Below are 72089 nucleotides of genomic sequence, written 5' to 3'. Positions count from 1 at the left end.
TGCTCTGTGGGCCTCACCATGATGTATGTGTTTCATCCATTCCGTTCATCCATTTTAAAATATCATTTTATGTCTTTATCAGAAAAATGAGAGGGATATAAGTCTCAAATGGATCACACCACAGGAAAAAAATAGTGATTGGATATCCATCATTTAAATCCTCCTAAGGCCTGATGTACTGTTTATTTGAAATCCAATCCGTTTATTAGGTCATAAAAACCCAGATTAAGGGATAAAACAAAGTTCAACTTGATCCAATACTTTTATGGGCCCCAAAAAGTTTTTAACGGTCGAAGTTCATTCAACACTGTTTCCTGTAATGTGGTCCACTTGAGATTGGGATATATCTCATTTTTTTTGTATTAGCATAAATTGATCTATAAAAATAGATAGACGGAATGGATGAAACACATACATCATGATGGGCCCACAGAGCACCGACCACCAGCTCCGGGGCTGGTGTCAGGGGGAGTAGCCAATCCGTTTCCTGGACTTTCACCTAACAACGCTCCACGTTTGACGGAATCACTGACGTAGCATCACTTTTCAAGCACTTTATATATATATATATATATATATATATATATATATAGAGTCATGCTCCCCTGCGCACCCATGCACGTGCGCACCTTTGCACACGTGTCATGAGTGTCTAATCTGAACGGTCCATGTGATGCGGAATCCAATGAAACCTTATGTGAGAAATTTTCACCCTGATCTAAAATTCTGGTAGGCCATAGCAAAGAGAAATGCAAATCAAGGGAGGAAACTGTTTTAATTTATCATGGCCCATAAAAGTTCTAGATCAAAGTAAAACTTGGTCCCAGGAGGTTTCACAAGGTGTTGCTTCACATGAACGGTTCAGATTTTGGATCCACATCATGTATGATGGGTTCTCAAAAAAGTTGGTATGTAATAGGTACGAACTGGTTTCGCAGGCGAGCGTTTCCGTGTGTGTGTATATATATATATATGCCGAAAATACTTATTTATATTTTTGAAGGTGCTCTTGTACGTACTTTTACCGGAATCCGGATCCTCTAGTTGTCCCGAGCAAACATTAGACTGTCGTTAACGCATAATAGCTGACAATGTCGTTTACGATGTGCATCAATTACACTTTGTGACAAGCAAAGATCTGAATTCCTTTTACGAATACCATGGGCTTGACCCTTCTTTTACCATTGCAATTTAATACTGTTTTTATTTGTGCTTTCCAGCTCTACTCTTTTGTAATCTTTTTATACTTTATAGCTATTCTTTGTGGTGGAAGATTTTATCTTAGAAAGATGAATTCCTTTATTTATTTATTTATTTTTATTTTTTTTTTACTTGTTTGGTTGAATTGGGTTTGTTTGGAAAGATATCACCACTACATTCTGATGGTCCATTGTGTTTTTCTACTACTCTTGGCAAGTTTTTGTGCTTCCCAACTACTATTACTCTCGGATAAACATTCCCGACTTAGAAAAATGGGTTCTTCGTTTTATTTATTTTGTTAAAATGAGTTTGTTTAGGAATAAAATGAGATGAAAAAAGTACAACAAAAATTTTCATTTTTAAAAGATTGATTTTTCTTCTTTTTTCAAAAGTTTTTATTTATAAGATTTTTTTAAACAAGAAACCAATAAAATGAAAGAAAAGAGATAGGAAATACTTCACTTTTAGAGGATGGGTTCTTCGGCTTTTTACAAAGATTATGCTTAAATAGGACTGTTAGAGAAGAAACTGATAGAAAAAGACAAAGGATATCGAAAACTCCTTCAAGAATATTAGATCATCTCCTTTCTTCAAAATATTAGACTTAGGTACCTTTTTTTTTTTTTCATTAGTTAGACTATCTTACTTTTAAAATTTCAAATGGTGTCCAAATGAATGATTTTAGTATTAAATATAAATATATATATATATATATATATATATATATATATATATATATATATATATATATATGAAAAGTCATCGAATTATCTTTCTGATGAGCATAAGATCACCTCAATCCGACTTGTAACGAAGGAGTTATGGATGTTTTTGGGACCATGCGATGTTGGAAACGAGAGTGAACACAAGTTAGAATTTTCGTCAAGTTTAAAAGTTCAACTGGTCTCCAAAGGAGATGATATGAAATCATATGAAAGTTTATGGAATTATCTCTCCAACAATCATAAGATGGCCTCGATCCGAAATATAATGAGAGAGGTATGTAGAGTTGTACATGAGTTGAATTAGCTCGGTCAGCTCGCTCAACTTAACTCGGAAAAGCTCACCTCACCTTGGCTTGAAATTGGATTCGGACTGAGTCGAGTTGGTTTTTAGAGTTCAAAAAAAAATTGAGCTGAGTTCGAGCTTGCCCGAGCTCGACTCTGCTCGAACCTCAACTCGAATTGACTCAGATCGAATCGGCTAGGTGACTCGATTATTTTGATCTTGATGCTACTTGCCAAGTGTTTGATGAAATGACTCAATGAAATGTTGTTTTGGATGGGTACATTCTCCATAGAATCAACTGGTGGTGAGGAAGGAATTGATATGAAACAAATCACAATTAAAAAAATACTTTATATTATAGAACTGCCTTCATATCTTATTTTTTATGCTGCTTGTTGAGTGTTTGATGAAATACCTGTGAGGTGTTGTTACTGTTTTGCATTATGTGAGAGATTGAATATGCATTATGTGTTTGAGAAAATGTCTCACGGCTCGAACTCGGCTCGAACTAACCCGAGTTGGCCAATCAGGCCCGAAGACCGAGCCGAGTTCGAGCTAGGGTTAGCTACTAGTCGAGCTGAGTCGAGCTGTGTCAAACTCGACTTGTTTTGACTTGTGTACATCCCTAGAGGTATGACTATTTTTGTATGACCGCGTAATGTTAGAAAAATCGCTGAAAAGATGACCTATAGATGTCTTAGAGAGGAGTGAATAAGACAATGTCAAATATTTCGATATAATGCAGAATAATAAATCAATGTAATACAATTTTGCAAAGTATTGAATTCTTGATATCAAATAGTTTGTAGGACAACCTTACACCTAAAAGATTTAGGTAGGACAACCTTATGTCATGACGTCTTTGAAATCAGAATCTCAAACTAATGTAAAGAATAAGAAAAGCACAATAACACAAATAATAAAATCCAATCACCACAATGCATAAAAGAATTATAGTAGTTCGGTGCCTCAATGCAACCTACTCTACTCCCAAAATTACTACCCTCACAATTTTGGCTTTCACTATTTGAAGGTTTTCCAAGATCACTTGAACAACCTTATACAGTTATTGCAATTTTCACGGGCTATCACAATCAAACTCAATTTGTGATTTTACGAGGTCACCACAAATAAACCCGCTGAGATTTTCGGACTATCTTAGAAAAATCCAAATTAAAATAAAATAAAAGATAGTACTTATTTTTTATTTAGCGAGTCGAAATCGTATCTATAGCTTGAATGCAGTGATCTTCTTCTTGGAATATTAATGAAGTCGTTGTATGAGTTCAACCCAAAAAGATACAAAGGGATCTAATAGATTTTCAATTAAATGAATAAAACCCTATTGCTGCAAATTCGATTCTCCTTTTTCTCAGAGTAGAGTATGGATTACTTTATCAAAAACAGTTTAATTTAACTTTGAGAATGAGAATAGAATAAGCTAATAATAAAATATGAATTACAACACAAATAGCTTAAGGAGGCTTAAAGGATCTTTCTTTACAACATAATATATGACTATAAATTTTCATGGTTTAAAAAGTAAGAGAAAGCATCTATTTATAGCCAAATATCTGTGTAGTTCGGCTGGCCTAAGATTCAATTCGGCTGGCCGAATTTCAAAAATTATGCTCTAATCAGAATCTAGAAATCACGGGATAAAATCTTTTAAATCTTCAGCTAGCCGAACAGGTGGTTGGGCTGGCCGAACAAGAGCTTTGGCTGGCCTAACTAGTCCAAGATCCGATTTTGTTCCACTACTGAAAACCTGACCGAAACCACCTTGGGCTGGCCGAACCAAAAGTCGGGCTGGCCTAACTTTAGTGTATTTAACATAAAATGTGATTCTAAATATGCATGACTGAAATACACTTAACCTATGGCCAAACTTGGTTTATACCACCTATAGGTAGACTCATATGAAGTGTTCTAAACCTCGAATCATGAAAGTCTTGCCTTGAGGTGTTGAGCCTTCTTTCCAAATACTTGATCGAGTTGATAACTTGTCTTCAGTCAAGCTTGCGATCGTAACCAGACTACAAAATTTAACAAACTAAAATGTACTCCTAGCATAAGTACTTACAACCACAATTTGCAATTCATCTAAACCATGATATGAATTTTGGGGTCACTTTTGAAACGTCCAATGGCATCTAAATGCAATGATTTTAAGGCATTTGAAAGTTCTTTAAATTATCTTTCTAATAATCATAAGATCACCCTGATCCCAACCTGTAACAAGAGGGTTATGACCATTTTCATGGTACCGCACAATGTTGTCCAAACCACAATCTAGACTTTGTCCACAATTTGGACTTTGGGTCTATTTTGAAAGGATAAATGATCTCCAAATGTGATGATTCAAGGGCAATTTAAAAGTTCATTGAATTATCTTTCCAATGAGTAGAAGATCACCTCAATCTCATCTGTAATGAGGGAGTTATGACTGTTTTCATAGAACCACATGATATTATCCAAACTGCGATCTAGGCTTTGCTACACCATGATATACACTTTGGGTTCACTTTTTAAATGTTAAACGATCTCCAAATGCAATGATTTAAAAGTCATTTAAAATTTCATCAAATTATCTTTCCAATGACCATACGATTGCCCCGATCTGACTTGTAACCAGAGAGTTATAACAATTTTCATGGGACCGCACAATGCTATCCAAACTACAATATGGGCTTTGTCCAGAACATGATATAGATTTTGGCCCACTTTTCAAAAGTTAAATAGTCTCCAAATGTGATGATTTTAAATCTATTTGGAATTTCATCGAATTAATTTTTTTATGAGCATTAGATCCCTCTCATTCAACTTGTAATGTGAGAGTTATGATTGTTCAAGTAGGACTTTTTAATGTTGTTCAAACCATGATTTGGGCTTTGTTTGAATTACAATTTGAAATTTGGGCCAAATTTTGAAAGGTAAAATTGTCTTTAAATGAGATAATTTTAAAGTTTTTTGAAAGTTTGTCGAATTATCTTTTTAAGGAGCGTAAAATCTCCCCGATCTGACCTGTAACAAGGGAGTTACGACCATTTTTGTGGAATCGTTAGATACTAGAGAAACATGATATAGGCTTTGTCCAAACCAAAATTTGAATTTGGGTCCACTTTTAAAAGGCCACACAGTTTCCAAATGCAATTATTCCAAAGTCATTTGAACATTCATTGAATTATCTTTCTAAGAAGGACAAGATTCCCCGATTTGACCCATAATGAGGGAATTATGACCGTTTTCATGAAATGTCATGATGCTGCAAAAATCGTAATCTCAGTTTTCTCCAAATAGCATTATGGACTTTAAACCCACTTTTGAAATATCAAACGATCTCCAAATGTGATGATTTGAAAGCCATTTGAAAGTTCGTCGAATTATCCTCCCTCATTATAACTCGTATTGAAAAAATCTTGTGCTCATTAGAAAGATAATTCGACAAACTTTCAAATGACCATAAAATCATTGCATTTGGAGACCATTTAACTTTTCAAAAGTGGGCCCAAAGTTCATATCATGATTTTTCTACCATCGTGTGGTCCCATAAAAATGGTCATAACCCCCTCGTTACAGGTCAAATCAGAGTAATCTTCTGCTCATTAAAAAGATAATTTGATGAACTTTTAAATAATTTTGGAAACATCACAATTGGAGACTGTATGATCTTTTAAAACTCAGCCCAATGTCCAAATCGCATTTTAAACAAACCCAAATTACGATTTTTTTGGCATCATGAAATCCTACGAAAATGCTCATAACTCCCTCATCATGGGCCGTAATAAGAGATATTGTGCTCATTAGAATAATCATATTTAGAGACCATTTTTCCTTTCAAAAGTGGGCGCAAAGTCCAAATCGCGATCTCAACAAAGCCCGAGCATCGCATGGTCCCATAAAACTGTAACACCCCGAAAATCAGGGGTCGAGCAAAGCTCAACTCCCGAGATCTAACGCATCACTTTTGCAACATAGATAATAATGTTTAAATGTTGTCTATATTAATGCATTAAACATGATTGGGATTACACTAAAATAGTATATCATACTCCAGAGGTAATGTGATTAAGCAAGCGGAAGACTATAATGTGCATATTTGAACAAGTAAGCGATTTACAACTTCCAGAGTATAAGTATGTAACTGGGCTGAATGTTTACATGTATTGTTTCTAAAATTTACAAAATAGCAAAACATAAAGTGTCCAACTATACCATAACCCTGTAATCCCGGCGATGCAGCTCTAGGTCTACATAGACTCGCCTGAGAGCTGCACGTAGGAGAACTCCTCTTCGTCTATGAAATCTGGCTCCATCGCATAAGCCACATTGTCATCTGCAACTAAAACAAAGTTTGGTTGGTGTTTTAAAACACCATCCTAGAGTGAGAGTGACTGATCAACTCAGTGGTACTATAAGACAAAGGTTAACATGTTATCAATTCAATCAAGTAGTAATAATAAAGCAATACCGCAATCACTTTCTAATTACTCTTGTTAATATAAGAATGATATGCAGTAATGATGCATGCCCGCGCCTGCACTCCCTCAGCGACTTCATCTAACGATCGTGCATGGTAAACTCCCTAAACGTGCACTTCCTCGCCAAAGTACATGCAATGCGGTGCATGGTCGTGTTAACCAAGTTCTTAATTAGGCTTATTCATACAGTAGATTCGGGAAGCTAAGGTACCTCCCTTTATATCATTAACCCAAGCGGGGATCCATCTAGGGTCGTCAATCCTAGTTAATCACATACGATAGGCAAGTTGTAGGGCATCACCCTTACTAAGAATAGTGGATAGGTAAATTCAAGTGTTTATACTTGAGGTCACTACGGGAGGCTCGTCACCTGAAAGTAGGCCAACAGCTCGAATATGGTGTCGCATACACCACCATATTCAGCTCACGAGTTTTGGATTGCTCACTGGTCACTACGGTGAGGCTCGTCACCCCAGCGTAGGTTGACAGCTCGACCACAGGGTCCCATACCACCATGCCCGGCTTATGAGTCTTAGCAGATCTTAGTACCATGGTTAAAACAGGCTTTACATTGGTAAGTGGTACCTTAGATTCAAGCAGTAGTGTCCATACATGGTAAACACATAATAGGCCAATCGGGTTATTTGACAAGTTCGATTGGTATGAGCGCATGCTAAATTAATCGACATAGAGCGCATAAGCACTCAACGTACCCTAACCACTGTCGACAATCACTGTACGGCTCGAATTCATCGAAAGTATCCAATGTGGCGAGATTAGTTCAGCCACTTAATCAGGGATCGTTACCGATTGCCTAGACTACGTAGTAGTCCTAATCATATTCAAATGCAATAGGCAGTCACATATGTTAATCATAACAGCATTTAATAAACAACTCAAACATAATTTTCATTTGAGTATTTTATCAAACACATTGAACATGTTGTTATACATATGCATTTCATCAATAAATCACATAGTAGCAATTTACATTACATAAAGGAAACTATAAATATGGATAAGGTAGTTGAGAATCCTATCTCAACACCCTTATTAAAAGCGATTCATCAAACAATTTCTCATTCAGACATTTTATCAAGCACTTAGTCTACACATTACTACATACATGAACTAAATTAGTTATAGCATATAATATGGCAAATCCTTTCATAAAGGAGTTCTCATACATACAACAAACATGTATTTCTAAATTAAGAGTCATGGCAAGCATAAATCATAATTGCAATTTCATTAAAACATCTCAACAAATACATGGAATGCATTATATATTCACATAGTTCACACATATGTATAATTCATCAAATACATTGTAACTAAGATCATATGGCAGCAATCAAGTCAGACATAAATCATTACTGACACTGAAAGCCTTAAAAACCATAACTTAAACGTTTATGATCCGCACCTTTCATCAGAATACTTGATTCGGACACGGTTTGAATCCTACGTTTCCGTAAACGGAACAACGGGTACCTAAATCATGAAATAGGTTAGCTATTTCACTGATTACTCTATCTGAAATTTTAAAGCAAGATTAGGGTTAGGATTTCTTACCCAAATCGTAGTTAAAAAGGTTCGTGTAGCAATGATAGGGAGGCAAAACGGCGTGTGTAGTCATGGGAAAAGATCCCAGCAATGATCTCCAGGAATCTCCCTTCTCTCCTTACTCTTTTCTCTTCCTTTCTCTCTTCTCTCTCATAGGGTTAGAAAAATTCGTATGGAATGAGAGAGGGGTGGTTTAAGGTCCTTATATAGTCCTAGAAGCGATGTCAATGGCCCCAGGGCTATAGTATACTTAGGTTATAACCAAAGGGTGCCTGTTTTTGACAAACAGGGCCTTTAGAAAGGTCCATTTTTTACCCACGTCATAGAGTAAATTTCCTGACAATGGATCTATGCCAGGATTGTGTTTATGGTGCGATCTGACAAACTGATCGACCGTGAAGGACTCGTATTAGATCAACGGTCGTCATCCCTCGATCATGGCCACAAGTATACCGATATGTGCAGAAAAATTTTCCTGATCCATGAGTGTAGTTGGGTCAGAAACTGACAGTCTGAAGTCTTCAATTTCGCTCGCAAGCAAATGGTCCAATTCACTTAAGTTTGGGTTCATTTTCTAAAGATATTCACGTTTCTCACGCTCTTTGTTCAAGGCTCAAGTTGTGCATTTTTGGATGTTATTTGGGCTCGATTCCCGTGATGGTTGTCAAGCCCAATAAGGTGGTCATAACCCTATAGTTTCGCTGTCATCGGACTTTCGACGTGCGGTCCAAGTCCGATACGAAACTTCAATGTGCTCCCGAGAGCAACTGGATTTTGGGATTTCCCCGAGCTTTTCAAGTAATGTTGAGCTAGCAATTTTGATAACTTTAGGTCTTGCAGTTTGTATAGATAGTGGTTCAAGCTAATCCATCAATTAATTTAGTTTAGTACTTAATAATTTTTCGTCTAATTTCCATAGTATACGGTCTTTAGGGATTTCTACCTGAAGTGGTACTCGGGTCTTTGAACAGATTTTTTCGAGACGTTACAGAAACAGACATACCTCTCGTGTTATTGTATGGAGTGAGGCAATTTTAAATTCATTGGAAAGATAATTCAACAAACTTTTAAATGGCTTTGAAATCATCATATTTGGAGACCATTTGGCCTTTTAAAAGTAGGCTTTGAGTCTATCACGGTCTGGACAAAGCCTATATTGCAATTTTTCCAACATTGCTTGGTAGCACAAAAATGGTCAAACTTCCTCTTTACAATTTGCATCAAGGTGATCTTGTGCTCATTAGAAAGATAATTCGATGAAGTTTCAAATAGATTTAGAATCATCTCATTTAGAGGTTGTTTGATCTTTAAAAAGTTGAACTAATGCTCTGATTACAGTTTAGACAACATCCTGCAATCCTGTGAAATCAATCTTAACTCCCTCATTACAGGTCCGATTGGGGCGATCATGTGTTCATTAGAAAGATAATTCAATGAATTTTAAATGGCATTGGAATCATCATATTTGGAGATTTTTTTTGCCTTTCAAAAGTGAGTCTAAAGTAGGGTTGTTCATGAGTCGAGTCAGCTCGAAAAACTCACTTGACTTAGCTCGAGTCAGCTCAAATTGACTCGGCTTGAATGGCCGATTCGAGCCGAGTCAAGCTGGGTTTTGGAAGCTCGAGTTAAGTTCGAGCCGAGTTCGACTAGGGGCCGTTTCAACTCGAACTCGACTTAACTCGACTCGACTCAAAGCTCGAACTCGAGCTCAACTCGGCTCGTTTAATGATTATATTAATAAACATTTTATATATATAACTATATTAGTTTTTTAAAAAATAACAAACAAAACGCCTTAACGTTGCCCGTCACCCTACCTCAACCCTAGCCTCTCTTTCCCCTTTCTTCTCTTTCTTCTCTTCCCTCTTCCCAGCCACTGCCCTGCACCCGACCAGCGATCCATCGCCTTAATGTTGCTCGCACGGCCATCCCTCCACCAAACCACCATCACCTATCTCGCAGGTATGAAAACTGATGCAATATATTTTCACTACCCACCATGGCTGCAAAACTCATTTATGGTCAATCTCCATATATGAAGTTCTGTGTAGATCGGCTCTTTTTTCCCCCCTCAAAGCATCTGATGATATTTTTATGCATGATTTTAGATATATGGTGTGTAAAGTAACCATCCAGAATCATTTGTCAGAATCCCTCCACAGTGCCAACACGTTGCATGTTGCAATTGCCTGATCCGAAATATTTACGCCTTTTGCACACATGATCTGTTGGGGAATATGATCACAATATGTTCGGGCATTTGGCAATTACCATACTTTTGAGTTGTGGGGCCACCACGAATAGGGAGTGGCCATCCAACTGTTCATTAGATGTTTACCCATTAGGTCTACGTCCCAAATTCCAACTTAGTCCAATGGTCAAGTGGGCCACACCTAAAGGAACAATGGGGGACATGGGGGAGGGTGTAACGCCTCGTACTCTTCCATGCTCGGGTGCCACCGAGTAACCCAATTCAGTATAAGTACAAACCTAGGCTAAATGAACGTTCGCATGCATTCCAGTCAAAAATCCGATTGTCAAAAGAAATCCCCACTCCAGTGTATCAGAGTTGGTCATCCAATTTAAAAATTACTGTAAGATTTCATGTAACCAGCCCTCGAGATTGTAAGTGCTATGTTTTCTAGCTCCTATTATTGTCAAATTTTGTAGTGTCAAAACCTCTTGCAATTTGTGTCTTATGTAACTCATCTACAAGTTCAAGACATTGCATCTCATGTACAAGATCAAAGGTCTTTACCTCAAGAACTTCAAATACAAGATCAAGAGATATACAAGTTCAAGTACATAGTTCACTCCTTCAAACTTCAAAGTTCAAGGTTTCAAAGCTTTATCTAAAGGCAAGACAATAGTCTTTACTTTGGTACTCAAAACTCAAGTTGGAATACAAGACAAGTACTTCAATTTCAAGCCTCAAATGGTTTCAAGATCAAGCTTCATCGTATGTCAAGATCTCAAGCTTCATGAACTTCAAAGAACGACTATCAACTGAAGCAAAAGAAGATTCGATGTTCATATATTGCTTATAAGGTATGAATGACCCCTAGATTGACCATAGGATAGGTCATTTTATATACATAATTTAATCGGGTCACTTTATAGGTGCATAGACTGTTTTTCGACTAGTCTTAGACTATGTTCGACTAGTCCTAGTATTGGCTCGACTAGTCATAAGTTTGTTACTTATTTTCAAAATTTTTTGTTATAGCCTCAACCAGTCCTGAAGACTACTTAACCAGTCGTGTGAACAATGCTCGACCAATCCTGCAGGCTCGACTCAAAGTCCAGCAACTAATTTGAGTTCCACACAACTAGTCGTGGACAGGACTCGACCGGTCGTGGAGGCTACTCGACTGGTCGAGCAGGCCCTTCGACCAGTCGTGGAATGGCCTTATCTTATCACGCCTAAATTTTTAAAAGTTTGTTGGTCCTTTGACTAGTCGTGCTGACCTCAGGACCAGTCGAAGATGCGATTTCTGTACTTATAAATAGAGCACGAAATTCAGACTTTTGTATTCAATTCAAGCAAAATCAATACGCCACTCTGAGAGATAAGTTAGTGATATTCTTAAGCTATTTAATATTCATTTCATATTCTCTTTAATTAGCTTTCTTTGTATTTGATTTTGAGTTTCTACATTCCAATCATATTTGAAGAAGGGATTGAAATTTTCCTATTTCTTGGAATTAAAATCAAATCGAGCTAGCCCAACTTGATTTAATTTAAAAATCATTTAGAACTTAAAATCATTTCATAAGTGAGTGTGGACATTGAACTTCTACTCCGATTTGGTTCTACTAGGCTGTATCAAAAGGAGAATATCCAGATAAGTATTTTACAATTTTTGTGAATTCATTCTTTTGGTTTCTTTAAGATTGTGCCAGAAAAATCTCTTTCTTTTGGTTTGTCTAAGGTGATCCAGAAAACTCAGAGTGTGGGATTTTTGAATTGTATAAGCCCACTTGAAAGACACAATTGTAAGGGTTTTAGGTGAACCTTGAAAAACCTATTTCATAATGAACGCTAATATCCACTGTGTGAGGATATTAGGAGTGGAGTAGTTATGTGGCTATTTCTCTAAACAGTTGGTGTACACACAAGCGAACCACTATAACTTCTGGTCTTATGGTGATTGATTGTTTTTTTCATTTTATGAATGTTATAATTTCCCTTTATGCATTTGTGGAGAATGTTGTAATATCTTTTATGCAAGTGTGGGAATGTTGTAATAGCGTAGTTATTTCCTTTGCTATTTATTTCTTTATTCCTCTGTATCATTTTGAGTTTTTGATACACAGACCGTTTTAGGAATCAGGTTGTCCTACCATAAACCTTTGGTTTTTGGTGTAAGGTTGTCCTTAGAATAACTTCTGTATCAACCTCTCAATACTTGTATATTTGAGGTTGTTATTCATTTCAGCATTGTGGAATTGTTTATGCGCTATCTTTATTTATTTGTTTAAATTCTATTGTTTTTAATTTGGCATAGTCCTATTCACCATAACCCAACCCCCCCCCCCCCCCCCGCCCGGACTTTTAGCTTGGCCTTTTCAGAGATCCTAAATGGTTAATCAAACCAGATTAGGAAAAGAGCTTACCGTTAAATCTTTAAAGATCATTGGGTATCACCCTTTATATACACAAATCTAATATTTTGGCCCACCTATATATTAAATCAGGTACCCAAGTCCCTTTAAATGGCTCTTAGGACTATTAGGGCAATGGATTAACGATTTAAATCAATTCGACCATTGGTTTATAGGACGAACATTGCATATATAACCGCAAAGATGTGTATTTGCTTAAAATAACCTAACTGAATGGTTGGATGGAGACATACATCATAGTTTGTGGACTGAGTAACTTAAGGATCATTTAGTGGTCGATTATATCAACATTTGGGGCCAATCTGACCGTTAAACGTTGTGAAAACTCCAAGAATCATGTACCGCGGCCCATTTGAATTCCATATCAACTTGTATATCATGCATGAACATTTCTTAGGATCCCTAGAACCATTTTAACCGCTAATATTCAAATTCAGGAAGATCCAACCATTTGATTGATAGAAATCCACCATTGGGACTAGAAGTTTAGGTCAGCCTCATTCTCGAGATCATGGCCTTATATAAGTGAACGAACCAAATGAACGGAGTTAATTCATCCAAACATCTCCGTGGGCCCCACAGCACATTGAGTGTGCACTGTAGGGACCATGCCCGCAGTGCACCGAACTGAGGGCTCGGGTCAAAATCCTTTGACCCGATAAAATCAAAAAGGAAAAGGGATTTCTTCACTCCAGTTTCCCGCCTACACAATTTTCAAAATGGACGATGTCTGTGTACTTAGTTGCGGCCCATCATCCACTGATCGGATGATCCAGATCGTCCATCAAGTGTGGCCCTCAAATCCTACCAGAACCCAGAGTTTGGGTGCCGCAAGTGTGAGTGTAGTTTCAACTGAGTTGAGCTGATGTACGAGCGAAAATGTGTTTCCAAACTCTACAAGATTAACCTATTGTAATCAAGGTGAGCCACCTTAGGCCAAACCAAACCACTCATTTGATAGAGCAGTTCCATCTGATCAAATCCATACCGTCCGTACATGATTTCGTACACGTGCGTGTACACAAACTAGGCCCAAATAAAGCCACATGTGGCATTTCAAAAAATGGAAAAACTGTCGTCCTATTTCTGTCTGCTAGGAGGGTGATCCGCGTGAAGTGGATCCTCTCAATCCCAGCCATTCGTCTAGGATTATCCTAATCGTCCATTTCACTCACAGAGACCATGGTTTTCATAGAAAAACCAGTGGCCGGTTTTGGTTTTGGCTGTGTACTTAGCGGTTTTAGGTAGGTTAAATTCAGGTCGTTCGTTGCCCATCTAAGGGTTAACAGAGAGAGAGTTAGGGAGTGCATAAAGGGCTTAAGGGTTGAGCAACAGGAGCTCACCCTCCATTGTTACAGCCAAGCTTGAGGAACGACCGATTCCTCCTACCTTCAAAACCACCATACAAGCCTCCTTCACACTTCAAAACCATATTCCAGAAGCTCCCTACCACTAATCTAGACCCTCCACTAGGATCGGATCTGAAGGAAACCCTGTCATTTGTGATCCGCCATTAATGGCAGCTTCTTCTTCCTCGTTGGAGCTGCACCGCGTCATCCTAGTCGAGTCTGGACCGAGGCTAGCTGGATTGGCGTCCTCTGTGGGACATTTCTAACTGGAAAGAAAGAAAGAGAAAATAAAGGAATGAGGGAGAGAAAACATGAGAGAATGAGGGAAAGAAAATAGGGGATCCGAGTGGTGCATTGCTGCACCAGCTTGGGCCAAGCCGATTCGTTGGGCCGAATCAATCCAAGTTTTGGGCTGAGGCAGGCCAAATTCCGGGTCTGGCCAGATCCAGATATTGTCTGGTTTGAATGGAAGGCCTACTGGAAGAAAGGAAGAGGAGAAGTTGAAAAAGAGAGAAGAAAAATAGAGAGAGAGAGAGAGTGAGTGAGCGTGCTACACAAAACTCGGCCCAACCGAGTCACTGGTGCAACTGTCCGAGTTGCTGGATATGATAAGCCATGTTGGGTTTGGTTTAGATCGAGCCCTGGCTCCGTTGGTTTAGTAGGAGAAGAGGAGTAAAGGGAAGGGAAAGAGGGAGATCGGGTTGGTGGCTGAGCTGACTCTTGCTGGAACCGAGTCCAGTCGATTTGAGTTAGGTGAGTCTGTCCAGGCTCATTGCTGGACATCCCAGCAAGGTAGAAAGAAGTGAGAAAGAAAAGGAGGAGGAGAGGAAAAGAAAGAGAGAAGAAGAGGTGTTGGTGGTTGTGCTTGAGCCGACTTAACTCGACTTGAACTGAGCCAACGAGGTGAGTCCATGTTTTCCTTCCAGATTGAAATTCTTCCAGTTAAAATTTTTTGTTGTTGTCATTTCCATTATCATTAGGATTTTGTATATTAGGAATGAATAAATTATCTATGTTAATATTAGTATTACATATAAAACAAAGTTCTCATTATTAACTATTAGTATTTTGTTTTTGTCATCATTAGACGTTATCATTGATATTAGAGCATACCATGAATTCTCGTCACAATGATTGTTAGTATTAAGTATATTCGTAATACTAACGGTTGTTTTGAGATTATTAGTATTACTAGCATTACGATCGAATGTACATCAATTAGCACTAAAATCCCAAATCTAAACCTAGGACTAAATCCTAAGATGAAGCCCTAAACTCTACATTAAAATCCTAAAAATCTAGCCTAGACCTAAACTCTAGGATAAAATCTTAGACCTAGGTAATCTAAACCCTAGGTCAATACTTTAGACATAGATGGCGTGTTGGGTTTGGATCTAAGTATAGAATTTCATAATTCATGGTGGATCATAGTATCTAGTATGATGGCGAGATTCACCATTGATAGTTATGACTATTAGCATTAGAAAATAGTTACCATGGGATTAGTATAACACTTGTTAATATACTCACTAGTATTAGTCTTTATTGTATTATCATTAGTAAATATCCTACTATTATTACTTTTATTATCTAAAAGATTATTAGTCATTATAAAAATATTAGATAATGTCAGTACATTCAGGTATGAACTTATGAACCATCACTATTAATATTGATGGATTAATACTCTCATTATGGATATTATTCGACCCATTGTACAATAATAATAATAATAATAACAACAGTATTAATAATAATTTAGGATTTAAATTCAAAAATCTAAGTATGGGACTAGACTCTAAAATGAAACTCTAATTCTACATCAAGACCCTAAGTAACCTAAACCCTAGGACAATACTTTGAACACAAATGGTGAAGTTAATCTAATGGTACAATTTCATAACTTATGATAGGATCCAAATCTAAGGGCGTGTGCACTTCCTAATAACATTAGAAGGCGAGTCGACAAATAAGATGATGATTCTTCCCCTTGAGCTTTTCATTTTCCCATTAGCTTAAGTTATAGTTTTATTTTAATTTATAAATAATATCTCCATTTTATAACCACATGTGTTAATTGTTGAAATTGAGTTGCTACATCACATGCTTAATGTTTATCCTGTATATTTAATTCATGTTATTGGATTACTTGTGGATTGTTTCTGGGATTTAAACCGGTACATTAGTAGAAAACCCTCACTTATAAATGTACACCCATACTTGGGATGTAACTCGATTGATGGTAATTGCAATGGACCTTCGATCTAGTGGTTATTGAGTGGTGGTCTAGATGGATCATTGATGTGGGCCTACCATCCAGGGTTGTTGTGTCTAAGTAGTTTTCAAGAATGGTCTTTATCGCATGGTTTTGATACTCGCCCTATGTGGCTTATTTTGATATTTGCCTTATGTGGCTTGCCTTGATATTGGCCCTACGTGACTTTAATTTGGTATTTTCCTATATGGGTTCGATATTTTATTTTGTATAACCATGTGATGGTAAGCCTCATGTGTTGTAATATGATTGGCCACTAGTTAATAAGGTTTCGTTAAACACCCTAAGGTGGTAGTCTCATGAGCCGGGGATGGTGGTATGGGACTTATGCCCGAGCTGTCGGCCTACGCTGGTTACAAGCCCCCGTAGTGACCTTGAGTGTAATTAAATTGGCTAATTGTAACTAAACTAATAATGGCTTGGCTAATCATGCATACATGACACAAACCAGCATCTATTGCTATCGTACGTGATGTACATATTTGTCCAATTGGATGATTTTTTCAGGTCGATGATTGCATGAGTGACGAGCCCATTGTCCGCACGGATGAGCATCCTTGGGACGATAATTGCATGGGTGACGAGCCCACTGTCCGCACGGATGAGCATCCTCGGGGCAATAATTGCATTCACGCATTCATGCATCTAATAAGACCTGCATCATGTATTGTTTTGTATGCTTTGTTTTATAACTATGCTTACCTAATGTGGCGGTGTGTAATCTTGAGGGGAATTCATACTAAGTTGGCCACTCATCCATCAAATATATAACCGTACAGGTAGAATAGGTGGCTTAATTGAGTTTCAGGTTCAAACTGATGAGGAGCAGAGTACCATTGTTGAAGATGCATGATTGTATTGTCAAGAGTTCCTACATGGTTTACAGTTCCAGATTTGTTATAATTTGCTTTGGTTATACGTAACATCATTTCACTTATAATTGTAAGTTGGGACATTTGTTTGTATAAGTCATTATGAGCAACCTCTTGTACATATACCAATTTTCCTTTACGCTGACTTGTCCATTCTACGCTAAATTGCTTACTCTGAATGAAAGAAAAATTATATATGCGATTTGGCTCTCTATAAGTTAACACTCGGGTTTTTGGGAAACGGGTCACATACTTGGGTCCTGAAAAGTCGAAGCGTTATAGAGGGGGACAGCTCACCTAGCGGACTAACAAGTGGAATATGGGTTCTAAAATTTTAATGACTTAACATATAATGATATGAACAAGCTCGAGCTGGACTCGAGGTAAACTCGACTTGACTCGAACCACTAGCTCGACTCGACAGCTTTGGCAAACAAGCCAAGCTTCAATGTTGAGCTTGAGGCTGAGCTCAAGCTCGAACTCGAGTGCACCATGGACAAGCCGAGCCGAGCTTAGCCCACCTCGACTCGACCCGGCTCGATGCCCACCTCTAGTCTAAAGTCCATATCACAATCTAGATAAAAACACATATTGTAGTTTTTCCATAATCACGTGGTCTCACGAAAACCATCATAACTCCCTTGTTATAGGTCGGATCAATGTGATCTTGTATTCACTGGAAAGATAATTCAATGAAATTTTAGATAAATTTGGAGTAATCACATTTGGGAACCGTTTGACCTTTCAAAAGTTGTTAAAAATCCACATTGCACTTTGGACAAAGTGTAGATCGCGATTTGGATAACATCATGTGGTCCCATGAAAATGGTTATAACTCTCTCGATATAGGTCGAATAAGGGTGATCTAATACTCATTGGAAAGATAATTCGGTAAACTTTCAAATGAATTTGGAATTATCACATTTGGATACCATTCGAGTTTTTAAAAATAGGCCCATAGTGTATATCGCAGTCTAGATAAAGCTCATGTTGCAATTTTTCCTACATAACTCATTTCATAAAAACGATCATGATTCCCTCATTGCAAGTCAAATCGGGGCAATCTTATTCTTGTTTGAAAGATAATTTGATGAGCTTTCAAATAGCTTTAGAATCATTGCATTTGGAGACCGTTTGACTTTTTAAAAGTGGACCTTAAGTTCAAATCACAGTTTTTTCGACATCACATGGTCTCATAAAAATGATCATAACTCCCTCATTACATGTCAGTTTGGAGTGATCTTATGCTCATTAAAAGATAATTCGATAAAATTTCAAATGACTTTGGAATCATTTTATTTTGAGACCGTTTGATATTTTAAAAGTTGGCTCAAAATCTACATCATATTCACTCTTGTTTCTAACATTGCTCGATTCTACAAAAACAATCATAACTCACTCGTTACATGTTAAAACTCATATTGTAGTTTTTTTCAGAATCACGTGGTCTCATGAAAACGATCATAACTCCCTTGTTATAGGTCGGATCAATGTGATCTTGTACTCATTGGAAAGATAATTCAACGAACTTTTAGATAACTTTGAAATAACCACATTTGGGGACCGTTTAACCTTTCAATAGAAGGTTGAACGTCGACATTGTAGTTTAGACAATGTGTAGATCGCAATTTGGATAACATCATGTGGTCCCATGAATATGGTTATAACTCCCTCGATATAGGTCGAATTAGGGCAATCTTATGCTCATTGGAAAGATAATTCGGTAAACTTTTAAATGAATTTAGAATTATCACATTTGGAGATCGATTGAGTTTTTAAAAAGGGGCCCATAGTGTAGATCACAGTCTGGATAAAGCCTAGGTTGCGATTTTTCTTACATAACCCAATTCCACAAAAATGATCATGACTCCCTCGTTGCAAGTTAAATCGGGACAATCTTATTATTGTTTGAAAGATAATTTGATGAGCTTTCAAATGGCTTTGGAATCATCACATTTGAAGATTGTTTGACCATTCAAAAGTGAGTCTTAAGTTCATATCATCATTTGAACAAAGCTCATAACTTTCAAATGGCTTTGGAATCATTGCATTTGGAGACCGTTTGGCCTTTTAAAAGTGAACCTTAAGTTCAAATCACAGATTTTTCGACATCGCATGGTCTCATAAAAATGATCATAACTGTCTCATTACAAGTCAGATTGGAGTGATCTGATGCTCATTAGAAGTTTTTTTTTTTTTTGGAAGACAAAGGGTGTCCCCACCTCTTTTTTGAAGTGAGACTAATCTCTGCGGATACATGCAATCACCCACAACCACGTGTATCGGGTAAAGCCAAGGAGGGGAATCGAACCCTCACCTATAGGGAGCAAATCTTTGGTAAAGACCATCGCCCAAACCTCATTAGAAGATAATTCAATGAAATTTCAAATGACTTTGGAATCATCTTATTTTGAGACCGTTTGACATTTCAAAAGTTAGCCCAAAATCTACATCATATTCGCTCTCATTTCCAACATCGCTTGGCTCCACAAAAACAATCATAACTCACTCGTTATATATTAAACCGGGACAGTCTTAAGTAGATAATTCGACAGCCTTTCATATAAGACTAAAGTCATCTCACTTAGACACTCTCTAACATTTTAAAAGTATGCCTAAAATCCAGCTCTTAGCAAAAGACTCATTTAAGCCTAATATTGCGAAGAAAGAAGAACGTATCTTTTAAAGGTGGGGTTTTTTTATACTATTTGTTTTCTTTCATCAATTTCTTCTTCATCAGACCTATGTAGACATAATCTTTGTGGAAAATAGATGAACCCATCCTCTGAAGTGGAGTCTTCATGCAAATTTTTGAAGAAATAATAACACATGTTTTAAAAGTGAAAAACTGGGGGAGGGGGGGGGGGGGGGGGGGGGTGGGGGTGAAAGCATGAAAGATTGTCAAAGGATTGTCAGACAGCACAAAGGAAAGTAGGACTACAGAAGTAATTTCTTCCCAAACAAATTTATTTCAGCAAAGCGGATGAGAAGAAAATGAACACATTTTTTTTTTTAGGTTTAAGATTTTGCCAAAGACAATAAAGTCAGAAAGCATAATAGATTATCGAATGGTAGTTAAAAAGCACAAAGAATCGTTGTATTACTATAGTAAAAATTTTTATTTAAAAAAAAAAAAAAAAAAAAAAAGCTTACTGTAGATTAGTGGTAAACGAAAATATAGGGGCATTTTCATCCCATGAAAATATTAAAGAGTGATTTTAGTGTTTTGAAAAAAAAAGGTATTTGCAAAGTGTTGCTATTTGGGATATTTACGTAACTTCTCTAAATTGTAGGACATGATTCTACCATTCCATGCTAGTACAATAACATGGGGCAAAATTGACTTAAATTAATGGTCGTGGTGTGCCTAGATTTAAGTAATAAAAGTGGACTTATGGGGTGGGCCCCATTGTGAGTATTCGACCTTTCAAATTTCCAGATCATTCATCTGGTGGCCCGTTACGAGCAAGGTAAGGACAAAACTTTATTCTAGGAAAGGATCCCAGCCATTCACATGGATGAAATACATGTCTTGTAGATTATCCATTTGCAATCTAACGATTAAATAGCGAAGATCAATTTTTTCTTTTCTTTTCTTTTTACAGGATTGCTGATATAGCAGGGTCCATGTGATGAACGGTTTGGATGTCTGAAAGGCGGGTCCCATGCCTGCGGAATGCATCACTGTGACACCCCCGATCGACCGAGGTGGATGGGAGCCCTGACTGTGGGGCTCACAGTGATGCACGTGCCTTAAATCCACACTGTCCAAACATTTTCAAAGATTATTTTAGGGCATGATCCCAAAAATGAAGCATGCTTAAATCTTACGTTGACCACACCACAGGAAATAGTCATGATTGAATCCCCACCATTAAAAAATTAATGGAGTCCAATGGAATGTTCCTTTTCCATCCAACCTGTTGATAAGGTCACAAATACCTATACGAAGATACCACATAAATATCATCTTGATCCAAAGCTTTTGTGGGCCACAAGAAGTCAATTACTACTGTTTCTTGTACTATGGTCCACCTGAGATTTGGATGTGTTTCATTTTTTGGATCATGCCTTAAAATAAGTTTTCAATACAGATGGACCGTGTGGATGTAGTCACATACATCAAGGTGGGCCCCACAGTCAGGGGTCCGACGCACCTTGGATCCACCGAAGCCCCACCCGTATCATGCGTCCTACTCTATTAGGTGGTGACTGCCTGACGAGCGCCCACCACTAACCCAGCACGATAATGCGCTTCAGATCTACCCCGTTCATCAGGTGCACATCCAGATTTTCACCATGAATTCTAGAAATCGGGTACAACCCAAGATTTAGGTGGTCCAAAATACACCAAATGATGTATGATGGGGAAAAATCTGGCAAGTCGATGATACTCCAACCTAACACTAGTCCGACCTAGTTCATATGTCGGTCATAGGTCGGCCATAGGTCGGCCATCCATCAGTCTTAGGTCGACTATGGGTCGACCGTACCTAATCCGACAGCCGATTTAGGATCGGCGAGCATCGGCCGACTGTATCGCGGCCGACGCAAACAGCATCCCCGACAAAGTCGAAGAGGCTTCAACCGACGCCACTGGCTCAGCCAACGATCGACAGCATTGTGGATATTGATCCAATTTGACTAAGCAATCACCATCAGAGGCGAATTATGGACTCGGCCAGTCGACCCAGAGCCGAGCTACGGATTCGACCAAATCTTGAAGATCTTTCAGATATCTTCCAATATCCCTAGAAGTTAACCCCTAATCTTAAAGATCACAGAGATCTAGTAAATCTAAGATTTCAGGATTATCTTGGATAGCAATAAATCCCCAATATACAAGGGAATGATCTTGAGATCACAGGACCTTATCTCTTCTATAAATAGGAGACGCCTAAAGGTGAAAGTTACGCACACATTCTCTCACCCTAAAATCTTACAAACTATTAGACTCAGATTCCAAGCCACCGTAATGTCCCATTTTCTGGGAATCCATTCATCCCGGTGGTGTCATGTCAAATTAGTGAATTGGACAGAATACACATCAAGGTGGACCCCACACAATTTTTATAGTCGGACTTCGTATCTCAACAGTTTCCAACTTTCCATGGTGAGCCCACCTGAATTTGAATCGGCCTATTTTTTTGGCTAGAGTCAGTGGTTTACCTGATGGAACGGGTGTATCTCATTCATGTAAAGTCCTTCGTCCACGTCACGTGCCTACGTGACCGCGCGTGGTCACGACTCCCGACCGATTTCAGCCGTCCAGCGACTGATGGATGCTTTCTCGGTTTCACCGAACATACTGTTTATCGAGCCTTGTTCCTGAAAGAGCCATGCTGATGGAACCCGCGCAAGGGATATTCATGCAAAAGCTCTATCACGACATACGTGTGAAAGATATGGTCCATTCATTAGGTAGATGTGGACAGAGTTGGATATTTCAAAGATAGACAGTTAGAAAAATGACCTGTGGCCCACACTCAACGTATGGTAACTGGTTCACCTGGCGAGTACACTGATATAGAGCTGTACACGAGTTGAACTAAGTCCAGCTCAGCACAACTTGAATCGGCTAGGCCACTAGCTAACCCCAGCTCAACTCGTCTCGGCTCAGTCCTTAAGCCTAATTGGCTAGCTCGGCTTGATTCGATCAACAGCTCAAGCCAGTCTAAACTGAGTTCGAGCTAAGATTGAGCCTCTGTTGCATTTTTTTCAAACACATGTAGTGTACTTTCAATTTCTCACGGTATGTGAAACAGCTACAATAGTTTACAGGTATTTCATCAAACACTTAGTAGGTAATATAAAAATCAAGATACAAGGGTATTTGTTTCATATTCATACCTTCCTCGCCACTGACTGACACTCCATTGAGTCATTTCATCAAACACTTTGTGAGCAACATCAATATCAAAATTACCAAGTCACCAAACTGGTTTGATTCGAGTTGGGGTTCGATTTGAGTCAAGTCGAGCTCGGCTTGAAATTTTTTTTCAAGCTCAAAAAATTAGCTTGACTCGACTAGAAGTCAGCTTCGAACCAAGTCAAACCGAGCTTTTTCGAGTAGAGTCCAGCAAACTAACCGAACTAACTCGTTCGTGTACAGCTCTACACCGATGGGATTTTAAGATCAGGATATGTTGTAAGTGTGCCCGACGTGATGAATGGTAGGACGTCTTGCATGGTTGCCACGTAGGCATTTGTGATGTGTCTTTTTCTCCATCTCCCTTGAGCGAGTCCCCGTGGGCCATCTTCTTTTTCTAGACTTAGGCTCGGTCATCAGTCTCATCCGTTACTAGCCGTCGGATTAATGTAGTCGAGATTGAAATCGGACTGCATCCTGCCCCTGCCTGGTTGGACTTGGTGGGGAGACTCAGTGGGGCCCACCATGATGTATGGCTTTTATTCACGTCATCCATCATCCATTCAAGAGATGATAGCGACGCCCACCGTTGAAACTTCACCAGGGCCTACCGTGATGTTTATATGCCATCTAGCGTTCATAAAATCACATAAATATTGACAAAGGAAAAATACAAATATCAACTTCTTTAAAACTCATGTCTTTAATGGTAGGCGTCCAATTCCTGACCTATGCCTGTGTTGAGACGAAGTGGATTGCGTACCGTGGGGTCTACCGTGATTTATGTATTTTATCTGCTCTGTCCATCTATCTTACCATATCATTTTAAGATTTGTGTTGAAAATAAAGCATATCCAGAGCTCAAATGAACACAACATAAGAAACAGTGTGAATTCAACAGTATAGTTGAAAATTTCTTTAATGACCATAGGAGTTCTTGATGAAGATGATATTTGTATTTTTCCCTTCACCAATGTCTGTGTGTGATCTTGTGAACAGATTGGATGATAAATAAACATCATTGTGGGCCCTAGCACGGTTTCAAGGGTAGAAATCATTATTCCCACTGTTTCCTGTGGTGTGGTCCACTTGATCTTTGGATTTACTTTAATTTTGGGCTCAACCCCTGAAAGGAGCTGGAAAAACAGATGGACAGCGTGGATAAACCACATACATCCACAATGGGCCCAACAAAGGTTACTAAGTATGATAAAAGCATACTGAGTTAAAACTCAGTACGCAATCTGATTTCATTTTAGTGATCATATCCTAAAATTATATGAAAAATGATTAGACGGCCTAAATAAAACTTATACATCATGGTGGGCCCACAAAGCCCCTACCTAGACTGAGTCTTTCCATGCATTGGCAAGACGCAATCCGCTTCCATTGAGAGTAACTAGCTTTGGCAGTTGCTAAAACTAGGGGTGTACACAAACCGAGCTAGCTCGATTAGCTCGCTCGACTTGACTCGAAGAAGATTGATTCGACTTGGTTCGAAGCTAAGTTCGAGCCGAGTCGAGCTAATTTTTTGAGCTCTAAAATGAGTTCGAGCTAGCCCCAGCTCAACTCAAATCAAGTTGAATCCAGCTTGAATCGAACTCGGATTGAACCAATCGGTGACGCGGTTACTTTGATATTGATGTTGCTCACCAAGTGTTTGATGAAATGACTCAATGAAGTGTGGTTGGTGGCAAGGAAGGTACGTATATGAAATAAAAACCCCTTTTTTTGGATTTTTATGTTGCTTGAAAGGAATTTGATAAAATACCTTAAAAACTTTTGCCACTATTTTATAAACAGTGGAATTTTGAAGGTGCAGTCCAGGTGTTTGTGGAAATGCCATACAGACAAACTTGGCTTGATCTTGGCTCGAACTCCGCCCGAACTGGCCCGAGTTGCTAACCAAACTGAGTCGAGCTAGCCAATCAGGCTTGAGGACCGAACCGAGCTGAATTCGAGCTAAGGTCAGCTAGTGGCTGAGCCGAGTTGAGCTAAGGCCAGCTCGATGTATACCCCTAACCAAAACCGGTGGAACAAAACAAGAGGTTTTTAAAAAAATGATGAAAATAAATGAATTAAAGATTTTATTTTATCCCAATAGTAATAACCTTATGAACGGTTTGGATGGCATATCAACATCAAGGTGGCCTGCTTTCATTCTCCCTGTCTATGCTCACATGAGTTTTAGATCTACCGATTTTGAACGTGGATTTCCTGCTAAAGCCTTTAGCATGAAGTTCCTACGTTGTAAACCTAGGTGGGGCCCATTGTGATTTTTGTGAGGAATCCACCCCATCTATCCGATTTTTTATTTTATTTTAGGACAGGAGGAAAAAAATGAATTGTATCTAATGCTCAAGTGGGCCAAAAACGTGATAATTGAACGTCCACGGTTGAAATGTTCGTGGCGCCACATAAGTTTCGAATCATGCTAATATTTGTGTTTTCATTTCATCCTAGTAGGAATAACATTATGAACGGTATGGATGGCATGTAAACATCACTGTAGACCCTAGGAAAGTTTCAATGGTAGGAATTTCCCTAACTACCTTTTTCCCTTTAGTGCGACCCACTTGAATCTTGCATCCTACTCATTTTATTTTTCATATTGTAAAATTAGGTGAAAAAATGGATGGATAGGGTGGATTCCTCACAAACATCACAATGGGCCCCACGTAGGTTTCCAGTACAGCAACTTCATATGAAAGGCTTTGTGGGGAATTCATAGGAGTAGAATAAAGTCTATGGGTCCCACCATCATTCATTCATTTCATCCACTCATCCACTCTGTTCTTCCATTTTACCATATAATTTTAATTATTTATCCCAAAAATGAAGCATATCCAAAATTAAAGTAGACCACCCCATTAAAAACAATGTTAATTGAATGTCTACCGTTGAAAAGTTATCGGGGCCACAAAAGTTTTAGATCAAGATTATATTTGTGTTTTAACTCCATCTTTTATCTCTGTGATCTTATAAACAAGCTAAATGATAAATAAACAACAATGTAGCCTTTAGAAAAGTTTCAAAAGAAGAAATTAATGCTCCCACTGTTTCCTGTGTTATATGTTTAACTTGATATCGGAAATGCTTTAATTTTGGTCTAACTCTTAAAAATTATCCAAAAAAGAGAATACTGGCTGTTAATAAACCATGTGCATATATGGTGAGCCCAATAGAATTTACTCAAAGTCAACTATATCGTACTGAGTTGGGAACGGATTGGCTACTCCCCCGGCCATTAGCCCATGGCTGGTGGTCAGTGATATGTGGGCCCCACCATAATGTATGTGTTTCATCCATGCGATCCATCTATTTTTCTAGATCATTTTATGGTATAAGACAAAAAATATTAGTTACATATCAATCTCATGTGGACCACATTACAGGAAACAGGGTTGAATGAACGTAGACCATTAAAAACTTTTTGGGGACGGGCTTTGTTTTTTCCCTTCATCTGGGTCTGTATGACCTAATCAACAGATTGGATGTCAAATAAACAATACAGTGGCCCTTAGGAGGATTTTAATGGTGGATATCCAATCACTATTGTTTTCCTATGGTGTGTTCCAACTGAGACTTATATCCCTTTCATCTTAGGGATGACATCTAAAATGATCTTTAAAAGTGGATGAACGGAATGGATGAAACAAATACATCATGGTGGGGCCCACAGAGCACCGACCACCAGCTCGGGGCTGGTGGCAGGGGGAGTAGCCAATCCGTTTCCTACTGAGTTACCAAGTACACAATTTCGTCAACGGAATCCATGTGAGCCAAATTTAGCTTCCGCCCACTGGAACGGTACAAACATGTCGTGTTCATGTCATCATAAATAGCCAGATAGCACTTGTGCTGCTTAGAGGGGAAGTGGATAGGCTGGTGTACCACACACCACCGACCTACTGGTGTGGTACGTGTCGTGCCAATACCAGCTGCCGGTCTTCGAGCTGCAAGTTGTAAGCCCCCACAAGGGCGTATTTAATATATCCACACTGTTCATTCATTTTATGATATCATTTTAGAGAATGAGTCCAAAAATGAGTAATATCCAAAGCACAATTGGACCACACTGCAGATAAAAGTGGGGACAATTATTCTCACCGTTGAAACATTTGGGGGCCATCATAACGTTTATTTTCCATCTAAATCTCACACAGACCTGGATGAATTGGAAAAACAAATATCATATTTATCCAAAACTTCTGTAAGCCTCAAAAGGGTTTCAACGGTGAACGTTCAATCCCCCACTGCTTTTTACAGTGTGGCTCACTTGATCTTTGGATCTGTCTTATTTTTGGCTCCAGCCTTACGACCAGCTCACCAAATGGACGGACGGTTTGGATATAATGCATACATTATAATGGGACCCACAGAACTTGGTGACGTCAACACACCAGCTAGATCGGTGGTGTGTAGTACACTAGCCAATCTCCTTCCTTGCAGAGGTATGTCCACGTGAACGGCGTTAGCAAATCCCGTGAAGAACTTTTCGGTTGCCCGTGTTTAGAAAGAGATGGATCGGAACTTTCGAACCACCTGTTGAATATGTGAAATCCACTTCATACATAACGCGAATTCCCTGCGTTAGGCCCTAGGATCTAAATATCATTCAGATCCACGGTTCAGATGAGCCACACCTCAGGGAACAATGAAGGTCAGACGCCCACCATAAGTTTTTTTTATGGGGCCACCATGGTGCGTTTCTTTCATCATACTCAGTTCATTGGGTGTGAATCACCTATGTGAATGAAAGATTTTTAAAAATGAGTGTGATTCAAAATCAAGGCCGGTCACAGGGTTCAACGCCTGGTCAAGGGTTCGAGTACCCAGATGTGGTGAAATTCCACTAGCATGAGCATGTGGGGGTGTGCGTGCGTGCGTTAAAAAAGGGGGAAAAAAAAAAAGAGCCGGTCACAGAGCACGATGGTAGAGGTTTTAGTAGGGGTGTACATCGAGTTGAACCAAGTCCAGCTAGCCACAGCTCGACTTGGCTTGGCCACTAGCTGACCTTAGCTCAAACTCAGCTCAGCTTAGTCCTCGAACCTGACCAGCCAGGTCGACTCGGTTCGGTCAGCAGCTCGGGCCAATTCGAGCCGCGTTGGCCTGTGCATCATTTTCACAAACATATGGACTATACCTTCAAAATCTTGCTGTATTTGAGACAACATCAATAGTTTTACAGGTATTTTATCAAACACCTTCTAAGCAACATAAAAATTAAGAAAAAAATGGTATTGGTTTCTTATATATACCTTCCGTGCCACCGGTCACACTTCGTTGAGTCATTTCATCAAACACTTGGTGAGCAACATCAATGTCAAAGTAACCGAGTCACCGAACTGGTTCGATCCGAGTTCTATTCGAGATGGGTTCGATCCGAGTCGAGTCGAGTTGGGGCCAGCTAGAACTCAGCTTCGAACCAAGTCGAATCGAGCGTTTTCGAACTGAGTCGAGCGAGCTAACTGAGCTAGCTCGGTTCCTGTCCACCTATAGGTTTTAGGCACAATTTTTCATTGTTTCAACTATGAAAGATCTGTGTATTCACATCGTTCTTCTATTTGTCTAAATTATTTTACGATGTGGTTCTAAAATGTAGTGGATACAAATTTAAGGTGGACTACGCTATAAAAATATTGGTCAGTGAATGCCTATTGATTAAAATATTTATAGCATGATGTTTATTAACCATCCAACTCATTAATAAAGTCACACGGACCTTGACGTAAGTAAAACAGTAAATATCACGTAAATTCAAAATCATTTAGTGATAAATATTATGATAAAATTTAGGTTTATTTTTGGACAATCAAATAGTATCCAAATGAAGTAATGCTAAAGTAATTTGAAAGTTCATCAATTACATTTTCAACAAATACAAGATTACACAAACCGGATATGAAATGAGGGAGTTGTGATCATTTTCGTGGGATCTGTGATCCATAGTGAGTATTAGCAATCCATAATAACTTTGAGCCCACTTTTAAGTAATCAAATAACATCCAAATGAAGTGATTCATAATTCATTTGAAAGTTCATCAAATTATTTTTCCAAAGAGTACAAGATCACCCAAATAAGACATGTAACGAGAGAGTTATGACCATTTTTGTGGGATCTACAATCCACAGTAAGTATCGACAATCCACAGTGAGTATTGGCGATCCACAGTCACTTTAACATGATTTCTGGATAATCAAATGGTGTGCAAATAAGGTGATTCTAAATTCATTGAAAATTTTATCAAATTACATTTTTAGTGAGTACAAGATTAACCAAATTGAACATGTAATAAGAGAATTATAATCATTTTCATGGGACCGACGATCTACAGTGAGTATTTGCGATCCATAGTAGCTTTGGGCTCACTTTTAAGCAATAAAATGGTGTAAAAATAAGGTGATTACAAATTCATTTGAAAGTTCATCAAATTACATTTTCAATGAGTATAAGATCATCTAAATCGGAAATGTAACAAGAGAGTTATAACCGTTTTCATGGGACCGACGATCCATAGTGAGTACCGAAGATCCACAGTAAGTTTGGGCCCACTTTTGGACAATCAAATGGTATCCAAATGAGATGATTTCAAATCCATTTGAATTTTCTCAAATTATCTTTTCAACAAGTATAAGATCACCTAAATCAGACTTAAAATGATGGATTAATGACCATTTACGTGAGATCGACGATCTAGGGTGAGTTTCGCCGATCCACAGTGAGTATTGGCGATGCATAGTAATTTTGGGCCCACTTTTGGGCAATTAAATGGTGTCCAAATAAGGTGATTCTAAAGTCATTTGGAAGTTCATCAAATTACATTTTTAACGAATAAAAGATTGTCCAAATCGAATATGTAACGAGGTAGTTTTGACCATTTTCCTGGGACTGACGATACATAGTGAGTATCAGCGATGCACAATACGTTTCGGCTCACTTTTGGACAACATTTATCCATTTCAACACTCATCACATTCATCCATTATAATATTCTTCTATTTCAAAATTTATCTATTACATACCCAAAAAATAAAAAATAAAAAAATAAAAAAACTATTATTATCCTGAACTAAAACTATCTTTAGCTATCAACTTTTACGTCGGAGAGTGTGGCTGAATATCTTAAAAAAAATACTCAGAAGCTTGCCATTATGGGGGAAATTGAATGTCCTATAAGGGGGGGGGTAAATAGGACTATGCCAAATAAAACTTTAATAGCGGAAAAATGATAACCAAATAAAATAAATCAATTCACGATGCTTAAAAAGAAAACTAGCCTCAATAATCAAGTATTGAGAGATTGAAACAAATATTGTTCTAAGGACAACCTTAAACCATAAAAACCAAGGGTTTATGGCAAGACAACTTTATTTCTAGAACGTTCTTTGTATTAAAAACTCAAACTAAAGAGGAATAAATAAATAGTAAGGAATCAAAATAAATTGTAGGAATTTAAATCTAAGTTATTACAATATTCCCCACTGTGCTTGAAATGTAAAAATTATAACATTCACATTCACACATACATTCCACAACTAGAATGATAAAATATAAGAAATTAAGCAAACATTCAAATCACAATACACAAGGAGTTATAGTGGTTCGCCTGTGTGTTCACCAATTGTTAAACAAAAGCCACACAGAATGCTACTCCACTCCTAATATCCTCACACAGGGGATATTAGCGTTCACTATCAAAATAAGTTTCACAGGTTCACCTAAAACCTTCACAATTGTGTCTTTTTAACTTGGGCTTATACAATTCAAAAACCCATACTTTCTAAGTTTTCTAGCTCTCCTCAGATAACCAAACACAATGAGATTTTTCTGGCTTAATCTCAAAAGAAACCAAAAACAGAATGTAAATTACAATAATGTAAAATACCTAGATTTCTCCTTTGTAGTAGCTCGGAAGAACCAAGTCGGAATAGAGGTTCGAATGTCAAAGTTCAATATCCAATACTCACTTTATAATGGTTCTAGATTCTAATAGATTTTAAATTAAACCAAAATGGGCTAGCTTTAATTGATTTTGATTCCAGAAAAAAGAAAATAACACTTCCTCTTTTCAGATCAGATTGGAATACAAGAAACAAAATCAATTTAAAAAAGTTAAAGAAAGAGAATATTAAATATGCACACTTAGCTTAAATGGAGCACAGACTTAACTCTCAGAAGGCCGTATTAAAATTGCTTGAGCTGTAATGAATATTCTGAGATTCGTGCTCTATTTATAGGTAAGCAAATCGCATCTTCGACTAGTCCAGAAGTCGCTACGACTGGTCTTAGAACCAACGTATATTTGAAAATTTGAGCGCGATAAGATAAGGCAGTTTCACGACTGGTCGTAGGTAGGATACGACCAGTTGAAGGACACCTTCGACTAGTCTTAGATTGCTCACGACTAGTCGAAGCCAAGCAAAATACATCGCTGTAGTTTGAGTCGTAGGTTCACGACTGATCGATGGAACAGTCGACACTGTTCATACGACTGGTCGAACAGACCCCAGGACTGGTTGAAGCTTAATAAAAAATTTTAAATTTTTGCAACAAACTTACAACTGGTACATGAAAATCTTAGACAGGTCGAAGCAGTGCTAGGAATAGTCGAGTAAGGTCCAGGACTAGTCTTAGAATAGTGTAGATTTCCAAATATAAAACATTTACATTATATATCCGAAATGACCTACTCTCAAGGTCAACCTGAGGTCAAACATACCTTAATAGTGAAGTAAGGACATTGAACCCTTAAGATATGTAACCTTTAAAGAAAGTGAAGCTTGAAATCTTGATGTAGCTTTTCCCTAAAAGCTTCAATTACGCAATCTTGAATCTTGACTTGTAACTTATAAATTCAGTTGAACATTCTCAAGTCTTGACTTGTAAACATGTCTTGTCTTTCGAAGTCAATCTTGCGAGACAATGTCGTGGCTTGACATATCTTGAGTTGAGCATTATGCTTCACTAATGTAATCAACATCCATACACTGAGACTCGCTTCATCCTCTCGAACATTTACATTTATGCAATTTCACAAAGTACAAGCAGTGTTTTTGGCATCACAAATTTGACAACATAAAGGGGCTTTCAACCATAGCACTTACAGAAATGACACTGGAAGTTTGTTGGAGTGAGTCCCACAAAGGTGGCAATAGTCCTAACGACCAATTGGCCCCCCTCACATGGAAAAAAAAAAGAGAGAGAGAGAGAGACTAAATGACCTTCCCACACAAGGGACTCACATATTAAACCTATCCCATATCTAGTGTAAAGCCCACTGGATTGTCTTATAATATGTTTAAGTTGCCCACATAAAAAAATGATTTTAATTTCATACCTGCCCAAGTTTGAGAGTAAAAATCATCATGGATGGACCACACCAAAGGAAATAGTTCGAAATTAATTTATGGCGTTAATGCAATTATTAGGTATAAAAAGCTTTTTAAAAAATGACTCTATTGTAAGTTCATGATTGTCTAATTAAAGTAAATGGATCAAATCACCTGAGGAGTGGCCCCAATAATCAATTTAGTGAGGCTTACACCACAATTCTCAAAAGGCTCTCTCAGACTTCCACAAAATCACATAAGAGCATTTTAGTCCTCTAAAAATATAAAAAGTGCTTGAAAAACTAAATAAATAATGACTTCAGATATTAAGGCCAACACATTTATTATATCATAAATAAAATTATTTTAATTAACTTCCTAAAAACGGAAAGAAAGGGACACACATTAAGTATTACTCGAGTGACAACTTGGTGGGTGTTATCCGTTGGCTGTTACCCTTAGAGTAGGGACCCACCTTGATGATATGTTGCATATCCACTTCGTCCATTTGTTTTTCGAGCACAGTTTAGGACACGCTAAGAAAAATTAAGCATATAAAACTTCCAGGTGGACCACACTATAAGAAAATGTGATTGATTGAACAACCGCCATTAAAAAATTTTCAAGTCCCATTTTAAGCATATATGTAATTTTTATTTTACATCCAACCCATTGATAAGGTCAACCAAAACTAGGTGAATTAGAAATACAAAGATTAGCTTAATCCAAAACTTTTATGGCCTATAAAAAGCTTTTATGATTATTCGCCGCTCTTTCCAATGATGTGGTCCAATAGAGATTTGAATCTGCTCAAGTTCTATAATAACCTCCTTAAATGAGGTGAGGAAACAGATGCCCAACGTGGATATGAAACAAATTCATTAAGGTGGGCCCCACAAGGTGAGGGTAACACCCGCTGAGGTGTTACACAGGAAACAGCTAATCCGCTCGGTATAGGAAGGGAACCAGATTGGCTGGTGTACCACACACCACTGACCTGGCTCATGTGTTGATGTCACCAATTTTTGTGGGTCCCATCATGAGGTATGGGTTGTATCTAAACCGTCTGTCCATTTGGTGAGTTAGTCGTGGGGCTTGAACCGAAAAATATGACAAATATAAAGATTAAGTGGACAACACTGCAAACGGCGGTGGGAGATTATCGTCTACCATTGAAACCCTTTTGGGGGTTCCACACGTTTTGGATCAAATATTTGTTTTTCCTTTTCACCCATCTTTGTGACTAGAGCTGGGCAAATCTGACCCGATCTTGTGGATCCGATCCGATTCGTTCTGAACCGAACCGACAGCCTGAATCGGTGCGGATCGAGGAGAGGCCCTTAAGATCCGACCGTTTTCGAATCGAGATCGGGTCGTGGTTAATCCGGACCAACCCGATCCGAACCGATTCGATCCGGCTCGATCCGGAGTGGTTCATATCAATATTTCTAGTTTTTCCTATGGTATGGTCCACTTGAGCTTTGGATATTCATCAATTTTGGGTTCAACCACTAAAATGATATGGAAAAACGAATGGACGGCGTGGATAAACCACATGCATTCAAGGTGGGCCCCAACAGAGTTTACTCACTACGATAAGAGGATTTGCTTGTGTACCACACAAAGCTAGCAGTAGCTAGTTGTAGGTACGTGTCATGCGAAGACGAGCACTGATGCTCCTCAAGCTCCGAGTTGTACGAATGGTGAGATCAAAGTTATATGGCCCCACGGTGATGTATTTATCATATCTACACAGTTCATATATTTTTAGAGATTATAATAGAGCATTATCCAAAAAATGAGAATGATTTTCACCGTTAAACAATTCGTAGGGCCCACCATAACGTTTATTTTCCATCCAATCTGTTCATAAGGTAACAGAGGCCTATATTAAGAGGAAAAACAAATTTCAAATTAATCCAAAAAGGGTTTCAATGGTAGACGTTTAATCACCACAGCTTTTTTAAGTGTGGTCTACTTGATAGTTAGATCTGTCTTATTTTTCATCTCAAGCCTTAAAACGAGCTCATCAAATGGATGGACGGTTTAGATACCCCATGATGAGACCCATAGAACTTGCTAACGTTACACCATGCACGGTACTTTCATGCACAGCATGTAACAACTGCTGGCGTGCTGTGCACGTCAACATAGCTGTACTCCTCGAGCTCCGAGTTGTACGAATGGCTCAAATGAGATCCACATTACGTGGGCCCCACAATGATGTATTTATTATATTCATACTGTTTACCAATTTTTCGTGATCATTTTAAAGCATTTCGAAAAAAAAATCAATCATATCTAAAGCTCAAATGGACCACACCGAAAATAGCAGCGAGGATAATGATTTTCACCATTAAAAAAATCGATTCATACCCAATCCGATCTGACTCGGTTTCCCTGACCGAGTCGGACTCGGTTCGGGTCAAACCAATCATGCAACGGATCGGTTCGGGTCAGATGTCCTGAACTCGGTGCCAGATTGGGTTCGGATCCGGCCACGTAGATTTCAGACTGAATTAGGTTGGACCGAATCCGGTCCGACTCGGTCTGATGCCTAGCTCTATTTGTGACCTTATGAAAAGATGGGCTAGAAAATAAACATTATGTTGAGCCCTACAAATGTTCTAGCTGTGACAATATTTTGGTCTGAAGCTCAAAAATGATATCACCAAATAAATGAACATATGGATGTAATAAATATATTATTGTGGGTCCCATGTAACTTTGATCTCATTTGAACCATTCGTACAACTTGGAGCATAAACACTTGTCTTTGTATGACATGTCCAGATGTACCACATTAGCCAGGCTGGTAGTGTGTGTGGTACATAACCCCGTCCATTCTGAGATTGGGAAAGGCGGAGGCTCCCACGGCCACTGAGGGGCCAATGTGAGGTATAGGTTTTATCTACATTGTCTATCTATTTTTTTTATATATAATTATAAAATATTATATAAAAAATAAGGCAGATTCAAAGCTTAAATGGACAACACAGTGGGTATTAAATTCCCACCATTGAAAAATTTCCAGGACTACAAAAATCTTGGACCAAGATGATATTTGTTTTTTTACTTCATACAGTGTATATGACCATATCAGATGGTCCGATGGAAAATAAATGACAAGGTAGACCTTAATAAGGTTTAAATGGTGGGCGTCCTTTACACAGCTTCTTCCTGTGGTGTGTTTATATACACCTGTACGAAGAAACAAATATCATCTTGATCCAAAACGTCTGTAGTCCCCGAGAATTTTTCAGTGGTAGTAATTTAATACCCATTGTGTTGTTCATTTGAGCGTTGAATTTGTTTTATTTTTTATATAATATTTTATAATTATAATTATATAAAAAATAGATGTACGGTATGGATAAAATGCATACATCACAGTGGCCACTCAACTATCCTTGGAGCCTCCGCCGGGGTACGTACTACCCCTGTTCCGAGCTAAGGACAAGCGAGCTGGGAACAAGCGGAGGCCTCATGGGCCACTGAGGGGCCACCATGTTGTATTCTTTTTATCCACACCGTCCATCCATTTTCGCATATCATTTTAAATTACTGGACCAAAAATAAGGCCGATACAAGGCTCAAGTGGACCACACCACAGGAAGTAGTGGTGCTTAGGACACCCACCATTGAAACCTTCTTAGGGTTCACCGTGTCATATATTTTCCATCCAACCCGTTAATATAGTCATATACACCCGCATGAAGTGAAAAAATAAATATCTTCATGATCCATAACATCTGTGGTCCTGAGAATTTTTCAACAGTAAAAATTTAATCTCCACTGTGGGTCCATTTAAAACTTGAATATGCTTTATTTTTAGTCCATTGTTCTAAAATGACATAGAAAAATGGATGAACAGTGCAGATTGAAGTCATACATCACACTAGGACCTCGGTGACCCGTGGTGCCTCCGCCTGTCCCCGAGCTCGGAACAGCGGGGCAGTACCCAATCCGCGCCCATAAGAAGACGCAAAAAGCATATCCACTGGCGACCACACCAGTGATACGACTGGTGTGGGTACGTGTCGTGCCAAGATAGAGCTGCAGCTCCTCCAGATCTGAGATGTACAAACGGTTCAGAGATCAAAATTACGTGAGCTTTAAAATAGTGTAGTTGGTATATCGGCGCTCATTCATCCATTCCATTCCATTTTGTGAGATCATTACAGGGCATGATATCAAAAATGATTCGTATCCAAAAGCTTAAGTAGATCACAATAGAAATAGCAGTGGACAATGATTCCAACTGTTAAAACATTCATACACCTATTTATTTTCCATCCAACTTATTTATTTTCCATCCAATCTGCTCGTAAGGCTACACAGACTTGACAAAGAGAAAAAGGGTTTCAATGGCAGTAGTTCAATCCCCAACTTTTTGTGGTGTTGTCTACTTGATCTTTGGATGTCTATTTTTCGGTTCAAGCATTAGGACGAGCTCGCCAATTGAAAGGATGGTTGGGATTAACACATACCTCGTGATGGGACCCACAGAACTTGATGACTTCAAAACAGATGTTGCTGGTGAGCGGTACACTAGCTAATCCGCTTCCGAAACGCCACGTTGGCAAAACACGATCAACCCGAAGGTATTTCCATTTCCATCCGTTGCGTTGAAAAGTCGTCTACCTCCCCACCACAGCAAACCCATAAAAAACGACCGAAACTCCCTCCCTATCTCTCCAAACCCTAACCCTAAAAATCCAATTTCTAAATTTCAAAATCCAAATCGATTCTAATCGTAGTCTTTCCCACACACGTGTTCGTTACTCTCTATCTCTCTCTCCAAATTCCCATGGAATCGAATTGGAACTCCCTCAGCTCCGATCTCACAGAGCTGATCCTCTCCTATCTTCCGATCCGATCTATCATCGTCGCCTCGGCCGTCTGCAAGGTCTGGCGGTCCGTCGTCACCCAATCTTCCTTCTCGGCCCGCGTCTCCCCCACCAAGAAGCCCTGGTTCTTCATCTGCGGCCAGAACAACATCTTCCCCAAGAACAATCAGGCATTCGGTTTCGATCCCGAATCAAACGAATGGATCCGATTGCCGACCACTCTCTTTCCCCCGCGGCCCGCCCAGGACGAATCCTTCATCGGCTCCGGCGGCTTCTTTTTCATGACCACTTCCTCCACCTCCAAATTCAGCTACGCCCCTGTTCTCAAAGGCAGATCCTCCTGGCGCGAAACCCCGCCTCTCCGCTTCTCCCGCTGCAATCCCCTCGTCGGAGTGTTCACCGCCGGCTCCCGCTCCAAATTCATCGTCGTTGGCGGGGTCCGCTTCATCGACGGCCTCGTTGGCATCGAAGACCGCCTCGCTGTCGAGATTTACGACCCCGATTTGAATTCCTGGGAGCTCTGCCCTCCCCTGCCCGCCGGCTTCCGGTCGAGAAATTCAACGCAGTGGCTGACGTCAGCGCTCTTCAAGGGGAAGTTCTTCGTGTTCGGAATCTACTCCTGCTTTGTGTCGTCGTTCGATCTGAATCGACGGTTGTGGAGCGGAGTCCAGACGCTGCGGCCGCCCGGGGTTTCGTTCTCCTTCTTGATCGCTTGCAGGGACCAGCTGGTGCTAGCAGGGCTCTGCAACACTCCGAGCGGGCAATCCTTCAATCTGTGGAGGGTTGACGATCGGACGATGGAATTCAGTGAGATTGACATCATGCCTCAGGAGCTTCTATACTGCCTGTTCGACAGCGATGAAGACGATAAGTTTGCGAGCTTGAAATGTGTGGGGTTGGGGGATCTCATCTATGTCTTCAATGAAGAGCCTCACAAGAAATACCCTGCCTGCGTGTGCGAGATCAACGGCCAAGATTCAAGATGCAAATGGAAGAAGGTCCCTGATCTGCCAGGCCCGGTGAATCGGTTCCATAAGGTAATCAGCTTCTGTTCTACTGTCTCTCTTGATAGCGTCTTGACAGATGAATCGGACCATGGCTTGCAGTCGTGAATGCAGGCCGTGGCCCGGCCGGACTTGTTTGTTGTTTTAACCAATTGCGTGTATATGTCTTCCACGCCTTTCTCCGATTCGGATTGAATGTTGTAGATTTCAATGTATTAAACTGGATTTTAGAATGTGAATTTCGGAAGCGGATTGGCTGGTTTACCACGCACCACCGATCTGGCTGGTGTGGGTTCGTGTTATACGGATTTCCTGCTAAAGAAGTTCCTGCAATAGGAACCTAGGTGGGGGCCACTGTGATGTTTGTGAAACATCCACTCCGTTTTGTGAGTTCATTTTAGTACATCAGGCCTAAAACGAGCCGATCCAATACTCAAGTGAGCTGAAATCGTGAGGATTGAACGTCCACTGTTGAAATATTCGTGGGGCCACAGAAGTATTGAATCATGCTAATATTTGTGTTTTCAGTAGAAATAACGTTACGAAACGGTATGGATGGAATGTAAACATTACTGTCACCTTGGTTTCCAGCTTAGGAAGCTGGCTTTGGCAGGAAATCCGCGTCCGGAAGACACTCCTTACATGGCCCCACGATGATGCATTTATTATATCCACCCCGGTAATAGATCATGAGCCAACAATTGAGTCATATCCGGCTCAAGTGGACCACACCACATATACAAGTGGGACCATGATTCTCACTGTTAAAACATTCATAGGGCTCAAAATGACTTTTATTTTTCATCCAATCTGCTGATAAGGTCACAAAAATTTGGATGAAGAGGAAAAACAAATATTACAGTGAATCCAAAATTTCTGATCCCAAAAAGGATTTCAATGATAGAGGCTCAATGTCCCGTTACTTTTTGTAGTGGTCCATTTAATCTTTAGATCTATCTTATTTTCCGACTCAATTTCCCACTACTTTTTGCAGTATCGTCCATTTAATCTTTGGATCTGTCTTATTTTCCGGCCCAAGCCTTACGGAGAGCTTGACAAATTAAAGGTCGGTTTGAATATAACACATACCTCGTAATGGGACCACAGAACTTGGTGACGTCAGTACACCAGCCAGATCGGTGGTGTGTGGTACACCGCCAATCTGCATCCGTGAATTTCACCTCGTGAAATGATAACTGCATTTGTGTGTGTAAATGCATCATAAGACAGTCACATTGGTCGGATGAACGGGAGCAGATTGGTTGGCCTACCACACACCACAGACCTGACTGGTGTAGGTACGTGTCGTGTGAAGGTGGCGAAGATGCGCTGATGCTCCTCGAGCTCTGAGTTGTACGAACGGTTTAAAGGATATCAAAGTTACATAAGGCCCACAGCGATATATTTATTATATCTATACTATTCATCCATTTGGCAAGATCATTTTAGATCATGAACCTAAGAATAAGTGATATCCAAACCTCGAGTGGACCACACCACAAATAGCAGTGGGACAATGATTCGCACCATTAGGACATTTGTATAGCTGGATCCTTACTCTTGCTAGGGTGGTAGACTCTCGGGAGTTTCAACACCCGGTGGTGAAATTCCACTAGTGAGAGTGTGTGGGGTGTGTGTGCGTGTGTAAAAAAAAACGAAGAAAAAAAAGAAACACATTTGTATAGCTTACCGTAGCGTTTATTTTCCATCTAATCCGGTGACGTGGTTACAAAGACCTAGATGAAGATGAAAAAACAAATATCATATTATTCCAAAACCACTGTAACCCCAAACGGGTTTTAATGGTAGACTTTCAATCCCTACTCCTTTTGCAGTGTGGTTCAATTAATCTTTAAATTTGTCTTATTTTTGGGCTCAAGCCTTACTACAAGCTCACCAAATGAACAGACAGTTCAAATATAATACATGGATGCAGATTGCGTCCTACCCCACTAGTCTCTAGCCATGAACCGACAATTTTGTGGGCGGCCCACCGTGATGTATTTGTCTATCCATGCTATCCATCCCTTATCTCGGATCATTTTAAGGTATGTGCAAAAAAAAAATGAGCCAGTTCCAACATTCAATTGGACAACACCACATATGACTCTTGCATTTAATGTAAGCCCAGCTTATTATTTGGTGTAGTCCACTTGAGCATTGGATTTGCCTCATTGATGTGCACATCCCTTAAAATGATACGAGAGAATGGATGGACGGCATGGATAAACAAATACATCATGATGGGCCTACCCACAGAACTGCCCGTTCGTGGCCAGAGACAGGCGGGGGGTAGAACGCAATCAGTGTCCATAATACATACCTCATGATGGGACCCACAGAACTTGGTGACGTCAGGACTTTATTTGTGCGAGAATGTACTCGCACTTGCGCCTTTTCATTTTGAACCTTAAATTCAATGGACGAAACCCTATTAGGACTTTCATTTATTTTCAAATCGGATTTGTCTAAGAAAGTTTTCTTATATATAAGATAGACTTTTTGCCTTGAGGCTGGAGCGACATTTAGGATGAGGGTTATGCTGATAGCTCTAATTTATGTCATTGACCACACGCGAGCCGAGCCGCGTGTGTGACAAGATGGGCCGCGGGGGGGGGGGGCGGTTACTCGTAGGACTTTATTTGTACGAGATTGTACTCACACTTGCACCTTTTTTTAAATCCAATGGACGAAACCATATTAAGACTTCCATTTATTTTTAAAAATCACGAAAATCTTTCTGCTCTCTCTATTCCTTTTATATTTGACAAGTTTTTGTTGTTGAGTTCATCGCCAAGTTAACTCGGCACTTTCGAGTTATGCTAATAGCTCTAATTTATGTCATTGACCAAACGCACGCCGCACGCCTAGCTACGTGCGTGATGGGAGGGGGGGTTACTCACAGGACTTTATTTGCGCGAGAGTGTACTCGCACTTGGCGCCTTTTCATTTTGAACCTTAAATTCAATGGACGAAACCCTATTAGGACTTTCATTTATTTTCAAAAATCACGAAAATCTTTCTGCTCTCTATTCCTTTTATATTTACTAGTTTTTGTTGTTGAGTTCATCACTGAGTTAACTTAGCACTTTCGGGTTATGCTAATAGATCTAATTTATGTCACTGACCACACGCACGCCTACCCGGGTGCGTGATGGGATGGGATGGGCCGCAGGTGCGGGTGCAGGTGCAGGTGTGCTCGCGTGAGTGTGTGTGTGTGTATGTATATGTACTCGCGAGACTTATTTGTGCGAGAGTGTACTTGCACTTGAGGCTTTTCATTTTGAACTTTTAAATCCAATGGATCAAACCCTTTCGAAAGGGTTCTTAATGCACCACTTCCAAGTCTATATAAGGACTTCCGTTCATTTTTAAAAATCACAAAAATCTTATTGTTCTTTGTACCTTTTATATTTTCCCAGTTCTAGTTGGTGAGTTCATCGCTGAGTTAACTCGCGGGACTTTATTAGTGCGAGAGTGTACTCGCACTTGCACCTTTTCATTTTTGAACCTTTAAATTCAATGGACGAAACTCTATAAGGACTTCCATTTATTTTTCAAAAAACACGAAAATCTTTCTGCTCTCTTTATTCCTTTTTATATTTTACCAGTTTTTATTGTTGAGTTCATTGCACTAATAGGGGGTTATGCCAATAGTTCTAATCTATACCATTGACCACACGTGTGCCGAGCCACGTGCGTGATGGGATGGGTCGCGGGTGCGGGTGTACTACAACATAGTGAAACATATGTTGCCTGGAGGGGGGTATATTGTTGTGGCCAAAGCATGTATCAGTTGTGTCTATTCATTGTGACTGTCAAGCAGCTATAGTAAAAGTAAATATTAAAATATATAATGAAAATAGCAAGCATATTAGACTGAAACACAACATAGTGAAACATATGTTGCCTGATGGAGTCATATCTATTGATTTTGTAAGGTTAGAAAAAAATCTGACATATCCACTGACCAAAGGACTTATTTAAAAGATTAGTCAATAGACCATTGAAGGGAATGAGACTAAGTGTAATATATGAGCTGCCAGTGTCGACAACCCAACCTATACAAGTGGAGATTACATGAGATAAGTTCAATGGGTAAACAACAAGACACGAGGTAGCGATTGCATGATATATATGAGTTCATTCTATGGTGTAGCAGTGCGAGCAGCAATGCAAAAGGATGAGTTTTTTCGAACTCTTAATAGATTCATAGCCATATATTTGGTGGTGTATATAGTTGTTACATATACTTGATAAAATTCACTTATATGAGTCTGGAGGTGAAGGCTGCTTCCTATCAGAATCTAAGCAAATTCTTTAAAGCACTCGTGAAATCCGGGTAATGATGTATGACTGAAAAGCACTGAACCGCAGAATCACTTGTAAAGGAAGAATTGTGTAAGTGACATGTTCTTACGATTTACAATAAAATGATTCAAGTTCAAGATTATGATGTCTTACTCTAATGTCAATTCAAATCTATAGTGACACCGACACCATTGCACAACTATTGTGTGTTAACCCGAAAGATCTTTTATTTTGAAACATGTGGAGGAATGTTGTATTTTATTTCAAAATTTATATATATTTTTTTAATAGAGAATTTTAAATATTTCGGTTTCCCTTTAAATTTGAAATTTCTGTTACTTTTGAGTTGTGAGTTTAGTCTCACATTAAATTTGCCAAAGAAAGTTTTCTTGTATATAAGATAAGCCTTTTGCCTTGAGGCTTGAGCCCCGTTCAGAAGGCATTTGAATTTGATCCTTGAGGCTATGCTAATAGCTATAATTTATGTCATTGACCACATGCGTGCACGCGCTGAGTCGATTCCGAGTCTGCATGCACGTGCGTGATAGGAAGAGACAGGCCACTAGTGCAGGTGTACTTGCAATGGTGTGCATGTGTGTGTACAGGTACTCGCGGGACTTTATTTGTGCAAGAGTGTACTCGCTTATGCATTTTTATTTTGAAATGAAGAGATGTGACCAGTCAGTTGATCGCACTTGTTGGGCTTAAATCCAACATACCAAACTTGTTGCATTTGGGACATTATCCAAGGAAAGCAAATTCGATATCAAGTTGAATGACTTACATCATGCCTCGAGTCAAATCTATGCTAGTCTTCTATCTCATTTCTTTTATTTTCTTTTTCATTTTGATTTTATAGTCTTTGATTCAACCAAATATTTCGGTGGTGTGTGGTACACCAGCCAATCCGCTTTCCAGATGAACGGTGATGGAATTGGGCCCCTCATCAGGGGCATGATTAGATTTCCCGAGAAGATCCTGTGGGCTAGAGCCCTTTGGATGATCTTATCCTCGAAAAAAAGCCCTACGCTGTCCAATTTATGTCATACGTTAAATTAACGCACGCCGAGAATTGCAGTTGCGGAAATTAAATTGAAAGGGCCGAACGGGTGATTTTTCTGTTGCACTGCACTCAAATCGGACGGTGTCATGATCGTCTGTGGACTGAACCATTCATCTGGTGGGCCCCATCAACTCACGGATCATGCGGTATCATCCAATACTTGCTATTTATAGATTGTTCCAGCAGGATCATCCGTTGCTATTGATCCAACCCCCTCTCTCTTTCTAATCAATTGCCTTCCCCAACCTGTTCGACAAAATTCCTCAATGAGAGCTGTCCAAGCTACTAGAACGATAGAGAGACGGAACTAAATAACTCAAGTAGTGCGTTTTGCTACTAAAGATCGCATGCATGTGTCGAACTATTAGGGCCCAATATACAACAACTGCACCAGATGCTATGCTACACAGGCCACCGCAAGAAGTTTACACCGAACAAAGGTCAGGGATTATCTAAGGTTGACGATTGGACCTTAGCTCATCTAATATGATAGTAAAGCAAACACGAATGGTTCAAATCATTGGACCATCTGGGCAAGTAGGCCAACATTTTCAGTTCAATGGATCTGATCCAAGATTCCCTTGGAATAGCTCCCTAGGCTTTCCGGATGAACGGTGACAGTTGTGTGGTCCCTTCAACTAGGTCTGTGTGACCTTATCAACAGGATGGATGGAAAATAAACATACCGGTGGCTCCCAAGAAGTTTTTAATGGTAGGTGTTCAATCACCACTATTTCCTGTGGTGTGGTCCACATGGCAAAATGTATGGATGGTGTGGATATAAGACATACATTACAGTGAGCCCGGGATCCACCAAAGCCACATCTCAGTGAGACCATTTTTTGGAAATCATGGATTCCAACTCAAATAATGGAAACCAAAAAAAAATGTTTTCTTTTGATTTGATGATTTGTCTTTTTGGATAAGCAAAAAAGAGGGCGGCTTCCACCCAACATAGTGAATATTGTGACGGATATATGAGATTTCCACTGACATTTCTACTTGCTATCCACCGAGGAACTCAAAATTGGAATCTATGAATTAATAGTTTTCATGTAAATTATAATTCAATTATTATTATTATTTTCCTTTCTTCTTTCTTCAATATCCACATATCCAAACATGCCTGTGAAAATACACAATAAGAGATGTGTTAAAAAGGAACAAAAGAGGAACAAAAGACAAGAAATAATGTGAGGTGTCATTCAACCTCCTATATATTTATATGCTATGGCTACGGATTATAACCGTAGCCATAGATTGTCAATAATATCAAAGATGAATGCCAAATTGTTCAGCAACAAAACTCGAAAATTGATGAATTTTCGATATTAACGAGAATATTTCGATAGTATCGAGCATAAGTCATTGATAATATCGGACAATGATCGATAGTATTGATCACTAATATCGAGTAATGACCGTAGATCTATGGCTACGGATTATAACTGTAGCTCTAGTTAGTGTAGCTGATCCGGCAGCCAACCCCGACGGTGGGACAAGACATTAAACCGGGTCGGCTATGGTGCCCATAGCTACGGTATAATCCGTAGCAATAGAGGGCGACAAACTCGTGCAGACTGGCTTACTTAAAAAGCAGGGGTATTTTCGTCCTCAATTTCGATGTCCGTACCAGCAGGTCTAACCGTCTAAGTTCGTATGTTAAGTTTGTTTTGCTTCATAAAAACCTTCATAAAAACCACTGGATAAACGGTGGGGTCCACAGTCGTCAATTTCTCATCCAAGGCTTGAGTGGACCAAACGCTAATTAGCCAGCGAATTCACTACTGCAGTGACATCACCAAGTTATGTAGCCGCACCATGATGTATGTGTTGCATCAATCTGTCCATCCATTTGCAGATATTATTTTAATACATGATCCGGAAAATGAGGCAAATCTAAAGCTCAAGTGAATCCCACCACAGAAAGAAGAGGGGACAATGATACCACTGTTGAAACCTTCCTGGTCCACCAAGATGTTTATTTGAGATCCAATCTGTTCATAAGTTAACACAAACTTGGACGAAGGGAAAACACAAGTATCAATTTGATGGAAAACTTTTGAGCATGATTAGTTTCATCCATACAGTTAATCAATTTTGCCATCTTATTTTAGTGTATAAGGCCAATAATGAGGCAGATCAAAGACTCAAGTGGATTAAAACCTTCTGAGGGTCACAAAATTTTTAGATCAAGCTGATGTTTGTGTTTTCTTCATCCAGTATCGACGCATTAGCTACTGACACAATAGTAGCGAAGATACCACCAGGTTCTGTGGCCCACTATGATGTATGTGTATCTACATCATTCATTCAGTTGGAGAGATCATTTTAGGACAAGAGCCAAAGAATAAGTCAAATCAAAAGGTCAAGTCGACCCACCATAGAAAATAATAGTGAGTGAATGCCTACCACTGAAAAATTGAGGTAGTCTAAAACTCAAATGGACGGCATGACCAGAAACGGTGAGAATTGAATGTCCATATTTGAAACATTCGTGGGCACACAGAAATTTTAGATCAGGTTGATATTTTTGTGTTTTCAATTTATCCCATTAGGAATAAAGATGGCATATAAATATCACATGGACCCATCCAATCCCCGTCCGTTTGGGTGTGTCCCTGACCATGGGGCCTACCTCGATCTCTATGTTGTATACCAACGCCATTCATCCATTTTGCCAGCTCATCTTAGGTCATGGGCCAAAAACTGAAGTAGATCCAAATCTCAGGTGGACCACAACAGAGGAACGGTGGTGACTGAACCAGCACCATTAAAAACTTCTCTGGGGCCACAAAACTTCTGGTTCAAGCTGATATTTGTGTTTTCCCTTCATCCAGGTCTGTGTGACCTTAATCGACAGGTTGGATGGCAAATAAAAATTACGGTGGACCCTATCCACCCTATGACGTTTTTAATGGCAGGTGTTGATAAACTGAAAAAAAAAAAACCAGATGAACGGTGTAGATATACAACACATATATCAAGGTGGGCCCCACTGTCAGGGACTGACCCACTAAACTGTTACCCTGGACTCACCCAATCCGTACCCCTGCCATGGGATTGCGCCCGGTGCAAAATAGTAGAGCGCAAAACACCCAAGCTTTGTAAGTACATGATACTGTATGTGTGAGATCTACTCTTCCATCAGCTGTGTAGCACCATCTTCACTATACATACAAAATGTCTGCCCCATAGAAATCTCAGTTGGGTCACCTCGGTGAAAATAATGTAAAATTGCTCCTAAAATCTCCAAGTTGATGTGGTGCAGCCTTAGTTTTGCATCAGGCTCTTCATCCTGGCTATTTACCTGATTAACACGTTTGATGAAAGGTAGACACCATGATGGCCCCACACCCAAACCTATGATTGACACCTTGAGTTGTGGATCTCCCTGATATTCTCCCCTAGTATTAGCAACGACGACGATAGCACATGGTAGACAGTGGATTTTACACATACAACATGGTGGGCCCTAGGTTAATAGTTGACAATTGGGCTAGACAGTTCAGCTTGAAAGGAGATAATTTAATGGGCCCTGGGTAATAATTGACAAGATCATGGTAATCTCATCCACAATACACATACATAAATTCCGACCATCAAAATCGTGGTATGCCCATTGCAGATGAATCATAGCCTGACGGTTACACAGATTGAATAAACCGAACTGCCCAATTGGTGGGCCATAAAATGGGGGCGAGGCAGTAAATTGGTCAGGAGTCCAATTTTAATAGGGTAAGAGAATAGGTTAAGATGGTTCCATTATGAGATCTACCACCCTGAGCATTTGAAATGCAGCCCTGCAATAGACATTTAGCAACATTTGCCGTACATGTGAATTCTTGAGATTGAGCAGGACATAATCAGGGGTGTAGGAAATATGGGCCTCTCAAGATAACCCGATTAACTCAGTCAGAGGCAAGAACCAAATGAGAAATCAAACACAGCAATTCCTACCATTTCTTATTCAAATGCCTAGGTTTCTCGTGTTCTGTTCAAAACACCTTATTGTTTCAATCGCTATCCCGCAATAGATTCTAAAGAAAGATACAAACAACAGCGGAAAAGATGAAGAAGAAGAAGAAGAATCTGAATCCAGGTAGGGAGGAGTTGAGCATAATTCCATGGTATACAGAGAGAGGTCCCCATTTCAGCGTCTCCCCGATGCCACAGACTCCGCAGAGAACAAATACCGCACTCGCGAAAGGACAGAATCGTGTGTCGGGTCGTAAGGGTGATCCTTGGAAGGGATCTCTAAAATTGCTGGAACAGGATTGTTGTAGCTATCTACTAGAAACCTTATCATATTTGCAACCTGAAACATGGTATTAGAGGTAGTTGAGCTCAAAAGCAATGCCGATAGGAGTAGAATCTGCTAGCCTTAGCCATTTTTGCAGTATCGATATTATCAGCTGATATAACAATACTATCAAGGGTTGCCGATATGAAACAGCCCGGAAATTACCAAACTTCCGGATATTGGCTGATATTTCAGTAAATATCACAATGTATCGTGAAAATGTTGATACATTGCAATATTTTCGTTGTATCACCATTATAAACTACTTGATATTGACGATACACGCGATACATATCATCAAGACATCGCAGCCCCCTTCTGGAAGAAAATGAAAAAAATAAAAATAAAATGCTCCCACAAAAAAATTTCCTTCTAATCCCTTCCTAAGCTAATTTTGACCAACCAGTTTGATTGTTTGGAGAAAAAAAGGGATTTAGGTGCAAAAATCAAAATAGGAGAGCGGATGGGCTGGAATTGCAAATGGTGAGTTTTTTTCGATTTTAATCTTCTTCTTTTCTTTTTCTTTTTTTGCTTTTTTTCTTCTTCTTGTTTTTTTATTTTTGTAAATCACTTGGAATTAGTACAACAAAGATTAAAATCCATGATTGTCCATGTTTTGCATGCTTAATTATGGATTTCATCTTCCGATTTACAAATTTGGAGAAATTGGGGAAAATCCAAAATTTCCCCCATTTCACCTCTTTAACTAGCAATTAGAGTGTGGAAAAATCACATTAGATTGGTCAGTAGTTGGAGGCTAATTTATAGATTGACAGAAGTTTTTGGATTTTTTTAAACTAAAAAATAATTGTTTTAAAAAAATTCTAGATTGATCAGCAGTTATTTAGCCTTAAGTTTCATGTGTTTGCAAGTGTTGCCTGATCTTAATAGCAGCTACACTGACTCTTGAAATGGGGGAAATTGTGGGAAAACTTAATTTCCAATGTTTTGCAAAAACCAAAAACAGAGATACATCCAATATTTCCCATATGATATCCAATATGTTTCTATATCCCAAGGGTAAGATACATCCATTGATATCGATACTAAAAACACTGGCCTTAGCAATCAATTGCGCATTGTTTGGCTACAGGTCTTTCTTCTTCTTCTTCTTCTTCTTCTTATTTTCTCTTTTTGGAATAAGTAGCAAAAAAGAGATTATGCTACCTCTTGCTGCAAAGATCATATAGCAGCAAACACATCATGGTCGGTTCGAGCAGATGTCCAAATACAGTGATATCATTATGCAAGGATTGATGTCGATAACATATAATCATTGGCATGCATCTGTATTGATATCCAACTCTTTTCTGATGGATAAATGACACTCAGCTCGCAAGATAGACATCGATACCCTACGAGTGGTGGTACAAAGACTTCGAAGAACTATGCTCAAACAATCACTATGTAGGATATCAAGGTAATCTACCAATTAAGCTTCCTCATGACATCAGCAGGAGCAACATATACTCTTCAAAGAGTTGGCAATCTGCTCAAATGACAATCCACTCACAGAAAATCCTGCTGGCATCCATTTGTAAAAGAGTACTGATAAGAGTTGCTTACACTTCTCTCAAACTAGGGTTGAAAAGATTCTTCAGACTGATCGTATTCATTTTGTTTCTGTTTTTTTTTTTTTTTTTTTAATCAAGGGCTATGCCCTGACGGTTGTTGACAAACTTACTTTTTCCTCCTTTTATTTTCTTTTTCTTCTCTTTCCTTTTCTTTTCAACAGTGAATGAATGTTTACCAGCTAATAGTGTTTGGTTAATCAGATTAAATAGTAATCTATAAATTTATAAAAAAAAAAGACAATCAATAGAAGAATGAGAGATGCACTAACAAGATGTATGGCTGAATACAAGGAACAAACTTACATATTGGCTAATCAACACAATAGCGATGTCCTCCTTTGTGGTGAACTCTTTGAATGCATCTTCAATAGCCTTTACCGTTGTTTCTGAAACACATGCAAGAACAAAGGAAATAAGCAGTGTTCCAAATATCGGTATTGCATTACGTATCACACCCTTGGGATACAAATACATATCGGTTATCGCATAGGATATATCGTTTGTATCGGATAATTTATTGCACTTTTTGGGAAACATGGGAAAACATTGGGAAAATGGTTGAATTTTTCAATGAAACTTCATGGATTGTTATAAAAAAAAAAACCTTAATACACACTTTTAAATCATAACATCTCAAAAAAGAAGTGCACATAATAGATTTCCTTTGTATAGGGTCCTAAGCTATGTGCTATTTGACTAAACTAATGCAACTATATTCAAATTGAATGCAAAACATTTAGAATGTATGTGATGGTCATTTCATCAAGCACTCCCAAATACTTCAAAATTAGTCTCAATTGACAACTGGTTGAAGGGAAATTTTGCAAAAATAAGAATTTTTTAATAATTTTTTTAATTAATTTTTAGTTTAAAAAATGATTTTTGTTTTTCGAAAATTGATAAGGACTTAAAAAATCAGTAGATCAGCTCTCATTGCTTGATTTCATGTTTGGAGCGCAACACTGCAAGCAGTTTGGGAGAAATTGGGAAAACTTTGAAATTTTCCCAAATCGGACCACTTATACTCAAATTTCAAAATTAGAGTCTATGTGATGACCATTTCATCAAATACTCCTAAATACTTTGAAATTAGTTTCAATTGACAGCTGGTTGAAGGAAAATTTCGAAAAAAAACATGGACTACATGAAAAACCAATGGATATCAAAATCAAAGCTCCAACTCCATGATTTTTCATGCAAAACATGAAGAATCGATGAATTTTTAACCATTTAACACTTATTTAACATAATTCAACAAAAAAGGGGTCAGAAATTGAACATGCTCACCGAATCGAAATGTGGGATATATTGGCATTACATGTGCGTTTTGTATCACACAGGTGGGATACAAGATATATCGTGGGATATATCCGCCGATATCATCGATATTTAAAACATTGGAAATAAGCATGGAAGAATTAACCTCGGAGGTGGGCAGAAGTGAGGACCATTCACCTATGCAAATTGCTTGCCACCTTGCATTCAGTAAAGAGAACAATGGCTTGCAATGTAATGCATAGTTTCAAAACAATTGTACACTCCAATCTTAGTGGAATTTGCGGATACAACAAAAAGTTCCATTTTAGCATGATAATTTGCAACTGAAATCAGGTAGAGATAAACCAAAACCTGATAAATCAGGTGTGCACGGAATGCTTGTGGATCACATGTCAATAATCATTATCATCATCGTCGTCATCATCTAAGCCTTATACCAACTAATTAGCATCGGCCATACAAATCCTGTTTCAGCCATTCCACTCTATCAAGGGCCATCTAAGCCTTATCGCCGTAATTTCTGTTAGACCATGCATACATAGGTCATCAAGTCATTTCCTACTACCTCCACCCACGTCCATTTGGGTCTTCCCCTTGCCCTTTTAGAGCCTTCAATTTTACCAACTCACTACTCCTAACTGGTGCAATTCTTGCTCTTCATTGCACATGACCAAACCATCGAGTCTACTTTCCCTCAACTTATTACCTATTAGAGCTATTCCTAAGTTCCTTTGAATGCATTCATTTCTAATACTATCATTCCTAATTTTGCCACTCATCCATCTCAACATCCTCATTTCAGCTACACTCATCCTATGAACATTTGTTCCTTAACTGCCCAACATGATGCCCCACAAATATGGCTGGTCTTATAGCTATCCTATAAAATTCCCTTTCCATTCGAGTGGCACAAGACGATCACATAAAACTCCAGAGGCACATCTCCGTTTCTTCCACCCAGCTTGAATTCTACAGGCAACATCCTTCTCAATCTCTCAACTCTCATGAATTATCGACTCAAGCATATCAAAAAGTGGTCATTTTGGGAAACTTTTTGATCAGCAATCTTAACTAATTCATCGTTTCCACTCCTATGGTCACTAAAATTGCACTCTATTTACTCTGTTTTAGTCTGACTAATTTTATATTCTGTAGATTCTAAAGCACCCTCTAGCTTTGTGTTTACGCGCTCCCTCATCTTGTCAATCATAACTAAGTCATCTGCAAACTATATACACCATGGGCATGGGATCTCTTCCTGCAAATACCTCGTTAACTCATCCATAACCAATGCGAAAACGTACGGGATCAATGCCGACCCTTGGTGTAAGCCTATAGTAGTTGGGAATGTCTCTCCACTAGGCATCTTCTCATTTCAGTTTCAGTTTAATAATATGAAAGAAAAAAAAAAGGCCTAAAACATTTTCAGTTTCTTTCTATAAACTTATCAATGACTTGCTTTTTTGTAAACTTGGCACAAGGGTACAAGATCCCAATTGATTATCATGTAGGACCTACCTTGGATAGCCATATCTCAAACTGCAGACAGATTGGACAACCCTAACACTAGGTTTTGATGATTTTGTTAGGAGAAGGGGAGTGGTCAAAGGAACCTTGGTTAATTTTTTATATAGCCATCTATTTCTTTCCCTAAACTGACCTAAAATAGAATGGTTAGGATTGTCTGATCAGTGTGATTCTGTGGATGGCCCATCCAGGGTAGTCCACATCATGACAGGTTTAGATCGCACAAGTCTGCCACATGTGCAAAAGGCGAGACACTGCAAGTTAAGTAAAAAAAGGATGAGAAGCAACCGTCTAGGCCGATGAAAAAAAATGTGTATGTTAAAGAATGCCACAAGTAAAAAAGGATGTGGAGGTAACAATGATGTTTCATTAAGCATTGCCACCCACACAAGGATATACACAAGAAGATGCCGAAGTAGGGAAAGAAATGAATTCAGAAATAATGGAATAAATGCAGCATAGTATGTGGTCCTCAAAGGCATTGCATCTTGAGTTCCAAGTTGATGACATGTGTTCTAATGAAGATGAAGTTCAGGTTCTTTTGCAGGAAATATGGGTAATGATACAATCTCTAAATGGCACTCTGCTCTCTCCTCTTTATGGAAAGTAGATGCTATGAACATTGAAAAGTGGAAATACGACTAATGAAGTTGAGGACCTTTGTGCTCCCTTATTAATTGCAACTAGTCATGTTACTAAGGAGTAATTACATGATCAGTAGTCTTGGTGGGCCACACGTCGTTCCTTATCCATAGTGGAGCCTCCATATCCTTTTTAATAAATTTTAGCAACCAATAGAAAAGGAATTTAGAAACAATTGGGAGAATGCTAAGACATTAAGATAAATGTTCATATGCTACTTTAAGTTAATGGGAATACTTCTTCAAGAATCCCAAACGAGAATTTCAGGGAACTGTTTCAAATTTGTTTCCAAGTGTTGTGGGAGAATTTGTTTCCAACTGTGTGCGTGATGTTCAGATATCTTAAGGAGATCCATGATTAACTTAAATAACAAGAGGGAATTTTAAATAAACATTATACACCCATGGTCAGCAACATGTCATGTCACAAATGGTTCCAACAAAATGGACAGAGATGAAGACTCTGTGCATAGAATGTGAATTTGAAAGGGAGAACAATGCCATGTCACAAATGGTTCGAACAAAATGGACAGAGATGAAGACTGTGCATAGAATGTGAATTTGAAAAGGCACCAAAGTTACAAGAATGCAAATGCAACTAACTGAATGACAAATCCCATGGAAAAACAAAAAACAAAGCACAATATTCAAAGAATTCTGCTCATGAGTGTGTTACTTGAGTCGACAATAAGGTAGTTCGTCTTCCTTCGCAAATCAACATTTCCCACTCCAGCCAGCAAAAATCCAGTTACGGTGTCCTAAAACAGCAGCAGAATAAGTAATATATCAGACTAGCTCAACAGATAATTCACAAACATATCACCACATTTAAACAGATAAAAGGTCAGCAACATGTCCTCTAAATAAGGTACTCTGCATTCATGCTTTGGTGAATTTCACAATAAAACCTCACCCACTTTGAATCCATCCTAGGAAAAAAGTTATGTGCTTCTTTCAATGCCATCTCCCAGGGAAATGGCTTTCCCTGCCCTTGGAGACTGGCGAATCTGATTGAGGAAGCACGGAGTGCTATTTCTTTTTCATGTTCCTACAGAGGCTGATTCCAAACTGACCATCTTGTTAAAGATGGTGAAAGTAGGATCAGCCTTCTCATTGTTGATAATAGATGATAAGGGGCATTGCAGTGTTTCACTGGTTGTTTGGGGTTTTATTCTGTGATGGTCATACTTGCAGCCCCTGTTTCAGTATTCTGCTCTCTTTCTAATATTATATTCTGATTATATATATATATATATATATATATATATATAAAATTACTTCTTTCAATATGCATAGTTCTTCATATGCATATGTATGAAATTCACACACAAACAAATGAATGTTTGTGTGTGCACAAACATACGGTTCAACACGACATTAGCATCTTAAGTGTCCATATTTAGGATTGTATGTATTGCTAAGATCCCTTGCCAGGTCATCAATGCACTCTGGTGCATAAAATACTGTTATTTATTTGATTAACAGCCCAGAAACAGATTCATTTGACAATAACTCACGTTTCTGTAATCATGGATTTTGAAACTCAAGCATCAATTGCTCCATACATAATTTCAACAGGATTTCCATCCAAGAAAGATTTACAGAACTTGTCTAAGAGTGCCACATAAAACACATAAAACATAAGCTATCAATGATATAATCAAAGCTAGGACCGACTGAAAGCTCCAAACCAATATTTTATATGAAGAATTAGAAAATAAGTGGACATGTGATGCAAAATTGGACAGGATATTCTGTAGAAAGAGTGAAATGATAGAAAAGCAATGTTAATCTTTTTCCAATACCTTCACAGGGCCAGTGAAAATGGTTTAATGAAAAGAAAAGCTAGATGAACACCGAATACATTCTTGAAGCAGAAATTAAATTATTATATGGACAAAAAACCAACTACGGATTTCAATATAAAAAATTTGAAGGATATGAATTTCAATAATGAATATGAACTATTTAGTGACAACTGATCACCTGCAACTGCCTGTACACTACAGCGGCGCCCCCCCCCCCCTCCCCCCCCTTTGTTTTTAATGACTTCAGCTTTTGTTTCCACTTTTGCCCTTGGAAATATCATATATTCTCAACGTTTAAAAAAATGCTTGTGAAGGTTTGTAGGTTAACCTACAGCTGACTGAGGTAATCAGTGCTTTTTCTAAGTTAGTTATCAAGCATTTGATATCCACACATGGTACACATGTACAATATCCCGACCTTTCATCAATTGGGCCCAACTGGGGGTGGGTTCCACCCAAAAAAGAAAAAAAGACTACCCAATGGGGTTAAAAGAAAAGTCCAGCCAACAGTTGATGTCCAATGGGGAAAAAATCATGCAATTAATCTCTGGGATTATCTGACTGGTGCGAGTTTGGCATAATGCCTATCCACAGTAGGGCTACAGATGAACAATTTGAATCTAGTACATGCGTGTAGCATGTATGGAGATTAGAGTGCTAGGTAAGAAACTTAGATATTAACCTTTAGCATTGGAATTTGGACACTTTCTTTTCTAACTTTTTAGTTTTAGATTATAAGCATGAATTTTCCCAGCAATAACCACAATCATACCTCATCAGCAATCATAGCAATGAGTGCCGAGTTTTTAGTGGGAACTTGAGCTCTGGTCGCCATTACAAGTTGAACAACTAAAAGGTTGAAAAGAAAGCACAATTAGCATGTCAAGCAACACAACATTCCAGAATAGCATAAATCACCTAGTTAACATTTTGGAGTATGAGCAGGAATAAAATGGACATCAAACACTCAACAACTAATCCCAAAAGTTCAAGCTATTGAGATTTTAGATTCCACACAACAAGAAAGTGATGAAGGAAAACTCCTGAAAACTGAAGCTAGAGATTGAATTAATTAGACGAGTGGATCCTTTAATTCAAAAATTTTGCCCATCTCCATACACCTTACAAAACTAATGGCCATAGACACAATAACTAATGCAGGGGCATTTCACACCGAGCTTGAGTGGGGAAGCCTGTGGGATGCAGGGACACACTCGGGGTGGGCGGCCCGTGTGAGGCGGGCACCCATGTGATTTGGGGCCTACGAGGGGGGTTCGGCCGAGGTCCTAACCCATGAGATGTGGGGCCTGAGCTATGAGGTAAAGGGATTAATTCGCCATACTCTAACAGTTCGAGCTTTTAGAGCAAGTGGTTAATTGTCCTGCATCAAATTGGTATAAGGGCGGGAGGTCTCGTGTTCGAGACTTCTCACCGGGGGTGATTAATGCATTGGCATTTTCACACCGGGCTCAAGTGGGGTTGTCTGTGGGATGCAGGGACACACTCGGGGTGGGTGACCCATGTGATTTGGGGCCCACAGGGGAGGTCTCGTGTTCGAGACTCCTCACCGAGGGTGATTAATGCAGGGGCATTCCACACCGGGCTCGAGTGGGGTAGCCCGTGGGATGCGGGGATACACTCGGGGTGGGTGACCCATATGATTTGGGGCCCACGGGGGAGGTCTCATGTTTGAGAATCCTCACCGGGGCTATTTAATGCAGGGGCATTTCACACTGAGCTCGAGTGGGGTAGCCTGTGGAATGTGGGGACACACTCGGGGTGGGTAGCCTATGCAATGCAGGGACACACTCAGGGTGAGCGGCCCGTGTGAAGCGGGCACATGGATGTAATGATGGAAGCTGGCTAGGGGTTGGTAGAGCCAACGTTTATAGCTCTTTCAAGGGGATGTTAGAAACTGGTGGGTAATGCTTTTTTAGGGGGGTTTTGAAACTTGTGGGGATGTGTTTATGAAGAAGTTGGGAATATGATGGCAGGGGTAATATTTCCATTTGTTTGGGGTTCATGGAAGGGGAGAGGATTGGGGCATTGGTCTAGATTAGTGTGGTTGTTCAAGAGAGGTTAGAGAGAATGGATTTTGGCCTCTGCCAGAAGTAGTAAATAACGATGTTGTTGCTGGTGACCACCCATAGTAGTAAATGAGGGTGCACGAGAATTAGGAGTCCACATCACCACATCCCCCACAACATCAAAGCAATTAGCCACATATGCTCTTAGATAGGATGAAATGCTACACAAACAAGGGAAAGCAAGCCAACAAGAACGATCCGTGCACCAATTCCCAAATTTTAACCTGCCTTACATCTCTAATCTGATAAGAAATTCCCTTCTCAAAATCATCTAGTCATTCCAACACTGCCTTCCAAATTCTAGAGGCTTTCTATCATGCTAATTGGATAGTAAACCATCCACCTTCTTGCTTGCCATACTTGTATGTAATCACCTGATTCCAAAGAATATCACTTTCTGCCCAAACCACCTCGATCATTTTTTAAGCAATGCATACTTCATAATAGTAAGGTCTTTTATCCTTGCTCCCCCCATCTCTTGTGACTTTCACATCTCCTTCCAACTCACAAGGTGAATTTTTTAGTTTTTCTTGGGTAATTATTCCCTACTTCTTAGTTGGAAATATCTCTGCAACTTTTAAATTTTTTTTTTTTTTTTTTAAAGATAACCACTTTATTAAAAGACAACACTCAAAATTGGGTGGGAAAGAATACAAAACAAACATAGGAAAATTACAACACCAATAGGGCAATAAGGACGCCAACATCCAGATCCTTAGACCCAGAAGCCCACTCAACCACCCAAGACACCACCTTGTGAACAACCCGACCTTCTGGTTCCAATCTATTCTCGAAACACCAGCAATTTCTCTCTCCCTAAATGTCCCAAAGACAAGCCATCACCACCAATCGCCACACCACCTTCCCTTCTTCCCTGACTCCGCTTTTGTGCCATGAAACCAAAAAGGAGGATATGGAATTGGACATCACCCAACTGAAATTCAGAATCGTTGGAAAGAAATCCCACATCTTCCTCGCAAGGGGGCAATGGAGGAATAAGTGGTCCACCAACTCGGCATCCCTCTTACACATGATGCAAATATCCGGGAGCACCAACCCTCTCTTGCATAAATTACCCATAGTTAGCACTCTATTTGTAACAACCCGGATTTTTGTGTGCGAGTTTACCCTTACATAAGAATGAACGGTTACACTCATTCAACTCTACACTTGTAGTTCCATTAATTTTAACAATCTATCTGTAGTTTAACTTGAATTGAAACCATAGGAAGTAAATTTCACCCCTAGATTACGTCAAGTGACTATTAATTAATAGGACAAACCCCTGAATACATTAGTATTCTCACCTGTTCATCAAACTGACCTTTAAATCAACTGTGTACTGCTAGATGAGGATATCTAACCGACCGCTTTGAATTTGGACCACTTGATCAAAGTAAAGTAACTATTAGATCTTCATATCTACTCCTACACACGTCAAATTAACATTTTGATCTGTTCATTGTCAATTATGGATATGCTTAATTTACCGTCAAAATCATGATTTACACATTTTACACCTGTGAACAAATAACTTGAATATAACATTATACATTTCTAACATAGATCGCATCCAAAAACTACTTTATACGTATCCATTTACAAAAATGACCATACAATAACCCATAAATATGATTAACATTTTAACCATCTACTTATTTAAAATTTAGACCATCAATTGATCATCCATCACAGTCCGATCTGCCAACTGGGCCATCCAAATGTCTAAATGAATCATTCATTAGGGAGATTATATGGTATACATCAAAACTATCGGTTAATTTTTACATAGGACGTCGTTAAACATTGTTTTGAGTTACAAATAGGCCTGAGCCATTAAATAGGCATCTTGGTCATCCTTAAGAGATCAATGCCTAAATTTAGTCTGTTGATAGGCCGTATAAAATGGCGGGTCTTAGTAAAGTTTCACCTCAAACAAACAGCACAAATTGATTATACGTAAATTTGAAGTTTTGGTTATATAATAGGAGGTGAGAGGTGACGTATCTATATGTATATATTACGGATGGATTCTACCATGGTTTAATGGTGGGTATTAATACTCATGATGTGGTCCACTTTAAAAAAATGAATCTGCCTCATTTTTTAGCCACTATCTTAATATAGGTAGACAAAACTAATAAGAAGGAGTTGATCTCTCCACAGCCAGCTCAAGTGGGGCCCATTGACCACGAAAAATAAATAAAGAAAAAAGAAGAAGAAGAAGATTGAACGTGGAAAGAATATAACGTAGAAAAGTAGGGAGTTTTTCAATAGCAGCTATCAACCCTTCCACTCGTCATCGTGCGGCCCACTTTAAGTAAGTAGATCTACTTCAAAATTGAACCCAGGGCCCAATATGACCTGGAGAAGCCAAAGGGCGGAGTGGATTTCTCACAAGCATCATCTGTGGACCCATGCATGACACATGTGCGTGCATGTGCGACATCCACAATCCGACAAATCAAAATCCCCGGGCGTGTTTTGAAACGGAAACTTCCGTCTTGGGCTTAAACTCCTATAAGTTCGTCTTTGCTCCTATAAATTTGGGATTTACATAACTCCTCCTAGTGTTTGTTAGAAAGATCTTAATTATCCGGATCCACTATCCTTGTCATTATTGCTAGAACAAACAACAATACTTTTCTGTTTTCTTCACCATACATCTTGTGAAACCATTGGTTTAAAATCAATCCAATCCACTCAAATAAATCTGAGGTTCTACCTTTCTGTATTTAGTACAAGAAACCCAACTATAGAAGGAAACTGAGTTTCCGTTTCTCGTGGCTGCGTGCGGAAACAACCCACGATTATTTCATGTGAACCCGCCTTATAAAAAATTCCTGACTTTGATTATGTGGGGTATACAAGCTTCATTGGACCCATCTGGACCGTCCAACAAGCCCCATTTGAAAAGATATGTCCTGGCTTGAAATTTGCAATTGAAGTGTCTATTAGCTTCTGCACCTTACAATAGCCATGTGATTTAGTTATAACATGATCTTGAAATCAAGAATGATACGAGGTGAAATAGTAACAGACTTCTAGAATCGTGGCAACATCTGACTTGGAAAAAGCCACCAAATCAGAAAAAAAAAAAAAAAAAAAAAAAAAGATTTGCCTCCACGGAAGCGTATGTAACTTATTCATGTTGTATAACCTAGCATCCGTGCGATGCCTCCTTTCACGCACCGGTTCTTTAAACTCTATATAATATCTCTAACCTAAGCCAGACATTCTAGTAACAAAACTAGATTGAATGAGAAAAAAAAAAGATAAAAGAAATATTTGAGAGAGATAGAGATGTCATTGGAGGAATTGAATCCTGTAAGTTCATAAGGCCTCTTATTAATCTTTTTATGCATTTTAGCTATATTCCTACCTTTGCAACGAACGAGGCCGATTGGCCTCATGTTCATTGCATTAATTTATTTACCGATTCGAAGATAATACTTAAGTTTTGGAGGTGAGATCTTCTATCGTAGAGATCGGCATGGGACTGCCTAGTGGCGTCAACTCAGATCCATGCAAACCATATGATTCTTAAGGCCAAGATATATCAAGGCCTCAAAATTTAGAGTGATCTGACCACCGAGTGAGCCATACCGATCAAATTAAATCGTGATCATTACCTAGTATACTGGCTGATTCAATGGATTTTTAGATGCATCAGATCCAATCTATACCATACTAATAGACTCTGGGTTAGATCTGTGATTGTATTCAAAATCTTAGATAGATCTGATCGTTGAACGTTCCACAACAATTGAAAAGTAGTAATGATGCTATATGAGTACTTTGGATCTTAAATGGTCCAGATCTGAACAATTGATTGGTCGTCCCCTAATTTGATTTCATGGAAATTGATGGAGTGTATAAATTAAACTTTTATAAATGTTAAAACCTTTATTTAACTTTAGTTTTCGAAAATTACGTAGATTGTAACCGAGTCGAATTAAGTCGACTCAACAAGGAGTACTGCTGAAATTCAGATTTTACCGAGCTAAGAATAGTCGTTGGACGCGGAAACTCCAATTCGGAATTATCTTCACCGGATACAGGTAAGTGATCCCGATGTGTTTCCCATCCATCAAGTTAAAATAGATGATTGTTTGATGTGTTGTATTATTATCTTGATTTAATTGTCATGTACTCTTAGTTGATTTAAAGGACTATGATTTTTGTATTAATAATGATATGATTTAATTAATGTGTTAAACTATGTTGATTCAAATGTGATAATCGAAGTAACCTATGCAATGCATGATTCATGTTTACATGGTGCATCTATCAATTGCATGCACAACACGTGTTGGATTCCTGGGGGACCTCCCTGGATGGTAGATTCTGGTAGAATCGTTACCAGAAGCCCACTATACTAGTGGAAGCCTACTCAAGGAGTAGATGTGGGCCTTGCCTATGCCTACCAGATGGTAGAAGCCTGCCAAGGGGCAGATGCAGGTTGACGAGTTTCCAACTCAAGCAAGTGGACGAATTTCCACTTGATGCATTGATGCATTGCATTTGCATTTTTATCAAATTTATATTGTGTATGATTATTGGCATTCTATTATAATTTAATGTAAAAAACCATGTCAGGAATTCTTACTAGGCCTGGCCAGCTTATCCTTTTTATTGATAGAAAAACCGTACAGATGTGAATGAGGGTGGGCCGGTGGCTCAAGAGCAGGAATATGTGGTCAAGCCGGAAAGGACTTATGGGACACGTGGCCCTACTTGACAGAGGAAGAAGTTGCTGCCTTAGATTAATCATGATATTTTTTTACTTTAATTATATTTGGTTTCTTAGATTGTTAATTAATTTTTTAAGTTGTTGGACATACTTATTTCACTCATAAGACCCCGAATGGGAGGGTCCTTAGTTATGTTTATGATTGATTATTGGAATAAATGATCGTTTCTTATTTTTTTGAGATGCTATTGAGCATGAATGGAATGTACACCTATGATAGAGCTACTAGGTAGATGAATAATTGTATAATTGAATGAAATTAGTACACTCAGTGTATGTGTCATGGGTCGAAACTCGGGTCTGAGGGTGCACACTCTGTACTCGAATTTCGGGGCGTTACACTATTCCTGCCTAGCAACCAACCAAAAGCTGCCACCTTTGGAGGAGCTCCATACTTCCAAAATTGAAAGTTGTGAGAAGAAGGGGAGGGAGAAACGGTGAGAAGCCTATGGATGACCGAACCGAGAACCTTCCCGAGCTAAGACCATCCCAAATACCATTGTCCACCGTTGACTCAGCTATCAAGACACTTTTCAACCTCTCCAGAAGACTAATACATGCCTCCACTTCCTCATCCAAGAGATCTCTGTGGCAAGGGGGTGCCCAAATAATCCCATCTCTAGATCTGGAGAAACAACTAGCAACTGAAATATTATTATCCGGGGCTAAAAGGGCTAAGCTTGGAAAAGCAACCTTAAGCAAGCAGTCATCTAGCCAAAGATCATCCTAGAAGCGAATATGTGCTCTATATGACAAATTACTCTAGTTGAACATTTGAAAAGAGTAATAAAATTTATAGGCCTGTTAGACAATCAAACTTGATTAAACAAATCGCCCAACCAGGGATACTTACCTACTCTTCCATGTGAACAGTATCCTGTCCACCCTCTCAACCACAATGTCCCAAGGGCAATTCGCAGGTTTACCAATTCATAAAGGCAACCCAAGGTAAATGGAATTAAAAAAAGAAAAAAAAGCTTTCCGATCTTGCAGCCAATTTCCATAGATAAGATCTTAATGGTCTCTTTGTTCATGTGAACACCGAGCATCTTGCTACTTCTGCATGTTGATTCATTGCCCAGACATGACCTCATAGAAGCTCAATGCCCTTCTTAAGGTTACACCTTTGCTTCATAAAAGTAAGATTGTATCATCTGCATATTGAATGTGGGCCACCTGAAGACTTTCATTTTACACTTCAAAGCCGCTAATTAAACCTTCATGCGAAGCCTTGTATTCTGCTAAGCACTTCCACAACTACCAAAAACAATGGTGGGGAAAACAGATCACCTATTCACCTTGGCAAAGGCTTGTAGACCTCCTAAGAAAGCCTTTCAGATATCCATTGATAAGACTTAAAAAATGAGTAGATTCAAGTTCTAGACATTCTACCATCCAATTCCTCCATTTGATTCCAAAGCTCATGCTCCTAAATCCACATCTATAGTTTTCGGGGAGAATTGGCTCAATTGATAATCATGTGTTTCCTCTATAAAAGGCTTGACCTAACAAAGGTACAAGTAGGACCCACCGCTCGGTATTCCATAAAACCAATTCTTCAATTCAGCTATCCCCATCATGGGATTGACCATGCCCTAATTTATCCCTTACTGAATGATCCTAGCCATCTGATAAAAATGGGTGATCATGACCAATGGTCTACATTCAACATGGTCAAATGAAACAGTTGTGACATCTTATAGGAGATACGTTTAAGGACTCAACCATCTGCTGCATGGCTCACAGTATGAACAGCTTGGATAGTGGTGATGTGGGCCCCATGTGTACAGTTTGTCCGGCCAAACAAGAGTTCAATTAAGCATCATGTATTTCCTTGCAGTCCATAGAAGGTTTTCCACAGCTACTTATCTCCTCTAATCCACATGTTGTATTGTTATTGTGGCATTATCTCAACTAGAGGGTCCCAAAAACCACTTGGGTTTGTAGAAGACAACCTTCATTTTGCAAACCAGTGAATTATGCTCACCTGAGATTGGAGGTCTTTCAGGCTAAAGCTGTCAATGATTACTGGATCCACGGATACCAAAGTATCCAATTCAGTTAACTGGGTCTGGTAAATTGGATCCAAATGGAAACTTGGTTGGGTTGGGCACGCACGCACGCACACACACACATATCATTTTTCAACTTTATCCTTTACTTAGTCATACTAATGATTGAATAACCTTACAAGAGGCATGTTTTTGTATGGGTCCGAACCCAGATCTGCATATGGATCTGGACCAGGTTCTATGTCCAAACCCCATTACATGTCCTAGTTCATGCTCAAAATTGGACCTGATGGGACCTGATGTGACCTGATGTGATACCCAAATCTGGAAATTCAGATATGGTACTTCATGTATGGCAACCATATCCGATATGAATCTGATTCCCTTGGTTAAATTCGAGTACAGGTACAATAGTATCTTGACCCAAACCTAACCCATTGAAGGCCCTATTAGCAAAAGCAGTGATAATGTGGCCCACCCTATGACTGGATTGTTCTAATTACTAGACCTCCATAAATACATGATGGGGCCCACCTGATGATCATCTAAACAGACTCTGTGTTGGAACATGAAATGTGTTTTCCCTGTGTGTACACCCACGCATCACATTAACTCCATGCTAATTCTTCTAATGTTCATAGTGTATGCTGAGCATCAAATGAAAAAAAAAATAGAAAAAAAAAATAAATCCAACTTATGTGAGAATATGGAAGAGGATTAGCAGTCCTCCATGGCAACCAGTACAATAAAATATATGAAGATAAATGAAAAATCCAAATTGTCAGTTCCATCAGTGAAGGAAAGCAATGAACAAAAAATGATTCAAACCCCATTTTCATAGAAAACAATTCCCAAATTACTATGTTGAGAAACAAGCAGTTTCTTGCATATAATCTGACCGATTGAATTTTCGGTAATTAGAGTTTGAGATGCAACCCCTCTAACCTTAGGAGGCCGGCTGATTCCACGCGCGTGTGGGTCCCAGCACCTCTGAACAAAATCAACATGGTTCACATGTTCAAGATCCAAGCTATCCACTCGGTAGGTCCAACTACGTCTGTACCCTGGTTCAGGAATCAGACTGGCACTCTCGTCGAGTGGGCCCCACACGCGCTGAATCTTGACCATTGGCACATAAGCGAGAGTGCTTTGTGGCCGTGGGATGGTGGGTAGATGTGATGGGATCTACGTGGAATTGCCAAACCAGGAGCCGAAGAGAGCTTCTATGATTTATTACGGAAGATCTGAAATCAATCAAAACTAAAATGTACCAAAATGAAGCTTGGCGGGAATTGAATTACAAAACGATGGAGTGAGAAGGAGATGTCTAGGGTTAGGAAGCTAACCGGTTGCAGGCTTTTGGTGGATTGGAATTGAAGAACGACGATCGAAGAAGTCGATTAGAGAGAGGCGGGGGGCGAGAGATGTGCTAGATTTGCGAAAATAAAAGTTGGAATTGGACCGGAATCGTCCACAAAACACCCAAGCTTTGTGGGGTCCACCATATCATTTATGTAAAATCCACTCCGTCCATCAGGTGAGAACAATTATTTTCACCGTACATGCAGAAGATAAAACCGACTAAGAAATCATGTCGTCTGAACCAATTAGAAAACTGCTAAATTGCTATCAAAACCACTATGGCTCAAACGGTGTGGACGGCCTGAGTTTTTTTTTATCATGCTGATATATTTTCTCCTCATTCTGGTGAGTTATACCTGATAAGTGGGTTTGATGAAAGCTATAAACTATAGCTGCCACACAATAAAACTCATGGCTGACATCTCATAAACACCGTTCCATGTAATGTGGCGTCACACTAATGCATGTCTTAGTTCCCTCAAACACCCCGGGCGTATTTGATTTTTTGGATTACTGTAATTACAATGTAAGTGAGTAATAATTATTTACTTAGATAATTACCACCGCAATATATATGACAACTTACTTTATGAACACTTAAATCGAAAAATTTACAAAATCAATGTGGGGCCTATCATGATGTACGTGACTTATCTACACCACTTATTTATCATGCCAGCTGAATTTGGGGCATGACCCAAAAAAGAAGCAGATTCGAAGCTTGAGTGGACCACACCACGGTAAACAATGAGAATCGAATGCCTACTATTAAAACTTTTTGGGGCCTTTAAAAGTTTAGCATCAAGCTTATATTTGTGTTTTTCTCTTATCCATGTTTGTGTGACCCTATGAATGGATTAGATGATGAAAAATCCTCAACGTGGGTCTAGTAAAGAAAACAACTTTCAACGATAGATGAATTAAGGCCACTGTTTCCTTTCATGTGAGCCATTTGAATATTGGATCCGCCTCCAAACTCTAAATGTTATAATACAATAGATGGACAATGAAGATATATCATATACATTAAGGTAGGGTTTACATATTTAAGTCAACGCTTTTGTAAATTACCTATTTACCATGATTTAATTGTACGATGGAAAATCAAACGAGCCCTGCAGAGGTCCCAGGAAGGGTGTACGGTGTGGAAAGCCGAGCATTTTTCCGAACAACATTATAATATTGGGTGTCTTCTCACTCGGGTAAGCTTTTTAAATTATTATGTAAAATCTCTATTATTGTTGGAAAAATAATTGGATTATTCTACTATTCAGGTTATAAACCCCACATACGAGCTTTTCACTCACCGTGTAAAGCAAATGGTTGGACAGGATTCAATCCATTGGAGTTTGTTTTGGAATGTCGCAGCTAAGGATCCCAATCATGGGATGCCCTAACGGACCGAAATGAAGCGATGGTCGGATGATAGGCCCACAATGATTTTTATTTGTCACCCGACCTGTACACAAGATCAAACAAACATAGACACCCTCGAGTGGTAGACTGAGTGAAAGATACCCCACTTCAACACCTAGGTCTTGGTATCGATTCCCAAGTGGGGGTGGCTAACAGTGAAGTGGGAACTGACGGGTCGGTGTTCTAACAAGCTAACAGAGAGGATAAAAAAATAAAAAATAAAAAGATCAAACAAGATCAAACAAACATGGATAAAGTGAAAACGTAAATATCATCATGATCCAGAACTTTTGTGGACCTTAAGAACTGTTCAATTGTAAACGTTCAATTCACTCCATGGTGTGTTCATCTTGATATTTGAATATATTTTATTTTTAGAATAAAGTTACAAAATTGTCCGGTAAAGTAGATGGCCGGAGTAGATAAAATATATAAATCACGGCCCCGCGGAGTATAATCAGTTCGCTAAACATGCGAGTTACTCTCGGCATGAAATGACGAGCGCGGATAGGTGAGACCCGGCCTCACCCAGGATGGTGCGGCCCTTACCCGGGCTTACCATGCGGCCAACCTTGATGTATATATTATGCATCTACTTCATCCATCCAATTTTCCGTATCATTTCATAATATTATGCGAAAAATGAACCAATACAATTATCATGTGGACCATACCATAAGAAACAGTGTTAATTGACCATTAATGGATCACAAAAGTTTTGCATGAAGTTGATATTTGTTTTTGTTTTTTTTTTTTTTCCTTCATTCAGGCTTATGTGACCTTATTAACAGTTTGGATGGTAAATAAATATTACAGAAACATTAAGATACTCCCTAAGAAGTTTTTAATGGTAGGACGGTCCATCAGCACTGCTTCTTATGATATGGTCCACCTGATAATTGGATCTACTTCAATTTTGGCATAATACCCTAAAATAATTTTGAAAAAACGGATGGACAGTGTAAATACATACATACATACATCAAGTTGAGCCCCATGGAAGGCCGCACTGTCTTGGGTGAGGCCGGGGTCTCACCTAATTCGCTCTCTGAAATGACTCTCGTCCCGTTCCTCTTTAAGAACGCCGCTAGGACGGACACGGTCCCACGAACGGGTCTGTGGGGCCCACCGTGATGTGTTTTTATCCATGCTGTCTATTAATCTTTCCATGTCATTTCAGGGCATAAGCCCGAACATGAGAGAGATGCAAGGCTCAAGTGGACCACACCATAGGAAGTAGCGGTGACAATGATGGCCACCGTTGAAACCTTCCCAGGTATATCGAGATGTTTATTTGCCATCCAACCTGTCATCAGGTCACTTAAAACTGGATGCAGGAGAATCACAAATATCAGCTTGACCAAAACTTCTGCTGCTCCCAAAAGCTTTTAATGGTGGGAGTTTAATCCCCAGTTTGTGGTCCAGAGAGCCTTTCATCTAACTCATTTTCTAGTTTTCATACTAAAATGGTCTTCAAAAATAGATGGACGGCGTGGATAAAACGCATACATCACGGTGGGCCCCACAGAGCCCCTGGCAGAGCATTACGCACTACGCGTCTACTCTGTGGTCTTTAATAGCCAGATTTCAGAAGGGCGGGAAACCGACTTGCCAGAGGGAGAAATGGAGGGAGGAGAAAGAGGGAGAAACGACGTCAAGAGCCTACTGCAAGCTATCAAATCATCAAAGGCGAGCTTTCCTTCTCTACGAATCCAATCTCCCCCATTTTCATCCCTCTTTCGATTTTGTTTTGTTTTTTTTTTCCGCGAGATTGCGGTCGATTTTACAGAGAAAAGCGCTTTATGTCTGCTTTTGGATTATAATCACCATAACCAGTGTTAACAGAATCAGATCAATCGGTAGCGTGATTGACGAAACAGAAGGACTGTTAAAATTTCAGCTGCTTATCAAAGATCGATGGGCTGTTACTGTGTTGGAATCCGGCAAGAAGAGGTTTCTGTGATTGAGGAAGGAAAAAACCTAGGATTTTGGTTTTAGTGTTGATTGCCATCACTGATTTCCTTGTTGGCCTAATGTGCTTTTAACTAGTAATGCGGAAATCCCACTCTGTGATCGAGATTGTTTCTGATCCGACTAGGAGTATGGTTGGATTTTCATTGGTTTTGCCACAGTAACTGGGCAGCCAAATGCACACTAGACTCGCCATACGATGAAATTGTATCAAATTCAAGATATTTTATTGCCATGTGCTACAATGTTTAGTGGAAAGTATTTGATACTCCACAAGTCATTGTTTAATTTCCGTTAATGGCTCATGATAACTTCGCTTCTGAGATTGCCTTTGGATGCATGGCATACAAAATTGCCAATTTGTGATTCCCTCGGCACAAAATTGAGGATCTGAGCTCCAAATCACAATTATGTTACGAGTTGGGCATGAAAGGAAAAAAAGAAAAAGAAAACTGCAATTCTGGGGTTATTTCCCCATCATGGCAAGTAGGAAACATCAGTAACTTTGGTCATTTTCTTGTGATTAAACTGAATCTTTACCATCCGACTCACTTGTGCATCCAAACAATGCATGGAAAAAGATTGAGTTTCTTGTTACTAACTGTGAATAACTGGCGGCTGCATTTGTTTTTCAGACAATTTCCTGTTTCTGTGGTAATTTCTGAAAAAAAGAAGAGATCTTTAGTTTGCTCTTTTCTCCTATTTTACCACTCAGGGTTCCTCTCAAAAGTAATCCTTCAAACTTAACACGCTTGGGCCTTGCCGACAGACTCCTAAACCATAATGTTATGGAATGAAATAAGTTATTGTACAGTTTACGAGTTCAGTGAAGCTGGAGTGCTTACTCTTAGTGATAGACTACTCTTTCCATGAGAATGCATATATAGCCACACTGTCTAAAACTAGAAAATAATAGTTCTGTATCCCCTTCAAATTCCACAAACTTTTCCCAAAGTCATCCAACTAGTAAATATTTCGGGAAACATTAGCCTAATCCCATGGATAGAGTGGTCTAGTGAGACACAAATCTCAAGTACAATGGTTTTTTTTTTTTTGAGAGATAACTGCAAATTTATTAAAACAAAACCACCAAAAGGTGGAAAAGAATACTCCCCAACACTAGGCTAGTAACCAATCTGAAAGGTCAGCAGACGCAGCTGCTTTAACAAAAGGAGCCCATTCCAAAACAGTACTTTTCACTAAGAAAATGATCTCTTCAGCAAATGGGTCCTTATTTTGAAAACATTGGCTATTTCGGCCTTTCTGGATAAACCATAAAATCCCCATAGCAACAAGCCTCCAAATATCTTTTCATGAATTCCCCACTGTGGCTCCATGCTAGACCCAAAGCAATTGTTCAACAGAGGCCGGCATTACCCGAGACACATGGAAAAGAGAAACGAAGTGAGCCTAAACTTTCCTTGTGAGCAGACAATGGATAAAGAGATGGTCAATCGATTCTGCATTGCCCATACACATCAGGCAGATGTGGAGAATCAGGCCTCGTCTTTGGAGGTTATCAATGGTTAGCACACTCTTCCTTCCCATAAGCCATATAAAAGATGCCATCCTCGGAGGGACCCCATATGACATAAAGTGACATGCAAAAGAGAGCGGAGTTTAGTACTATTATTTTGAAATTTGGGTTTCTGTAGTACTTATCAAATCTTAAGCACAATGTTAGTAATATAATGTTGAAATTTGGGTTTATGTAGTACTTATCATTTGATAGTAGTAATGGGTGTCAATTGGGGCCTTTGCTAATTTGCCCAGGCTTGGGTTTGACTCAGAAGCCCAGCAAAATCCTAGATCATGGTGCATCGATAGATAAGTCCTGTACTCGGCCAGGGCTTAGGTCAGACTATAATAAAAAACCATTTGACTGAAACCTGGGTTCGAACCAAGCCTGTCAGCTTGTGGACGTAGAAATCAAGTCTGTTACACCATTATGAGGGCCGAAGATCGAGCTTGAGCCCAACCTGTGTAAGGCTAGGCTTGGAATCCTAATAGGCCTACTTGGTCCATTGACAACCCTAGTGGTAGTTTGGTTCCTCATACTGTACTACACTGCATGGGTCTCCCTATTCTAGTCATTTCATCTTACATGATTTTCCTGATCTATTTCACTTAAGGGGTGTTTGTTTTCCTATTTACCACTGTAAATGATGGTAAATACGTAATAATCATCATTTCATCTCGTTTGAAAAAGAGTAAATCCTCCTTGCAATTGCACCTCGATTTTTGGGTCGCCTTTTTAAAAAATTGACAAGCATCTGGGGATGAAATCCATGGGTCCCATCGTGACGTATGTGTCTAATCCACACTGTTCATCCATTTTATCATATCATATTAGGGTATGAACTAAAAAATGAGGTAGATTATAAGTTCAAATGGACCACACAACAAGATTTTTTTTGGGGGGGACGTCCACCGTTGAAAGGGAGACCATTTGTGGGTCTAGCAGTGATGTGTATCTGTGATCCAACCTATTAATATGGTCACACAGACATGGAGGGAGGGAGAACACAAATATCGGCTTGATCCAAAACTTCTATGGTCTGCAAGAAGTTTTCAATGGTAGCCGTTTAACTTTCCCTGTTTCTCGTGGTGTGATCCACTTGTGCTTTGGATGTACCTCAAGTTTGGGCTCATGCACTAAAATGAGCCGTTACAGCGGATGGACGGCATGGATCAGACGCATACATCACGGTGGGCCCATCTTTTAAAAAAAATTCAACCTCGGTATCATCGCCAAGTCAATCAAGTGTGAACGTGACGAGGGTGGCGGGCTGTATTTCATGCTGTAAATAATGATGATTTATTTACCTCTATTTAAACGAGTAAATAGGAAATCAAACACCCCCTTATTATATTTTCTCCAGTTTAAAATTCCATGAGGCCCTGTTTGGGATTAAGGAAATGAGAATGGGGATTTGATAAATCCATGAACTTCTCAAATTCCTGGATTTGCATTGATTTTGGATTTGGCAAATTTTGAAGTCCAATGTTTGGGAATCCAACTACATATCCATGGATGTGGGGAGTATTTAGTGCATGGTAGAATATTTATTGTGAAGGAATATACTTTTTCCTTTTCTTTCAAAAGTTTTCATTTTAAGGATTGGCTAATTCTTTAGGTTGTTTGGAGGATTTGGATTTGCCCCAAATCCATGGACTTATGGAAGTGTGGATTTGGGAAATCCATGGACTTGGCAAACCCCCAATAATAATAATAATAATAATAATAATAATAACAAATAGGGAAGATTTAAAATTTGTGGATTTCACAAATCCTTGTACCCGTTTGGGGTGAGAGATTTTGGGGGAGGGATTTGTGAAATCTATGGATTTCAAATCTCCCTGTTTGTTTTTTGTTGGGCATTTACCAAGTCCGTGGATTTCCCTAATCCACACCTCCACAAGTCCATGGAATTGGGCTACTAAGAGAGAAAAAAAAGTCATGGGAAAGACTAACACGCAGCTAGTTGTAGATGCAACTGGTTGGGGATGTCAGGCCCACTGTGGTGTATGTTTAGAATCCAACTGATAT

The 72089-nt window shown here is 39.1% G+C and overlaps 3 protein-coding genes across 7 annotated transcripts in view; 2 read left to right on the top strand and 1 right to left on the bottom strand.

The window, feature by feature from the left end:
• Positions 1-37182: 37182 nt before the first annotated feature.
• On the top strand, positions 37183-39417 carry LOC131245714 (F-box/kelch-repeat protein At3g24760). Of its 3 annotated transcripts, none has more exons than XM_058245346.1 (2): positions 37183-38466; positions 39030-39417. In XM_058245346.1, exons 1-2 carry the CDS (start codon positions 37390-37392, stop codon positions 39114-39116), a joined length of 1164 nt encoding a protein of 387 aa, XP_058101329.1. In that variant the 5' UTR covers positions 37183-37389; the 3' UTR covers positions 39117-39417. The 3 variants fall into 3 exon arrangements, with proteins under 3 accessions (XP_058101329.1, XP_058101332.1, XP_058101330.1); XM_058245349.1 differs by having other exon boundaries at positions 39025-39417; XM_058245347.1 differs by lacking the exon at positions 39030-39417 and having other exon boundaries at positions 37184-38698.
• An 8323-nt stretch (positions 39418-47740) lies between these two features.
• On the bottom strand, positions 47741-65288 carry LOC131245713 (V-type proton ATPase subunit F-like). Of its 3 annotated transcripts, none has more exons than XM_058245343.1 (5): positions 65137-65288; positions 55711-55787; positions 53807-53888; positions 49988-50070; positions 47741-48125 (listed from the first exon to the last, which is right to left on the bottom strand). In XM_058245343.1, exons 2-5 carry the CDS (start codon positions 55771-55773, stop codon positions 47961-47963), a joined length of 393 nt encoding a protein of 130 aa, XP_058101326.1. In that variant the 5' UTR covers positions 55774-55787; positions 65137-65288; the 3' UTR covers positions 47741-47960. The 3 variants fall into 3 exon arrangements, with proteins under 3 accessions (XP_058101326.1, XP_058101328.1, XP_058101327.1); XM_058245345.1 differs by lacking the exon at positions 65137-65288 and adding an exon at positions 64736-64758; XM_058245344.1 differs by lacking the exon at positions 65137-65288 and adding an exon at positions 63504-63527.
• A 2822-nt stretch (positions 65289-68110) lies between these two features.
• LOC131245712 (uncharacterized) overlaps positions 68111-72089 on the top strand; it is a 17445-nt gene continuing 13466 nt past the window's right edge. Inside the window, exon 1 of the mRNA XM_058245342.1 lies at positions 68111-68257. The gene's annotated coding sequence lies outside the window, so the exon portion shown is untranslated. The remainder of the gene's footprint in view (positions 68258-72089) is intronic.

Source organism: Magnolia sinica, chromosome 5 (assembly GCF_029962835.1).
Source record: "Magnolia sinica isolate HGM2019 chromosome 5, MsV1, whole genome shotgun sequence".
Classification (NCBI taxonomy): Eukaryota; Viridiplantae; Streptophyta; class Magnoliopsida; order Magnoliales; family Magnoliaceae; genus Magnolia; species Magnolia sinica.
Note: the sequence above shows the minus strand (reverse complement) of the source record. Positions and strands in the feature narration are given on the sequence as shown.

Coding starts and splice junctions, on each gene's coding strand:
- LOC131245714 (XM_058245346.1), top strand. CDS start 37,390: ATGGAATCGAATTGGAACTCCCTCAGCTCCGATCTCACAGAGCTGATC. Junction 38,467..39,029: donor CGGTGAATCGGTTCCATAAG/GTAATCAGCTTC, acceptor TTTCCAGCTTAG/GAAGCTGGCTTTGGCAGGAA.
- LOC131245713 (XM_058245343.1), bottom strand. CDS start 55,773: ATGGCGACCAGAGCTCAAGTTCCCACTAAAAACTCGGCACTCATTGCT. Junction 53,889..55,710: donor TTGCTATGATTGCTGATGAG/GTATGATTGTGG, acceptor CTGCTGTTTTAG/GACACCGTAACTGGATTTTT. Junction 48,126..49,987: donor TTGTGTTGATTAGCCAATAT/GTAAGTTTGTTC, acceptor ACCATGTTTCAG/GTTGCAAATATGATAAGGTT.